Source organism: Heteronotia binoei, chromosome 1 (assembly GCF_032191835.1).
Source record: "Heteronotia binoei isolate CCM8104 ecotype False Entrance Well chromosome 1, APGP_CSIRO_Hbin_v1, whole genome shotgun sequence".
In the NCBI taxonomy this organism is placed as follows: domain Eukaryota; kingdom Metazoa; phylum Chordata; class Lepidosauria; order Squamata; family Gekkonidae; genus Heteronotia; species Heteronotia binoei.
This window is the reverse complement of record NC_083223.1, coordinates 277,226,570-277,285,064: the sequence shown is the minus strand read 5'-3', so window position 1 is coordinate 277,285,064 and position 58,495 is coordinate 277,226,570. Positions and strand designations below refer to the sequence as shown.

The window sequence follows — 58,495 nt, the reverse complement described above, 5'->3', positions numbered from 1 at the left end:
TCTCTCCATCCATCCATCCATCCATCTATCTATCTATCTATCTATCTATCTATCTATCTATCTATCTATCTATCTATCTATCTATCTATCTATCTATCCATCCATCCATCCATCCATCCATCCATCCATCCATCCATCCTCTATCTATCTATCTATCTATCTATCTATCTATCTATCTATCTATCTATCTATCATCGTCTGTCCATCCATCCATCATCATTATCTCTCCATCCATCCATCCATCCATCCATCCATCCATCCATCCATCCATCCATCTATCTATCTATCTATCTATCTATCTATCCATCCATCCATCCATCCATCCATCCATCCTCTATCTATCTATCTATCTATCCATCCATCCATCCATCCATCCATCCATCCTCTATCTATCTATCTATCTATCTATCCATCCATCCATCCATCCATCCATCCATCCATCCATCCTCTATCTATCTATCTATCTATCTATCTATCCATCCATCCATCCATCCATCCATCCATCCATCCATCCTCTATCTATCTATCTATCTATCTATCTATCTATCTATCATCGTCTGTCCATCCATCCATCCTCATTATCTCTCCATCCATCTATCTATCCATCCATCCATCCATCCATCCATCCATCCATCCATCATCACTATCTATCTATCTATCTATCTATCTATCTATCTATCTATCTATCTATCTATCTATCTATCTATCATCATCTGTCCATCCATCCATCATAATTATCTCTCCATCCATCCATCCATCCATCCATCCATCCATCCATCCATCTATCTATCTATCTATCTATCTATCTATCTATCTATCTATCTATCTATCTATCTATCATCGTCTGTCCATCCATCCATCCTCATTATCTCTCCATCCATCCATCCATCCATCCATCCATCCTCATTATCTCTCCATCCATCCATCTCTCCATCCATCCATCCATCCATCCATCCATCCATGCCTCATTTTGGGCAGCAGCTCACAGGAGCGGAGCTCCAGAACCTCTAAATTTTATTGCGCTCTTTCTTCTAAAGCCTCCCCTTCTTAAAGCCTCCATTGTTCAACCCCCCCCCCCCCCGCGAGAATTTCGCTGAACAAACTTTCTAACATTTCCCCCATCAAAAAATAGGGATATGCAGACAGAAGGAAATCTTCATCGTGCCCCTGTGGCTACACAGGAGAAAGTCATTTAAAAATATGATGGGAGTCACGTTTTGTCAGGACAATTCTGATTCAAGAAGCTTTTTGAGGTAGATGCTGAGCTGATATAATTTAGTCCCCCTTCCATTGATGTTGGGTGTGTGTGTGGCATACGCAAATGAATTGTGCGAATGAGTGGTGCTAATGAGGGGTACCTCTTTTCCTACAAAATGACCCCTGTCTGTTAGTTCCATGGATCTCTTCATTGCTATTTCTGACTGGTGTTTGGCAACCCAAACTGTTCGAGTGCTTCCTCAGCGGAACAGGCTTCCTCCTCGGGAGGTGTTGGGCTCTCCTTCCTTGGAGGTTTTTCAACAGCGGCTGGATGGCCACCCGGCAGCACTGAAGATCCTGTGAATTTAGAGCAAGGTATTGTGAGTTTCCTGCATTGTGCAGGGGGTTTGTACTAGATGACCCTGGAGGTCCCTTCCAACTCTAGGATTCTAAGTTTCCACAGGCTTCCTCCTCGGGAGGTGGTGGGCTCTCCTTCCTTGGAGGCTTTTCAACAGCGGCTCAATGGCCATCCGGCAGCACTGAAGATCCTGTGAATTTAGAGGAAGGTATTTGTGCGTTTCCTGCATTGTGCAGGGGGTTGGACTAGATGACCCAGGAGGATCCTTCCAACTCTAGGATTCTAAGTTTCCACAGGCTTCCTCCTTGGGAGGTGGTGGGCTCTCCTTCCTTGGAGGCTTTTCAACAGCGGCTGAATGGCCATCCGGCAGCACTGAAGATCCTGTGAATTTAGACGAAGGTATTTGTGAGTTTCCTGCATTGTGCAGGGGATTGGACTAGATGACCCTGGAGGATCCTTCCAAGATTTTAACCCAAATCAAGGCGCTTTTTAAAGCTTTGCCACAATGGCTGGTCCCTCACTTGCCGCTTCAAGGGCTCACCAACGCATAAATTCTCTTTGCACCTGAATTCTTCCCAAGGAGGGCCCTCTGACTGTTTACCAAGCGCCTCTTGACCGTCAGCCAAGTCAGCAGACTCTGCTTCATGAGGCAATCCTCGTCCAAGAGGCAGCCAGCCAGGTTTTTCTGCTCCTGGGGGATTAAGCGAGGAAATCCGAACTCGCTGCTGCTCCCAGAGTCTACGAGGGACCCAGCGCGGAGCTCGGTGCCATCGAGAGAGACAGAGCCTGGGTGGAGTCTGGCACAAGAAGTGCGATGCCGTCCGCCGAAACCAGTTTGGGAGGAATTCAGCTTCCCCAGGGAAACATGGAAATGAACCAACATAAAGCCCGACTGACGTGGAGAAGGTTTTCACTTTATGCGTCACCTGGTGCCAAGGTTGCCATCCTCCAGGTGGGGCCTGGAGATCTCCTGGAATGACAACTGATCCCCAGAGGACAGAGATTTGCCCCCCTGGGGGAAATGGATGCTTTGGAGGGTGGACTCTAGGGCAGGGGTGTCAAACGTGCAGCCCGGGGGCCAAATTAGGCCCCCGGAGAGCCAGTTTGGTGTAGTGGGTTAAGTGTGCGGACTCTTATCTGGGAGAACCGGGTTGGATTCCCCACTCCTCCACTTGCACTTGCTGGAATGGCCTTGGGTCAGCCATCGCTCTGGCAGAGGTTGTCCTCGAAAGGGCAGCTGCTGTGAGAGCCCTCTCAGCTCCACCCACCTCACAGGGTGTCTGTTGTGGGGGAGGAAGGGGAAGGAGATTGTGAGCCGCTCTGAGACTCTTCGGAGTGGAGGGCGGGATATAAATCCAATATCTTCATTTACCTCACAGGGTGTCTGTTGTGGGGGAGGAAGATGAAGGAGATTGTGAGCCACTTTGAGACTCTTCGGAGTGGAGGGCGGGATATAAATCCATTATCTTCATCTACCTCACAGGTTGTCTGTTGTGGGGTAGGAAGGGAAAGGAGATTGTGAGCCGCTCTGAGACTCTTTGGAGTGGAGGGCGGGATATAAATCCAATATCTTCTTCTACCTCACAGGGTGTCTGTTGTGGGGGAGGAAGGGAAAGGAGATTGTGAGCTGCTCTGAGACTCTTTGGAGTGGAGGCGGGATATAAATCCATTATCTTCATCTACCTCACAGGGTGTCTGTTGTGGGGGAGGAAGGGAAAGGAGATTGTGAGCCACTCTGAGACTCTTCGAAGTGGAGGGCGGGATATAAATCCAATATCTTCTTCTTCTATCATATATATCAGGGGTGGCCAAAAGTAGCTCTCAGATGGTTTTTTGCCTACAACTCCCATCAGCTCCAGCCATTGGCCATGCTGGCTGGGGCTGATGGGATTTGTAGGCAAAACACATCTGGAGAGCTACCGTTGCCCACCCCTGATATCTATTATAAGGTGCTACTATAGTCCACTGTCACAAGACTCCTCAATTTTGAGAGACGTAGATAGTACCGCAATGAAAGTCACTAACCCAGAGACAGTGGACTATAGTACCACCCCATAATATACATGAAAAATGATTGCATTTTGATTGGGAAAGCATTTTGGTTTGAATGAAAATACGTATGTGTCACCGAATCCAAAGGAAATTTGTTCAGCAAATGTTTCCCGCCTGGGGATTGGCAACCCTCATGGAAGCCACCTCTGAAAACTCGACTTTATGGCCCTTTAAATACACAGAATCACAGTTGGATCTTTCTTGGCAAAAGCCACCGGGCTGAGAAAACAAGGCATTCCGGACTAATCTTTGCCCCACTGAACTCGGAAGCTGAGATCTGTGGTTGAACGTTGTGTAATGGAAAATGCGGGTTCTGGCAGCTACCTGCAGGTTTTGGGCGCGGCTGCAAGCTCAGAGACAGCGTAGGTGGGAAGCTGGGGTTGCCAACCTCCCTGTGGGGGCTGGAGATCTCTTGGGGATCATGCAACTGACCTCCATAAGAACATAAGAGAAGCCATGTTGGATCAGGCCAATGACCCATCTAGTCCAACACTTTGTGTCACACAGTGGCCAAAAAATTTATATCTATCTATCTATCTATCTATCTATCTATCTATCTATCTATCTATCTATCTATCTATCTATCTATCTATCTATCTATCTATCTATCTATCTATCTATCCACACACACACACACACACACACCCCTTTGGCTCCACCCCCAAAGTCCCCAGATATTTCTTGAATTGGACTTGGCAACCCTATGTGCGATAAAGTTTGGCGTAGTAGTTAAGTACGCCGACTCTTATCTGGGAGAACCAGGTTTGATTCCTCTGGAGGGTGATTGGCCCTCCCTTTCCCTCCAGTCTCACCCCCAGTCCAATCGCAGGGCTCAGAGGGTGCCTGGGAAATGCAGGCCTCTCACAAACTTTACACCAGGCCTCAGAGGCCTTCTGGAGAGCTGTAGCCCTCACTGAGGATTTCACCTCTAGGGTGGCCCCAATCCCCAGTTGGGGGCAGGGGATCCCCTGGTTTGGAGGCCCTGCCCCCCTTTCAGGGTTAGCAGAAAGCTTTGGGGGGAGACTTCATTATACCCTATGGAGACTTGTCCCCATAGTGTATAAAAGAATAAATCCATGTGTACGTAGGCTTGCCAATCCCCAGGTCTGCTGAGCACTTCATTATTCCCTATGTGGAGCTCGATTCTCATAGGGTATAATGGGGAATTGATCGGGAAGTTTCGAGGGCTGTGGGGGAGCTGTTTTTTGAGTTAGAGGCACCACTGTTTCAGCATAATATCTAGTGCCTCTCCTCAAAGTACCCCCCAAGTTTTCAAAACGATTGGACCAGGGGGTCCAATTCTATGAGCCCCAAAAGAAGGTGCCCCTATCCTTCATTATTTCCTATGGAAGGAAGACATTTAAAAAAGGTGTGCCGTTCCTTTACATGTGATGGCCAGAACTCCCCTTGGAATTCAATCATGCTTGTCACACCCTTGTTCCTGGCTCCGCCCCCAATGTCTCCTGGCTCCACCCCCAAAGTCCCAGATATTTTTTGAATTGGACTTGGCAACCCTATGTGGATGTGAGGTTCTGAGCGGGGGGGGGGGGGGGGAAGGAGCTGCAGTCCCTTTATTTATTTTATTGAAATGTGATGACCAGAACTCTGAAGGTCAATCACGCTAGTCGCAATTTCGCTCGTAGCTCCACCCCCAAAGTCCCCCAATATTTCCTGAGTCGGACCTGGAAGCTCTATGAGAAAGCCAGTTTGGGGTAGTGGCTAAGTGTGCAGACTCTTATCTGGGTTTGATTCCCCCACTCCTCCGCTTGCAGGTGCTGGAATGGCCTTGGGTGAGCCACGGCTCTCGTAGGAGTTGTCCTTGAAAGGGCAGCTGCTGGGAGAGCTCTCTCAGCCCCACCCACCTCACAGGGTATCTGCTGTCGGGGGAGGAAGATAAAGGAGACGGTGAGCCGCTCTGAGACTCTGATTCAGAGAGAAGGGCGGGGTATAAATCTGCAGTCTTCTTCTTCTTCATCATCAACTGTTATTGAAATGAGGTGGCCAGATAAGGGGTGGGGTTTCCGTAACCATCCCTGCCCCAGGACATCTTGTTTAGAACGAAAGGAGATTATGAAGCTCCTTCGAGCGCTGACCTTCACGGTTGGCCTCAAACTCCTCAAAGAATGCGTCGTATTACTGAAAAGCAAACTCACCCTTCACTGAAAAGCAAACTTGCCCTTTTGGTGCTTAAGGAAAAAAAAAAAAAAACCCAGGTCCCCATGATCTACTATGCGCTACCTGTTGGAAAACGGCGACCTTTGGAGACTCCTGGGAAAAGCACTCTGTGTGCCGTTGTTTTGCTTCCCTTTGGCAAAGGACTGTACATCTGGATCCGGCCTCCTCCTTTCCCCTGTGCTGTGTACTGTTGGATCTTTCTTGGCCAAAAGCACCAGGCTGAAAAACCAAAGCATTCCAGAGAAACCTTTGCCCCCATCGAACTTGGAAGATGAGATTTGTGGTTGAACGTTGTGCAATGGAAAGCGAGGGTGCCAGCAGCTACCTGTAGGTTCTGGGCATGGCTGTAAACTCAGAGGACAGCGTGGGTGAAAAGTTAGGGTTGCCAAATGTTGGGTCTGGTTAAAAGGCAAATCAAAAAGGGGAAAGGTAGTCCCCTGTGCAAGCACCATTCGTTTTCGACTCTGGGGCGACGTTGCTTTCACGTTTTCACGGCAGACTTTTGACGGGGCGGTTTGCCATTGCCTTCCCTAGTCCTCTACACTTCTCCCCCAGCAAGCTGGATCCTCATTTGACTGACCTCGGAAGGATGGAAGGCTGAGCCAACCTGGAGCCGGCTACCTGAACCAGCTTCCGCCGGGATCGAACTCAGGTTGTGAGCAGAGGGCTCCGACCGCAGTACTGCAGCTTTACCACTCTGCGCCACGGGGCTCTTAAAAGGTAAATTAGTTGGATGGAAAAAGTTTTGAGAAAATAATGCCCTCCCTTTGGCCCAGGCTTATAACAATAGAGTGATTAACAGACATTCTCACATTTTGACGTGTTACTGTTTTATTGGTTTCTCACGCTCATGCTACCCAGATCAAAGGTTTGCTCAGTTTGTTGATTTTACGAATCTGTCGTTGGATTTTAAATTTGTACCACTTTGCATTCTAAACCACTCAAACTGGAGAGCCAGTTTGGTGTAGCGGTTAAGTGTGTGGACTCTAATCTGGGAGAACCGGGTTTGATTCCCCAATCCTCCACTTGCAGCTGCTGGAATGGCCTTGGGTCAGCCATAGCTCTGGCAGAGGTTGTCCTTGAAAGGGCAGCTTCTGGGAGAGCTCTCTCAGCCCCACCCACCTCACAGGGTGTCTGTTGTGGGGGAGGAAGGGAAAGGAGATTGTGAGCCGCTCTGAGACTCTTCAGAGTGGAGGGCAGGATATAAATCCAATATCGTCTTCTTCTTCTTCTTCTTCTTATATCAGCTATATGTAGCTCTGCTTACTGTACCTGATTTCTCGACTGATGAAGTGTGCTTAGAGCACATGAAAGCGTACATTCTGAATAAAACTTTGTTGGTCTTAAAGGTGCAACTTGACTCCTACTTCATTCTACTGCTTCAGACCAATGCGGCTGCCCACTTGAATCTATATCATAGAAGTGTCAACAGAGAGAAAAAGTGTCTAAACTATTCTAGCTAACTGGATGGCTTTGGCTTGTAGTAGGCCATCTGCTTAGTTCAGTTCAGGAGGAGAGACACCATGCTGTTCCTTCTGATGCATGCAGGGAAGAAGAAGGAAAAAGAGGAAAACAAGGAAGCAGGAAGTTCCCTGAAATTACCAGGGGTCATTTTGTAGAGAAAGAGGTGCTGGAGCTCATTGGCACAGCTCATTTTCATAACTCATTTGCATATGCCACACCCCCTGACATCACCAGAAGTTGTACTAAGTTATATCCACTCAGCATCTACCTTAAAATGCTTCTTGAATTATAATTGTCATAAGAAGAATTGCAGATTTATACCCCGCCCTTCTCTCTGAATCAGAGTCTCAGAGCGGCTCACAATCTCCTATGTCTTCTCCCCCCACAATGGACACCCTGTGAGGTGGGTGGGGCTGAGAGGGCTCTCACAGCAGCTGCCTTTCAAGGACAACCTCTGCCAGAACTATGGCTGACCCAAGGCCATTTCATCAGCTGCAAGCGGAGGAGTGGGGAATCAAACCCGGTTCTCCCAGATAAGAGTCTGCACACTTCACCATTACACCAAACTGAAGAAGAAGAAGATATTGGATTTATATCCCGCCCTCGACTCCGAAGAGTCTCAGAGCGGCTCACAATCTCCTTTCCCTTCCTCTCCCACAACAGACGCCCTGTGAGGTAGATGAAGATATTGGATTTATATCCCGCCCTCCACTCCGAAGAGTCTCAGAGTGGCTCACAATCTCCTTTAGCTTCCCCCCTCGCCACAACAGACACCCTGTGAGGTGGGTGGGGCTGGAGAGGGCTCTCACAGCAGCTGCCCTTTCAAGGACAACCTCTGCCAGAGCTATGGCTGACCCAAGGCCATTCCAACAGGTGCAAGTGGAGGAGTGGGGGATCAAACCCGGGTCTCCCAGATAAGAGTCTGCACGCTTAACCACTACACCAAACCTTACTCCCAATTAATACTTTTAAAATTACTTTCCCCTATGCGGCCACAGTGACTTAGGAGGTGGCGGCAGCCCGAGCACCAAGAATACAGAGCATCACTTGCCCTAGGCAGAGAGTTCCATCTACATCTTGTGCTCAGTCGTCTCTTCTCCGGGCTAAACATACCCAACTCCTCGCAGGACCTGTGGCCACAACGCAGGACCCACATGTGGGCCCCACATTAAAACCCCTTGAGGTGTTTCAGCTGCCCACATGAGGGTCATAGACTGGGCTGTGTAGGACAAATGCGCACAGGAGCCTTCAACTTCCAGCTCAAATATCCCCTTGCAGAGTCCAAAGAGATTTTTTCTTCTTCAATACACTCAATAGATCTTATACTATAGATCAGGCGTGGACAAACTTGGTTTGTGTGTGTGTGTGGGTTTATAACAATTTTATTATCCTGTAATATTTTGCAATAATACTCATCATCTATTATTAAAAGTTCATACAAAAACATTACCTTTTTCTCCCCCCCCCCCTTTTCTTGACCTCCAACGGTGTATTTTAAGTAAATTGCTAAAACTAAAATGTAATTTTTTTCAATGAAAGGATCTTCATAAAAGAAAAATCTTACAAGAAGATAAAAAGGAAAGAAAAAACCGTATGTTATAATTATAATCCACCTGCATTATAATCCTTTAGTCTTTATCAGAAGAAAAGTAAAAAGAAAATATATTCCCATATGCCCGCTTTTTGACTATAGTCCATGTGTTCTTCTTGCAAAGTTCAACTATTGTCAAAAATCGCCAAGTATCCTTTAACCTTCCATTGAAGAAGAAGATATTGGATTTATATCCCGCCCTCCACTCCGAAGAGTCTCAGAGCGGCTCACAATCTCCTTTACCTTCCTCCCCCACAACAGACACCCTGTGAGGTAGATGAAGATATTGGATTTATATCCCGCCCTCCACTCCGAAGAGTCTCAGAGCTGCTCACAATCTTCTTCCCCTTCCTCCCCCACAACAGACGCCCTGTGAGGTAGATGAAGATATTGGATTTAGATCCCGCCCTCCACTCCGAAGAGTCTCAGAGCGGCTCACAATCTCCTTTCCCTTCCTCCCCCACAACAGACACCCTGTGAGGTGGGTGGGGCTGGAGAGGGCTCTCACAGCAGCTGCCCTTTCAAGGACAACCTCTGCCAGAGCTATGGCTGACCCAAGGCCATTCCAGCAGCTGCAAGTGGAGGAGTGGGGAATCAAACTCGGCTCTCCCAGATAAGAGTCTACACACTTAACCACTACACCAAACTGGCTCTCCATTGTTTTTCAACATACGTTTGAAATTTTCCACATTCATTTTTAAACTTCTCCAGATCATTTTCTTTTAAGAGTCTTGTAAGCTTGTCCCTTTCATTCCAATGCATAACTTTTAAAGTCCAGTCCCACTTTTCTGCTATTTTATCCTGCTTCCACATCTGCGCATATAATGCTGGAAGGGACAGTGGCTCAGTGGTAGAGCATCTGCTTGGGAAGCAGAAGGTCCCAGGTTCAGTCCCCGGCATCTCCAAAAAAGGGTCCCGGCAAATAGGTGTGAAAAATCTCAGCTTGAGACCCTGGAGAGCTGCTGCCAGTCTGAGAAGACAATACTGACTTTGACGGACCGAAGGTCTGATTTCAGTATAAGGCAGCTTCATATGTTCATATGTCCTTGCAGCTGAAAGCATGTACCAAACTATCGTTCTATCTTGTTTCGGAAATTTTTCCATTTGTAATCCCAACAAAAAGATGTCTGGTGCCTTCTTAATATTATAACCCAAAACTTTTGAGATCTATTGCTGAATCATTTGCCAAAATTGCTTTGCCTTTTCATAAGTCCACCACGTATGGTAGAAAGATCCTTCATGTTTTTTACATTTCCAACATCTGTCCGACACCTGATTGTTCATTTTTGCCAGTTTCTTAGGTGTCTGGACAAACTTGGTTAATGTAAGAGTCACACAGAATAAACATCAGATGTTTGAGAAGATTTCCCACTCCTCTGCTTGCAGCTGCTGGAATAGACTGGGTTACCCAGAGCTCTTGCAGAGTTGTCCTTGAAAGGGCAGCTTCTGCCAGAGCTCTCTCAGCCCCACCCACCTCACAGGGTGTCTGTTGTGGGGGAGGAAGAGAAAGGAGATTGTGAGCCGCTCTGAGACTCTGATTCAGAGAGAAGGGTGGGGTATAAATCTACAGTCTTCTCCTTCTTCTTCTAGAGATACATTCCAATATTCAGGCGCGCATGAAGTGCACTCAGGTCTGCACCAGGTCTGCAAAGCCGCTCTGAGACTCTTCGGAGTGGAGGGCGGGATATAAATCTAATATCTTCATCTACCTCACAGGGTGTCTGTTGTGGGGGAGGAAGGCAAAGGAGATTGTGAGCCGCTCTGAGACTCTTTGGAGTGGAGGGCGGGATATAAATCCAATATTTTCATCTACCTCACAGAGTGTCTGTTGTGGGGGAGGAAGGAAAAGGAGATTGTGAGCCGCTCTGAGACTCTTCGGAGTGGAGGGCGGGATATAAATCCAATATTTTCATCTACCTCACAGAGTGTCTGTTGTGGGGGAGGAAGGGAAAGGAGATTGTGAGCCGCTCTGAGACTCTTCGGAGTGGAGGGCGGGATATAAATCCAATATTTTCATCTACCTCACAGAGTGTCTGTTGTGGGGGAGGAAGGGAAAGGAGATTGTGAGCCGCTCTGAGACTCTTCGGAGTGGAGGGCGGGATATAAATCCAATATTTTCATCTACCTCACAGAGTGTCTGTTGTGGGGGAGGAAGGGAAAGGAGATTGTGAGCCGCTCTGAGACTCTTCGGAGTGGAGGGCGGGATATAAATCCAATATTTTCATCTACCTCACAGAGTGTCTGTTGTGGGGGAGGAAGGTAAAGGAGATTGTGAGCCACTTTGAGACTCTTTGGAGTGGAGGACGGGATATAAATCCAATATCTTTATCTACCTCACAGGGTGTCTGTTGTGGGGGAGGAAGGGAAAGGAGATTGTGAGCCACTCTCCGGGTGGGATATAAATCCAATATCTTCATCTACCTCACAGGGTGTCTGTTGTGGGGGAGGAAGGGAAAGGAGATTGTGAGCCGCTCTGAGACTCTTCGGAGTGGAGGGCGGGATATAAATCCAATATTTTCATCTACCTCACAGAGTGTCTGTTGTGGGGGAGGAAGGGAAAGGAGATTGTGAGCCGCTCTGAGACTCTTCGGAGTGGAGGGCGGGATATAAATCCAATATTTTCATCTACCTCACAGAGTGTCTGTTGTGGGGGAGGAAGGTAAAGGAGATTGTGAGCCACTTTGAGACTCTTTGGAGTGGAGGACGGGATATAAATCCAATATCTTTATCTACCTCACAGGGTGTCTGTTGTGGGGGAGGAAGGGAAAGGAGATTGTGAGCCACTCTCCGGGTGGGATATAAATCCAATATCTTCATCTACCTCACAGGGTGTCTGTTGTGGGGGAGGAAGGGAAAGGAGATTGTGAGCCACTCTCCGGGTGGGATATAAATCCAATATCTTCATCTACCTCACAGGGCGTCTGTTGTGGGAGAGGAAGGGAAAGGAGATTGTGAGCCGCTCTGAGACTCTTCGGAGTGGAGGGCGGGATATAAATCCAATATTTTCATCTACCTCACAGAGTGTCTGTTGTGGGGGAGGAAGGGAAAGGAGATTGTGAGCCGCTCTGAGACTCTTCGGAGTGGAGGGCGGGATATAAATCCAATATTTTCATCTACCTCACAGAGTGTCTGTTGTGGGGGAGGAAGGGAAAGGAGATTGTGAGCCGCTCTGAGACTCTTCGGAGTGGAGGGCGGGATATAAATCCAATATTTTCATCTACCTCACAGAGTGTCTGTTGTGGGGGAGGAAGGGAAAGGAGATTGTGAGCCGCTCTGAGACTCTTCGGAGTGGAGGGCGGGATATAAATCCAATATTTTCATCTACCTCACAGAGTGTCTGTTGTGGGGGAGGAAGGTAAAGGAGATTGTGAGCCACTTTGAGACTCTTTGGAGTGGAGGACGGGATATAAATCCAATATCTTTATCTACCTCACAGGGTGTCTGTTGTGGGGGAGGAAGGGAAAGGAGATTGTGAGCCACTCTCCGGGTGGGATATAAATCCAATATCTTCATCTACCTCACAGGGTGTCTGTTGTGGGGGAGGAAGGGAAAGGAGATTGTGAGCCGCTCTGAGACTCTTCGGAGTGGAGGGCGGGATATAAATCCAATATTTTCATCTACCTCACAGAGTGTCTGTTGTGGGGGAGGAAGGTAAAGGAGATTGTGAGCCACTTTGAGACTCTTTGGAGTGGAGGACGGGATATAAATCCAATATCTTCATCTACCTCACAGGGTGTCTGTTGTGAGGGAGGAAGGTAAAGGAGATTGTGAGCCACTTTGAGACTCTTCGGAGTGGAGGGCGGGATATAAATCCAATATCTTCATCTACCTCACAGGGTGTCTGTTGTGGGGGAGGAAGGGAAAGGAGATTGTGAGCCGCTCTGAGACTCTTTGGAGTGGAGGGCGGGATATAAATCCAATATCTTCATCTACCTCACAGGGTGTCTGTTGTGGGGGAGGAAGGGAAAGGAGATTGTGAGCCGCTCTGAGACTCTTCGGAGTGGAGGGCGGGATATAAATCCAGTATCTTCTTTTTTCCTGTGAGCATTTATGTCCGTGGGCTTTTTTTCCTTTGCGCTTTTTTCCAGTTACCCATATTTTAAGGTGGTTTTTTAAGTACTTTATAAAGTTTATACCTCTGCTACCTAAAATTAAATAGGTATACACGTGGCCCTGCCTGACATGGTCTCATTTATGTCAGATCCGGCCCTCATAACAAATGAGTTCGACACCCCTGCCGCTCTCCAAGGTCTCAGGCAGATGTCTTTCCCATCACCTACTGACTTGTCCTTTTGAACTGGAGATGCCGGGGACTGAACCTGGGACCTTCTGCATGCCAAGCAGAGGCTCTGCCACTGAGCTATGGCCCCTCCCCTGGAGACTGGAGGACAAGAGAAGGAGTCCCCTAACATTACCCTCTGAAGCCTACCTTGGAGGTAGAACTGAAACCACCACAGCACACCACAGCCTCCGAGTTCCAACCAATACTCCCTCTAATAATGCCCCTGTATAAATGGATGGTGTGGTCTCATTTGGAATATTGTGTACAATTCTGGTCACCGCACCTCAAAAAGGATATTATAGCATTGGAAAAAGTCCAGAAAAGGGCAACTAGAATGATTAAAGGGTTGGAACACTTTCCCTATGAAGAAAGGTTCAAACGCTTGGGGCTCTTTAGCTTGGAGAAACGTCGACTGCGGCGTGACGTGATAGAGGTTTACAAGATAATGCATGGGATGGAGAAAGTAGAGAAAGAAGTCCTTTCCCCCATTTCTCACAATACAAGAACTCGTCGGTATTCGATGAAATTACTGAGCAGTCGAGTTAAAACGGATAAAAGGAAGTACTTCTTCACCCAAAGGGTGATTAACACGTGGAATTCACTGCCACAGGAGGTGGTGGTGGCTACATATTTTTGGCCACTGTGTGACACAGAGTGTTGGACTGGATGGGCTATTGGCCTGATCCAACATGGCTTCTCTGTTATGTTCTTATGTTCTTAAGCTGTGGGGTCCTGTGAGCAAAAATTCTACTTCAAATGACTCGGCTTCTGCAGAAATCCGTTTGCTCTGGGGCCACCCTTCCTGAGCTGAGGCAAAAAATGTGTGAGCCGGAGGCTAAAAAAACCTGTGAGCTAGCTCACACTAACTCAGTTTAGAGGGAACACCGGCCTCAGCCTCAAAACGCAGTCCAAAATGATACCATCAGGGGTGGAATTCTAGTAGGAGATCCTTTGCATATTAGGCCGCACACCCCTGATTTAGCCAATCCTCCAAGAGCTAACAAAAAAGAGCCTTGTAAGCTCTTGGAGGATTGGCTACATCAGGGGGTGTGGCCTAACATGCAAAGGACCTCCTGCTCGAATTCCACCCCTGGATACCATGATCGATGATTTCAGAAGCCACCAAGAGGTCTATGAAAATTAACAGGGTTACGCACCCCTTGGCCCTCTCCTGGCAAGAGTCATCAACTCGGGCACCCAAAACTGTTTCCATCCCTTAGCCATGCATGAAACTTGTCTGGAAAAAATCCAAATAACTCAGCAGTTGTTGAAAACATTCTCCAAAGTAGCCCTGAGCCAAGAGGTCTTTGTGGGAGACATGAGAGAAGAGAGACACCTGGTGGATACCTGGGAGATTTAACATTTGGAATCCCACTCTTTTTGAGGGAAATGGGCCCCACGGCGCAAAGTGGTCCACCTGCAGTCCTACAGTCCAAGCTCTGCTCACGACCCGAGTTCGATCTCGACGGAAGCTGGGTTCAGGTAGCTGGCTCAAGGTTGACTCAGCCTTCCATCCTTCCGAGGCCGGTAAAATGAATCCCCAGCTTTGCTGGGGGTGGGGGGGAGGAAGTGTAGATGACTGGGAAGGCAAGGGCAAACCGGCCCCCTAAAAAGTCTGCCAAGAAAATGTCATGACTCAGTGGTTGCACAGGTGTGTGAAGCCAGGGCAGGCTGCCTCAAACCCTCCCAAATTCTCCCAGAGAATGCCATCTTGCCTCAAACCCTCCCAAATTCCCCCCAGAGAAAAACACAGACTTGCCAACTTTAGTCAAACAAACTGGTAGAAATTCTCTTTGGTGCAGAATGCTGCAACTCGGTTATTATTGGGAGTTAGATGAAACAGGGATGTTACTCCCATTCGGCAAACACTCCACTGGCTGCTCATCGGATAGTGGACTACATTTAAGGGCTTTGCTATCACGCACAAAACCCTTCTAGGCCTTGGACCCTCGTATCTAAGAGACCGTCCCCCCTGCGCTCAACCACTACAGCTTCCCGTACATGGGCCTTCTCTGTGGTGGCTCCCACCTGGTGGAACACTTAAAACACTATTCGCCAAACCTGGTAGCTTTTCCCATTCAGTACTTACAGGGTTATGAAGCGCATTTATGCCCATAGTTCACCTTAGGTAAACCCAGCACGTTTTTCTCTAAATCATCATTGCCCATCACTGAGAAAACCCACTGAGTTGTTCTTGCGAGGGCTAATACGTCAGCTTGTGAGAGCCAGTTTGGTGTAGTGGTTAAGTGTGCGGACTCTTATCTGGGAGAACCGGGTTTGATTCCCCACGCCTCCCTTTGCAGCTGCTGGAATGGTCTTGGGTCAGCCAGAGCTCTCTTATCTGGGAGAACCGGGTTTGATTCCCCACTCCTTCACTTGCAGCTGCTGGAATGGCCTTGGGTCAGCCAGAGCTCTCTTATCTGGGAGAACCGGGTTTGATTCCCCACTCCTCCACTTGCAGCTGCTGGAATGGCCTTGGGTCAGCCCGAGCTCTCTTATCTGGGAGAACCGGGTTTGATTCCCCACTCCTCCCTTTGCAGCTGCTGGAATGGTCTTGGGTCAGCCATAGCTCTCGCAGGAGTTGTCCTTGAAAGGGCAGCTGCTGTAAGAACTCTCTTCTTGTCTCAAGGAACATTTTGCCTTACGTCCAGAATATCTAGCCGCCTGTGTGTGTGCGTGTGTCCTTGGCACCATTTTGTCTTATATCCAGAATCTCTAGCTGCCTCTGTGTGTGTGTGTGTGTGTGTGTGTATCCTTGGCGCCTTAACTCACACATCCAAATCTGTCTGGGTCCTCTCTTCTTCACTGGTAATTTCACTGCTGCCTGCGCAGCTCACTCTTAGAGATTTGTAACTATAGCCTTCCCTGAAATTGCCTTCTCCCGTCTTCTCCCTGATTTTCTCTTAGCTAGGTATGTGTGTTTGTATGTGTGTGTTTTGCCCTTTTTATTCCTATTTCAATGAAACCCTTAAGAACATAAGAGAAGCCATGTTGGATCAGGCCAATGGCCCATCCAGTCCAACATTGTGTCTCATAAGAACATAACAGAAGCCATGTTGGATCAGGCCAATGGCCCATCGAGTCCAACATTCTGTGTCACATAAGAACATAAGAGAAGCCATGTTGGATCAGGCCCATCCAGTCCAACACTCTGTGTCACATAAGAACATAAGAGAAGCCATGTTGGATCAGAAGAAGAAGAAGAACAAGATATTGGATTTATATCCCGCCCTCCACTCAGAGCGGCTCACAATCTGCTTTATCTCCTTCCCCCACAACAGACACCCTGTGAGGTGGGTGGGGCTGGAGAGGGCTCTTACAGCAGCTGCCCTTTCAAGGACAACTTCTGCCAGAGCTATGGCTGACCCAAGGCCATGCTAGCAGGTGCAAGTGGAGGAGTGGGGAGTCAAACCCGGTTCTCCCGGATAAGAGTCCGCACACTTAACCACTACACCAAACTGGCTCTCCAGTCCATCCAGTCCAACACTCTGTGTCACATAAGAACATAAGAGAAGCCATGTTGGATCAGGCCAAAGGCCCATCCAGTCCAACACTCTGTGTCACATAAGAACATAAGGGAAGCCATGTTGGATCAGGCCAATGGCCCCTCCAGTCCAACACTCTGTGCCACATAAGAACATAACGGAAGCCATGCTGGATCAGGCCAATGGTCCATCCATTCCAACACCCTGTGTCACATAAGAACATAAGGGAAGCCATGCTGGATCAGGCCAATGGCCCATCCAGTCCAACACTCTGTGTCACATAAGAACATAAGAGAAGCCATGTTGGATCAGGCCAATGGTCCATCCATTCCAACACCCTGTGTCACATAAGAACATAAGGGAAGCCATGCTGGATCAGGCCAATGGTCCATCCATTCCAACACCCTGTGTCACATAAGAACATAAGGGAAGCCATGCTGGATCAGGCCAATGGCCCATCCAGTCCAACACTCTGTGTCACACAGTGGCCAAAAATCCCAAGTGCCATAAAGAGGTCCACCAGTGGTGCTAGAAGCCCTCCCACTGTGCCCCCTACCAAGCACCATGAATACAGAGCGCCATCAGAGAGTTCCAACAATAAGCTGTGGCTAAGAGCCACTGATGGACCTATGCTCCAGATGTTTATCCAATCCCCTCTTAAAGCTGGCTATGCTTGTAGCCTCCACCACCTCCTGTGGCAGTGAATTCCACATGTTAACCACCCTTTGAGTGAAGAAGTACTTCCTTTTATCCGTTTTAACCTGATTGCTCAGCAATTTCATTGAATGCCCATGAGTTCTCGTATTGTGAGAAAGGGAGAAAAGGACTTCTCTCTCTACTTTCTCCGTCCCATGCATAATCTTGTAACCTTTCTGGTTCAACATCCAACTGGTTTATTTCAAGACTTCTCTAAGGGGAAAAAAATCCATAGGTGGAGAGTTCCATTTGCCTCCCCTCTCATTTTATTTCCTTAAACGTTAATTTCCCCCAAATAAATAGGAGACTGTCTGTTTGGGTAACAGAGGCACCACTGGACTCAAACTTTCTTCTGCCTCCTGGGAGAGAAAGCGTGTCTCTGAAGCAGCTAGGAGAGATGGAAGTCAAATAAAGATAGATTGTGGCGCAGACAGAAGCTCTCGGAGGAAGCCAGTGAGAGCCCACCTGGTCCAGAGGAGGGCGACGAAGATGGTGAGGGGTCTGGAGACCAAGTCCTATGAAGAAAGGTTGAAGGAGTTGGGCATGCTTAGCCTGGAGAGGAGGCAGCTGAGATAGGATCACCATCTTCAAGTCCTTGAAGGGCTGTCCTATAGAGGATGGTATGGAATTGTTTTCTGTGGCCCCAGAAGGTAGGACCAGAACCATTGGGCTGAAATTAAATCAAAAGAGTTTCTGGCTTAACATGAGGAAGAACTTCCTGACTGTTAGAGTGGTTCCTCAGTGAAACAGGCTTCCTCGGGAGGTGGTGGGCTCTCCTTCCTTGGAGGTTTTGAAACAGAGGCTAGATGTCCATCTGACAGTAATGAACATCCTGTGAATTTAGGGGGAGGTGTTTGTGAGTTTCCTGCATTGTGCTGGGAGTTGGACTAGATGGCCCTGCAGGTCCCTTCCAACTCTATGATTCTTGAAACGTGTTCTTCACAACCAAGAACTTGGACCTCCACTCTGTCGGTCAAATTCCAGCACTGCTCAAAACTAACGTTTGGTCAATATGAAGTCCGCACTGACCAGGATTCCAGGGGTCTTATCGGGACGGGGCTGAAGCGCTATCGCAGCAACTGGTCCCGGAATAGGGGAAGAGTGAGCAGTTCCATAGTGGAAGAAAGTAGGAGTCCAGCAGCACCGGACTCCTTCTTTGTTCTATTGCTTCAGACCAACACAGCTGCCCCCCTGGATCGAGTTCCATAGTGGGAATTTGATCAACTTCAAGAGGACCAACGGCAGACATCTGGAAGGTGACCATTTATGGAAATGACTTCTTTGAATCCCTTAAGATGAGCAGAGCTGAAAAAAAGAAGAAGAAAAAAGTGCAATTTTTGTTAGGCACACTACAGCAGGCCAAGTAAAGTAGAGTGCTGAGACATTAGAACAGCCCTGCAGCAAGCCAAGCAAATGAACATAAGAACACAACAGAAGCCATGTTGGATCAGGCCAATGGCCCACCCAGTCCAACACTCTGTGTCACACAGTGGCCAAAACCCCTAAGTGCCATCAGGAGGTCCAACAGTGGGGCCAGGACTTCAGAAGCCCTCCCACTGTTGCCCCCCCCCCCCCAAGCACCAAGGATACAGAGCATCACTGTCCGAGACAGAGAGTTCCATCAATACACTGTGGCTAGAAGCCCTCCAACTGTGCCCCCCACCAAGCACCATGAATACAGAGCATCACTGCCCCATACAGAGAGTTCCAACAATAAGCTGTGGCTAATAGCCACTGATGGACCTCTGCCCCATATGCTTATCCAATCCCCTCTTAAAGCTGGCTATGCTTGTAGCTGCCACCACCTCTTATGGCAGTGAATTCCATGTATTCATCACCCTTTGGGTGATGTTCTATCCCAACTGCTCAGCAATTTCATGGAGTGCCCACGAGTTCTTGTATTGTATTAAAGGGCTGGAGTATTTAATTTAATTGTATTGTATTAAAGGGCTGGAGCACTTTCCCTATGAAGAAAGGTTGAAACGCTTGGGACTCTTTAGCTTGGAGAAACGTCGACTGCGGGGTGACATGATAGAGGTTTACAAGATAATGCATGGGATGGAGAAGGTAGAGAAAGAAGTCCTTTTCTCCCTTTCTCACAATACAAGAACTCGTGGGCATTCGATGAAATTGCTGAGCAGACAGGTTAAAACGGATAAAAGGAAGTACTTCTTCACCCAAAGGGTGATTAACATGTGGAATTCACTGCCACAGGAGGTGGTGGCGGCCACAAGTATAGCCACCTTCAAGAAGGGTTTTGATAAAAATATGGAGCAGAGGTCCATCAGTGGCTATTAGCCACAGTGTATGTGTGTATATAAAATTTTTTGCCACTGTGTGACACAGAGTGTTGGACTTGGTGGGCCGTTGGCCTGATCCAACATGGCTTCTCTTATGTTCTTATGTGAGAAAGGGGGAAAAGTACTTCTTTCTCTACCTTCTGTATCCCATGCATAATCTTGTAAACCTCCATCATGTCACCCCTCAGTCGACGTTTCTGCAAGCTAAAGAGCCCCAAGCGTTTTAACCTTTCTTCATAGGGAAGGTGTTCCAACCCTTGAATCATTCTAGTTGCCCTTTTCTACACTTTTTCCAATGCTATACTATCTTTTTCGAGGTGCCACAATATATATATATATATATATATATTAGCCACAATATATATATACCTGTGTGTGTGTGTAAACACACACATACATTGGACACTGTGTGACACGGAGTGTTGGACGGGATGGGCCACTGGCCTGATCCAACATGGCTTCTCTTATGTTCTTATGTCTGGGGCAGAGATGCTTTGTCTTCTTGGTGCTTGGGGGGCCACAGTGGAAGGGCATCTGGAGTTCTGGCCCCACTGGTGGATCTCCTGATGACCCCTGGATTTGGGCTACTGTGTGACACGGAGTGTTGGACTGGATGGGCCATTAGCCTGATCCAACATGGCTTCTCTTATGTTCTAATATTCTTAAGGCAGAACTGTAGCAGTAGAACTGGGCAGAATGGGAAGTCTTACAGAGGTCATTCTCCCCTGACAAACCGTGTCTTACCTGTGGCATCTGCGTGAAGGGTCTGTCCATCTTTGCTCCTCACCTGGCCAGACAGGAACATCTTCCTTCCCTCCATCTTGTCCATTCTGGTGTCCACCACAACCATGGAACCCAGCCAGATGGGGCTGCGAGAAGAAATCATTGGGCTTTCAATACAGCCGGCTCCCTGTCCCATAACCAAGGGTGGAATCCTAGCAGGAGCTCCTTTGCATATTAGGCCACACACCCCGATGTAGCCAATCCTCCAAGAGCTTTCAAGGCTCTTTTTTGTAAGCTCCAAGAGGATTGGCTACATCAGGGGTGTGTGGCCTAATATGCAGAGGAGCTCCTGCTAGAATTCCACCCCTGCCCATAACCCTTCTCCCTTCCCCATGTGGGGCTGTGGGAAATGTGTTGTGGAGCAAGAACAGCACCAAATTTTTAAATCCGGGATGTGGCTGGATCAAGAAGCCGTTTGTAGAAGGGGTCACTCCATCAGGGGTCTAGGCAAGGAATAATCAGGGGTGGGAATATTCTTCTTCTTGAGAGCCAGTTTGGTGTAGTGGTGAAGTGTGCAGACTCTTATCTGGGAGAACTGGGTTTGATTCCCTGCTGGAATGGCCTTAGGTCAGCCGTAGCTCTGGCAGAGGCTGTCCTTGAAAGGGCAGCTGCTGTGAGAGCCCTCTCAGCCCCACCCACCTCACAGGGTGTCTGTTGTGTGGGGAGAAGATATGGAAGATTGTAAGCCGCTCAGAGTCTCTGATTCAGAGAGAAGGGCGGGGTATAAATCTGCAATTCTTCTTCTTTCAAGAACTGTGGCTGGCTCTCTGACGTCTGACACCCATGCCTTCTGGCTCTCAAAGATCTGGCGTTTGTTCCCCGTGGCTCTTACGTTAAGCAAGTTTGGCCACCCCTGATTTCGACCCCTGATTGCGAGTCCTCTCCTCTGCCGCCAATAGGAATTGGCATCCCAGCCATTGCGGTTTCCTGGATCTGATTCTGGTGTTTCCAGGCCACCGTGACCGCTCCAGATGTGCTCACCTCTTGTAGTTGACGTTGAGATTCACCACGAAGCCTCTGCCAACGAGGGAGATGACGCATGCTGTGAAGCTGTTGTCGAGAATGGTTGCGATGCAACCGCCGTGCACCAAACTGGAGAGAGGGGGAGAAAATCCGACAATTATGCACAGGCGGGGAAGATGTTGCAAACCAAAATACGGCTCCGGCTCCGGGTTCCATGTAAAACAGCTGGCTTAAGAACATAAGAGAAGCCATGTTGGATCAGGCCAACGGCCCATCCAGTCCAACACTCTGTGTCACACAGTGGCAAAAAAAAATTATATATACACACACACTGTGGCTAATAGCCACTGATGGACCTCTGCTCCATATTTTTATCTAAACCCCTCTTGAAGGTGGCTATACTTGTGGCCGCCACCACCTCCTGTGGCAGTGAATTCCACATGTTAATCACCCTTTGGGTGAAGAAGTACTTCCTTTTATCCGTTTTAACCTGGCTGCTCAGCAATTTCATCGAATGCCCACGACTTCTTGTATTGTGAGAAAGGGAGAAAAGTACTTCTTTCTCTACTTTCTCCATCCCATGCATTATCTTGTAAACCTCTATCATGTCAGTCGACGTTTCTCCAAACTAAAGAGTCCCAAGCGTTTCAACCTTTCTTCATAGGGAAAGTGCTCCAGCCCTTTAATCATTCTAGTTGCCCTTTTCTGGACTTTCTCCAATGCTATAACATCCTTTTTGAGATGCGGCAACCAGAACTGCACACAGTACTCCAAATGAGACCGCATCATCGATTTATACAGGGGCATTATGATACTGGCTGATTTGTTTTCAGTTCCCTTCCTAATAATTCCCAGCATGGCGTTGGCCTTTTTTATTGCAAACGCACACTGTCTTGACATTTTCAGTGAGTTCTCTACCACGACCCCAAGATCTCTCTCTTGGTCAGTCTCTGCCAGTTCACACCCCATCAACTTGTATTTGTAGCTGGGATTCTTGGCCCCAATGTGCATTACTTTGCACTTGGCCACATTGAACCGCATCTGCCACGTTGACGCCCACTCACCCAGCCTCAACAGATCCCTTTGGAGTTCCTCACAATCCTCTCGGGTTCTCATCACCCTGAACAATTTAGTGTCATCCGCAAACTTGGCCACTTCACTGCTCACTCCCAATTCTAAATCATTAATGAACAAGTTAAAGAGCATGGGACCCAGTACCGAGCCCTGCAGCACCCCACTGCTTACCGTCCTCCACTGCAAAGACTGCCCATTTATACTCACTCTCTGCTTCCTATTACTCAGCCAGTTTTTGATCCACAAGAGGACCTGTCCTTTTACTCCATGACTCTCAAGCTTTCTAAGGAGCCTTTGATGAGGAACTTTATCAAAAGCTTTCTGGAAGTCAAGGTAAACAACATCTATCTGGTCTTCTTTGTCCACGTGTTTGTTCACCCCCTCAAAGAAATGTAACAGGTTAGTGAGGCAAGATCTTCCCTTACATATGTTCATAGTGTCCTGGCCCCACTGTGATGGCCAGAACTTCCTTTGGAGTTCAATTCTGCTTGTCACACCCTTGCTCCTGGTCCCACCCCCAACATCTCCTGGCTCACCCCCCAAAGTCCCCGGATATTTCTTGAATTGGACTTGGCATCCCGACTAGAAACAATGCATTCTGGGATTTTTCACGTCTCACCCTGCATAACTCTCCAGGTAGGCCCCTGGCTGGAAAAGGCATACCACCCTTTTCTCAGATGGGTTGAAGAACATCACATATTCAAACCCCAGGCCTTCGCCGTCGATGTTTCGGCAAAAGAACCGGGTCTCTTGTTTCTTTTCTCCCTCCTCCTCCTCCTGGAGCGCCTTCCCTGTCCATTCTGTGAAAGGCAGTGAGAGGAACAACAGTCATACAGCAGCCAGGAACAAAGATAAGTTGGACTCGTTTCTCCCCTGAATTCTCTGAACTGCTCCAACAGGTCATTTAGAGTTGCCAACCCCCAGATGGGGGGCTGGAGATCTCCTGGGATTCAAGTGGTCTCTAGGAGACAGAACATAACAACATAAGAGAAACCATGTTGGATCAGGCCAATGGACTATCCAGGCCAACACTCTGTGTCACACAGTAGCCAAAAAAAACAGGTGCCCTCAGGGGGTCCAACAGTGGGGCCAGGACACTATGAACATATGAAGATATGAAGCTGCCTTATACTGAATCAGACCCTTGGTCCATCAAAGTCAGTATTGTCTTCTCAGACTGGCAGTGGCTCTCCAGGGTCTCAGGCTGAGGATTTTCACACCTATTTGCCTGGACCCTTTTTTGGAGATGCCAGGGATTGAACCTGGGACCTTCTGCTTTCCAAGCAGATGCTCTACCACTGAGCCACCGTCCCTCCCGAAGCCCTTCCATTGTTGCCCCCCCCCTCCAAGCACCAGGAACACAGAGCATCACTGCCCCAGACATAACAACATATGAGAAGCCATGTTGAATCAGGCCAATGGCCCATCCAGGCCAACACTGTGTCACATAGGGTTACCAAATCCAATTCAAGAAATATCTGGGGACTTTGGGGGTGGAGCCAGGAGACTTTGGGGGTGGAGCCAAGATCAAGGCTGTGACAAGCATCATTGAACTCCAAAGGGAGTTCTGGCCATCACATTTCAAGGGACGGCACACCTTTTCAATACCTTCCTTTCATAGGAAATCATGAAGGATAGGGGCACCTTCTTTTGGTGCTCATAGAATTGCACCCCCTGGTCCAATCTTTTTGAAACTTGGGGGGTATTTTGGGGAGAGGCACTAGATGCTATGCTGAAAATTTGGTGCCTCTACCCCAAAAAACAGCTCCCCCAGAACCCCAAATACCCGCAGATCAATTCTCCATGATTTTCTATGGGAATAAATCTTTATAGGGAATAATAGAGTTCCCAGCAGACATTTCCCTCCCCTCCCCTTCCCTCACTTTCTGACGACCCTGAAGCGGGAGGAGGGTCTCCAAACCGGGGGATCCCCTGCCCCCACCTGGGGATTGGCAACCCTAGTGTCACACAGTGGCCAAAAAAACCCCAGGTGCCATCAGGAGGTCCATCAGTGGGGCCAGGACACTAGAAGCCCTCCCACTGTGCTCCCCCAAGCACCAAGAAGACATAACATCTCTGCCCCAGACATAAGAACATAAGAGAAGCCATGTTGGGTCAGGCCAATAGCCCCTCCAGTCCAACACTCTGTGTCACGTAAGAACATAAGAGAAGCCATGTTGGATCAGGCCAGTGGCCCATCCAGTCCAATACTCTGTGTCTCATAAGAACATAAGAGAAGCCATGTTGGGTCAGGCCAATGGCCCATCCAGGCCAACACTGTGTCACACAGTGGCCAAATCCCAGGTGCCATCAGGAGGTCCAACAATGGGGCTAGAATCCCTCCCACTGTTGCCTCCCCACAAGCACCAAGAATACAGAGCATCACTGCCCCAGACGGAGAGTTCCAACAATATGCTGTGGCTAATAGATCGCCTCCCCTGGAGCAAATGGCTTCTTTGAAAGTTGGGCTCTGGCATCATACCCCCTTGATGTCTCTCCTCTCCCCAAACCATGCCCTCTTCAGGCTCCACCTCCACTGATTCTCCAGGTATTTCCCAGCCATGAGCAGGCAAACCTGTTTCTATTAGCTATGGCTGACAAGCTCATGCCACGGGCAGGGGATCCCTCACCCTGGAGGGCTCCACCGCACCGGCAGGGAGCAGGCTGCTGGGAGGATCTCTGCCCGGAAAGAGCCCCATCAGTGGGTGCCATCCCAAGAGCAATGACATCACCCGGAAGTGACATCGTCGTGCCCGGGACGGGGCACCAGGGACGCTCTAGGACTCGCACTAAAAACTCTATGGTACCATAGAATTTTACTGTGAATCCTAGAGCGTTTCCAGTGTGATGCGCTAGGAATCACGTTAAAACAAACAGAGGCTCTACAACTGAGCCCCAGCCTCTCTCCCAGGGCTTTGAACCTCCTCGGCGACAAAAAAATTGACACACTTCAGAAGCCAGGTCTTCTAGGCTCACGAAGAGGCCATCTCCTCAAGAGTCTTGCAGCTGGATAGAAACAAAGTGGAGTAGGCCTCCTCATTCCCAAAGCTTTTGTTCTCGGTTTTGTGGAAATCTGGGTATCGAAGGGAGAGATGGAAGGCAAATATTTCAAAAGATTAGAAATCGAGAGACCCTTGCCTGAAATATTCTTTTCCAAGTACCTATGAGAAGGGATCCGTCTCCACGTCTCATCTTCACACATCTCCATGAACTTCTCAAACTCGTCCATCATGTCTTTGCTCCAGCTGGAGTTGGGGAGGGAGTAGTCCTTTAGGAGACTGGATTGACTAGACGTAGCCTGAAGATCAAGGCAGAGAACACGCACGTGAGCACATGTATGGAAGAAATGAAATTCCCGGCATCTTCATTGCTGGAGGAAAGGGCTGTCTAGACACAGCTGACTTAGAGCAACAACGGTTGCCCATCTCCAGGTGGAAAGCAGGAAAAAAAACGTGATAGAACAAAAATAATTCAACCCAGATTCAAATTAAATTGCAAAAAGACCTTTTCAATAATGTGATTATTGCATACTTCATTCCTTATCGTTCAACGTGGGTGAGTAAAGTCAATGACATTCCATAACAAATTTGCACCTGAGCACACATACAATATTGATACAGAATTTGATTCTACAAACAAAATGTTTCGTGCAGAAAAGGTGCTTATATAATAAGATGCCGTAATAAGCCCATTCGTCCACTTCTTGAAGACTCCATAAAATCCACCTCTGATGGAGCCTGAAGCCAGCTTGTAGGTTGCTGCACCATTTCCAATCTCTTTATCAAAGAGGGATGTCCGAAGCGCGAAGGAGCTCCTGCTAGAATTCCACCCCTGGTAAACAGAAAATAATCTTCCGAATTTCATTACCTTACTAGTAAAGGAGCACTACTGGCAGAACTGGGAAGACAAATTAGACACCAAACTAAAAGCAGTTAAGCTCACGAGCAATAGCGAAATTAACACCGAATAACAGAAGAGTGTTTATCCAGAAACTTACAGATCAAGACTGGAAAATGCTTTTAGCTGATACTAAGCAGACATGCTCATCGATTCATCTGGGGGAAAAGAAAGGAAAGGTCCCCTGTGCAAGCACCAGTCGTTTCCGACTCTGGGGTGACATTGCTTTCACAACGTTTTCACGGCAGACTTTTTACGGGGTGGTTTGCCATTGCCTTCCCCAATCATCTACGCTTTCCCCCCAGCAAGCTGGGGACTCATTTGACCGACCTCGGAAGGATGGAAGGCTGAGTCAACCTTGGGCCGGCTACCTGAACCGGCTTTCGCCGGAATCGAACTCAGGTCGTGAGCAGAGAGTTCAGACCACAGTACTGCGGTACTGCTGCTTTACCACTCTACGCCACGGGGACTGACCGCTAAAGACTATAGACTCTTTTGCACACATCTTTTTTCATTGCCCCAAACTTAAAATCGGAATCGAACTCAGGTCGTGAGCAGAGAGTTCAGACCACAGTACTGCGGTACTGCTGCTTTACCACTCTGCGCCACGGGGACTGACCGCTAAAGACTATAGACTCTTTTGCACACATCTTTTTTCATTGCCCCAAACTTAAAACAGGAAGAGAAAAATTTCTGACGAAACAGTTAATGAAATTTTCACCCTTATCCGAACCTACAAGACTGAGGCCGATTCTACACTGGGCAAAAGACCCAGTAATACTACCCTTTCAGATGTCACAATCTACACTTAAAACTGGCCTCACCACTGTCTTGCTCCGGTGTTTTTGCCACCATCTACACTTGAAATCCTGGAACAGCAGTGAAGCCGTCTTCGGCTCAGTCTTGCGCCTTATTTTCCAAGACCACTATTTAAGCGGCGTTTTTCCCATCCTACGGCATCCTTGCGTCTTTTTGTTGCTTTTCTTCACTACCACCAGCAGGTGGCGTTTTTCGCAGCAATCCTCATTGGTCGGTCCTATGTGACGTCCTATGTTATCTGATCGGACTAGGTAACAATGGGCCGAGGGGGAGGCTCCAGGATAACCATTAATAGAAAGGAGGGGGAAACTCCTGCTGTGAGAGCTGTTAAACCTGTCAATGGATGGCCAAATTGACACCTAGGCGACAGGTCTACACAAAAAAGCTACTTGGCTTTCAGGTGAAGATGCCTTTTTTCCTTCTGGCACCATCCGAGGGACAAAGGTTTAGGCAGTCTGTGCGCTTGAAGTGAAATTGAGAAGGCAATCCGTTTCTCAGTTCTGCTCCCCAAGAATCACGAAGGAAGAATGGTCTCTGAGCCTATGCAGAGTTCCACACTCATGGCACAAGGCATTCCTTTTAGCAAGTGCTAGCTCAAGCACTCCCACATGAGGAAGCCCCAGTCCTTTCCCCCAGAAATGTTCTGTCCTTAGCTCATCCCATTTGGGGAACGTGAAAGCCATAATTCTGGGGAACTTCACAGAATGGCATTCCCACATGAGCAGGCTTTGTCTGTGAGCCTCCCCTCCCCACAAGGGAAATCTAACTTTAAAACCTGAATGCCTCCTAGAATAGAGAAACCTTGTTTTGTAAGGTTAACAGGTAACACAGGCATCTTTTCCCTCAAGTAAATACAGAAAAAGAGAAATAACGTTAGACAAGGGCAGTTCTCCAGCCAAGAGCTGGAGATCCCCTGGAATCCCAGCAAGGTTTCCAGCCTTTAGTTTTCTCTGCAGGGTGAAGGGAGTTTGATGTAATATCTTTATTTTAACCCTTTAAAATGGCAGAATCAAGAACCTGAGAAAAAGAGGTTGAAAAAGGTTTTGTTAATTCAAAACGTTCAGGGCAAATGGTTAGGAAATGACCGTTTCAACTTTCAAATTGGCTGAACGTAAATCTTTGGAACTCCCAAGCTCATCTTTCTCTGCCACTTATAAAATCAGAAAATATTCATTGCCTCAGCTCTATGAATTTTACAGTGGTATAGCCTCTGAGCTTGTATGGAGTGCCTAAAGACTAGCCCAAATAGAGCTGGTTAAAGTATTGCAAATGCTCAGCACTCCATCAGGAAGGTCTACTATAAGCTCCAGGAAGACTGGCTACATCGGGGCGTGTGGCCTAATCTGCAATTTAAAAAATGCTTGACTTCCCCTAACCTTCGTAGAGCCTTCATGCTCGCTTTAATGTCCTTCCTTCTTCTGCACTGTAGGGAGGCTTAAGAAAATCCCACATTCCAACAGGTTTTGAGGTTGTGGTTCAAAGGCTATAGAAAGTACTGAACATGTTCTCCTGCACTGTACATTTTAGTGTGATATTCATGCCGTTGACTTCGATCCTCTTCTTCGAAATCACGAGGGGCAATCTGATGGCAGTAAGACACTTCCTATTGTCCTCTCATAACTCTGAGATTATCGAGACTGGGAGTGAATATCTGTGCTGAGCTTCTAAGAGGATTGGAATGTTTCAAACGTTGGGGTAATATATTTTTTTCTCCCTTGCCGATTGTGCACGTCTATGCTTTTACACTGATAAAGGTGGTGGTTGTTTTTAAAATGCAAATAAGTTCCTGCTGCAAAAATTATCCTGGTTACTGGCACCCAAGGTCAAGTTAATTCATGCTATTAAACGTCCCCATTGTGAATGGGTGTGAACGCTGGACAATGGAGAAAGCCAAAAGGAAGGAAGCAGACTCCTTTGGAATGTGGGGTTGGGAGAGAGTTTTACAGATACTGTGGATCCCCCTAAAAGAAAAATCCATGGGCTCTCGATCAAATTTGGTGCAGTGGTTTAGAGCGTGCACTCTTGTCTGGGAGAACCGGGTTTGATTCCCCACTCCTCCACTTGCACCTGCTGGAATGGCCTTGGGTCAGCCATAGCTCTCACAGAGCTGTCCTTGAAAGGGCAGTTTCTGTCAGAGCTCTCTAAGCCCCACCCACCTCACAGGGTGTCTGTTGTGGGGGAGGAAGGGAAAGGAGATTGTGAGCCGCTCTGAGACTCTTCGGAGTGGAGGGCAGGATATAAATCCAATATCTTCATCTACTTCACAGGGTGTCTGTTGTGGGGGAGGAAGGGAAAGCAGATTGTTAGCTGCTCTGAGACTCTTCGGAGTGGAGGGTGGGATATAAATCCAATTTCTTCATCTACCTCACAGGGTGTCTGTTCTGGGGGAGGAAGGAAAAGGAGATTGTGAGCCGTTCTGAGACTCTTTGGAGTGGGGGGCGGGATATAAATCCAATATCTTCATCTACCTCACAGGGTGTCTGTTGTGGGGGAGGAAGGGAAAGGAGATTGTGAGCGGCTCTGAGACTCTTCGGAGTGGGGGGCGGGATATAAATCCAATATCTTCATCTACCCCACAGGGTGTCTGTTGTGGGGGAGGAAGGGAAAGCAGATTGTTAGCCAGTCTGAGACTCTTCGGAGTGGAGGGTGGGATATAAATCCAATATCTTCATCTACCTCACAGGGTGTCTGTTGTGGGGGAGGAAGGGAAGGAGATTGTGAACCGGTCTGAGACTCTTCGGAGTGGAGGGTGGGATATAAATCCAATATCTTCATCTACCTCACAGGGTATCTGTTGTGGGGGAGGAAGGGAAAGGAGATTGTGAGCCGCTCTGAGACTCTTTGGAGTGGGGGGTGGGATATAAATCCAATACTTCATCTACCTCACAGGGTGTCTGTTGTGGGGGAAGGAAGGGAAAGGAGATTGTGAGCCGCTCTGAGGCTCTTCGGAGTGGAGGGTGGGATATAAATCCAATATCTTCATCTACCTCACAGGATTTCTATTGTGGGGGAGGAAGGTAAAGGAGATTGTGAGCCGCTCTAAGACTCTTCGGAGTGGAAGGCAGGATATAAATCCAATATCTTCATTTACCTCACAGGATGTCTGTTGTGGGGGAGGAAGGGAAAGGAGATTATGAGCTGCTCTGAGACTCTTTGGAGTGGAAGGCAGGATATAAATCCAATATCTTCATTTACCTCACAGGTTGTCTGTTGTGGGGGAGGAAGGGAAAGGAGATTGTGAGCAGCTCTGAGACTCTTTGGAGTGGAGGGCGGGATATAAATCCAATATCTTCATCTACCTCACAGGGTGTCTGTTGTGGGTGAGGAAGGGAAAGCAGATTGTGAGCCGCTCTGAGACTCTTCGGAGTGGAAGGCAGGATATAAATCCAATATCTTCATCTACCTCACAGGGTGTCTGTTGTGGGTGAGGAAGGGAAAGCAGATTGTGAGCCGCTCTGAGACTCTTCGGAGTGGAAGGCAGGATATAAATCCAATATCTTCATCTACCTCACAGGGTGTCTGTTGTGGGGGAGGAAGGGAAAGGAGATTGTGAGCCGCTCTGAGACTCTTTGGAGTGAAGGGCGGGATATAAATCCAATATCTTCATCTACCTCACAGGGTGTCTGTTGTGAGGGAAGAAGGGAAAGGAGATTGTGAGCCGCTCAGAGACTCTTCGGAGTGGAGAGCGGGATATAAATCCAATATCTTCATTTACCTCACAGGGTGTCTGTTGTGGGGGGAGAAGATATAGGAGATTGTCAGCCGCTCCGAGTCTCTGATTCAGAGAGGGTGGGGTATAAAACTACAATTCTTCAAATTGAAACTGAACTCCCCCTAGAAGCTAAAATGGTCCCCTTCTGAGAAGACAAGAGTCCCTGGAAAAGACAATCACGCTAGGAAACGTGGAAGGCAACAGGGGCAGAAGAAGACCCACAGTGTGACGGATTGATGCAGGGCTTTTTTTCTGAGCAGGAATGCACAGGAACGCAGTTCTGGCTAACTTGGTGTCAGGGGGTGTGGCCTAATATGTAAATGATAAAAAGATTCCAACAGTCTGTGATGGACTTTCCCTACAAAAAAGCCCTGTATGAAACAATGGCAGCGTCAGGGGTGCGTGTCCTAATGTGCAAATGAGTTCTTGCTGAGCTTTTCCTACAAAAAAATGCCCTGGATGGATTCAATCAAGGAAGCAAAAATGTGGGTTTAAAAATGGACTCTCCACCATCAGCAGCCTGTCCGTTTTCCTCTGATTGTTTCTGATTTCAAGGAATGTTTGCAAACAGTCAAAATTTTGCCTAGGGCTGCCAAATTCCCGGGCCAGGCAGAGGTCTTCCCACCCTGGAGGTCCCCAACCCGCCGACCCACATTGGGCCAGTTGGGGGAATCCTCCCCCGACATTGGCAGTGCGATGACATCACTTGGGAGTGATGTCATCATGCCGGCGACGTCGCACGCCAGCCGCTCTAGGAGCACCCAGGAAAACGCTGTGGTTTTCCCAGATGCTCCAGCAATTTGGGAGAGAAAAATCTATGGTTTCGGAGGCTGTGAGGGACTTGCCAACCTTACTTCTGTCTGAGTGGAAAGTGAGGGGTCACCTGGGGTTGCCAAGTCCAATTTAAGAAATATCTGGGGACTTTGGGGGTGGAGCCAGGAGACTTTGGGGGTGGAGCCAAGATCAAGGCTGGGACAAGCATCATTGAACTCCAAAGGGAGTTCTGGCCATCACCTTTTCAGTTGCTGAACAGACAGGTTAAAATGGAGAAAAGGAAGTCCTTCTTCACTCAAAGGGTGATTAACGTGGAATTCACTGCCACAGGAGGTGGTGGCGGCCACAAGCATAGCCACCTTCAAGAGGGGTTTAGATAAAAATATGGAGCAGAGGTCCATCAGTGGCTATTAGCCACAGTGTGTGTGTGTGTGTGTGTGTATATATATATAAATTTTTTGGCCACTGTGTGACACAGAGTGTTGGACTGGATGGGCCTTTGGCCTGATCCAACATGGCTTCTCTTATGTTCTTATGTTCTTCATGCCTTCCTTCCATAGGAAATAATGAAGGATAGGGGCACCTTCTTTTGGGCCTCATAGAATTGGACCCCCTGGTCCAATCCTTTTGAAACTTGGGGAATATTTTGGGGGGAGGCACTAGAGGCTGTACTGAAAATTTGGTGCCTCTACCTCAACAAACAGCCCCTCCCTCCGGAGCCCCAGATACCCGCAGATCAATTCTCCATTATTTTCTATGGGAATAAATCTCCATAGGGAATAACAGAATTCCCAGCAGACATTTCCCTCCCCTCCCCCCGCTTTCTGATGACCCTGAAGTGCGGGAAGGGCCTCCAAACCGGGAGATCCCCTGCCCCCACCTGGGGATTGGCAACCCTAGGGTCACCTGATGTAGGAACTGCATTCTGTTGTGGGGGGAAGCACGAAGGGCAGACTGGATTACTTGCAGATTCAGAATCACCCACCCGATCCTTTCCAATGCCGCCTGGAGCTTTTCAGCTGGAGATGCCGGGGACAGAACCCGGGGCCTTCCGCATGCAAGGCACAGCCTCTGTTCCTGAGCCACAGGGAAGTACCGGATAAGTTGGATTGACATCCACGCCCTGCGTCTGCCCTCATTGGATTGTTATGAAATTCTCGGGGCTCATTTATGGATGGTTGCCCCGGTCTTCGTCAGCACAAATGGAGCCGATGTGGCCTGTTCTTCTTATGTCAACAGCACAGCCCTGGGCGGATCGATGCATCAAAGTCGTAAGCAGAGACGATCACAATTAGCAACGAGTGCAGGTGTAAGGGCGTGTAATGAAGACGCAGACGACATAGGAATATTCAGGTGACTTTGGCTACTTGTGAAGACCAGGGCCTTTTCTGTACCGGGGACTCCTTTGCATATTATTCTGCACCCCCCCCCCCCGATGTAGCCAATCCTTACAGAAGAAGAAGAAGAAGATATTGGATTTATATCCCGCCCTCCACTCCGAAGAGTCTCAGAGCGGCTCACAATCTCCTTTACCTTCCTCCCCCACAACAGACACCCTGTGAGGTGGGTGGGGCTGGAGAGGGCTCTCCCAGCAGCTGCCCTTTCAAGGACAACCTCTGCCAGAGCTATGGCTGACCCAAGGCCATGCTAGCAGGTGCAAGTGGAGGAGTGGGGAATCAAACCCGGTTCTCCCAGATAAGAGTCCGCACACTTAACCACTACACCAAACTAGCTCTCCTAGGGTTGCCAAATCCAGTTCAAGAAATATATGGGGACTTTGGGGATGGAGCCAGGAGACTTTGGGGGTGGAGCCAGGAGACATTGGGGGTGGAGTTAGGAGCAAGGGTTATGTTCTTATAGAAAGGTTGAAACGCTTGGGGCTCTTTAGCTTGGAGAAACGTCGACTGCGGGGTGACATGATAGAGGTTTACGAGATAATGCATGGGATGGAGAAAGTAGAGAAATTGCTGAGCAGCCAGGTTAAAACGGATAAAAGGAAGTACTTCTTCACCCAAAGGGTGATTAACATGTGGAATTCACTGCAACAGGAGGTGGTGGCGGCCACAAGCATAGCCACCTCTGGAAGAACTCGATGAAGATATCAACTTGCCAAAGTATTAAAGAGAACTGTTTTAAGATGATGTATAGGTGGTATATGACTCCGAAAAAACTGGCTAAGATAAGTAAGAAAATGTCGGATAGATGTTCCATATGTGGTGGACATGTGAAAAAGCGAAAGAATTCTGGAAGATGATACAACAAGAAATCTCCAAAAATTTTGGGCTATGACTTTAAGAAAACTGCAGAGACGTTTTTACTTGGATTACAATTAGAAAAATTTCCAAAGAAGACAGGACTCTAATTTGGTACCTGCTATCAGCTGCTAGGACATTATATGCGCAGCCTTGGAAGCAAGAAAAAGTACCGGAGAAATGGGACTGGACCATGAAAGTTTTATCGTGGTGTGAAATGGATAAACTAACTAGAACACTAAGAGACTATGATTTAGAGATATTCAAAAGGGAGTGGAGAAAATTTAAAGGATATATGGAGAAAACTTGGAAAGTAAAGAAACATTGGACAATTTTTTAGTAGTAAGAATATATACATTGAACTTTGAGCAGTTAGAAGTGCCTTTAATATTGATTTTGAATTTATAACCTCGGGGAAGTCAACATTGGAGGGAGGGGGGATGGAAATGTCATATGGGTTAATGCGGGGAAAAAAAAATTAAGAAATAGTTAAGTTTTGTAACCATATGCTACCAATAGTTTAAACAAAAAAAAAAACCATGTGGAATTCACTGCCACAGGAGGTGGTGGCGGCCACAAGCATAGCCACCTTCAAGAGGGGTTTAGATAAAAATATGGAACAGAGGTCCATCAGTGGCTATTAGCCACAGTGTGTGTGTATATATAAAATTTTTTGCCACTGTGTGACACAGAGTGTTGGACTGGATGGGCCATTGGCCTGATCCAACATGGCTTCTCTTATGTTCTTACAAGCATAATTGATCCCCACAGGGAGTTCTGGCCATCACATTGCAAAGGGTAGGGTTGCCAAGTCCAATTTAAGAAATATCTGGGGACTTTGGGGGTGGAGCCAGGAGACTTTGGGGGTGGAGCCAGGAGACATTGGGGTGGAGCCAAGATCAAGGCTGTGACAAGCACACTTGAACTCCAAAGGGAGTTCTGGCCATCACATTTAAAGGGACAGCAGACCTTTTTAAATGTCTTCCTTCCATAGGAAATAATGAAGGATAGGGGCACCTTCTTTTGGGGCTCATAGAATTGGACCCCCTGGTCCAATCTTTTCGAAACTTGGAGGGTAGTTTGGGGAGAGGAACTGGATGCTATACTGAAAATCTGATGCCTCTACCTCAAAACACAGCCCCTCCAGTGCCCCAGATACTCGCAGATCAATGATCCATTATTTTCTATGGGAATCAGTCTCCATAGAGAATAACAGAGTTGCCAGCAGACATTCCCCTCCCTTCCCCCCGCTTTCTGATGACCCAGAAGCGGGCAGAGGGCCTCCAAACTGGGGGATCCCCTGCCCCCACCTGGGGATTGGCAACCCTGCTTACAGTAGGCCCTGTACTAAGAGTCCTGTAAGCTCTCGGAGGATTGGTACGTCAGGGGGCATGGTCTAAGGCTCTGCTCCATATTTTTATCCAATCCCCTCTTGAAGCTGGCTATGCTTGTAGCCGCCACCACCTCCTGCTACAGGGAGTTAAAAATGTTAATCACCCTTTGGGTGAAGAAGGACTTCCGGAGCTCCGCTCCTGTGAGCTCCTGTCCAAAACGAGACCTGTCGGTCGCCGTGTTAGGCCGTCTGCAGGAGTAGAAAAGAGCAAGTATCCTGTAGCGCCTCCAAGACTTAACACACTTTGTGGGAGGGAAGGAGCTTTGGTGCGTCACCGCTCGTTTCCTTCCTTCTGTGGCGTGAACTTTAGAGAGCCAGTTTGGTGTAATGGTTAAGTCAGCGGACTCTCACCTGGGAGAACCAGGTTTTATTCCCCACTCCTCCACTTGCACCTGCTGGAATGGCCTTGGGTCAGCCATCGCTCTTGAAAGGACAGCTGCTGTGAGAGCCCTCTCAGCCCCACCCACCTCACAGAGTGTCTGTTGTGGAGGAGGAAGATAAAGGAGATGGTGAGCCGCACTGAGACTCTTTGGAGTGGAGGTCGGATATAAATCCAACATTTACCTCACAGGGTGTCTGTTGTGGGGAGGAAGGGAAAGGACATTGTGAGCCGCTCTGAGACTCTTCAGAGTGGAGAGCGGGATATAAATCCAATATCTACATCTACCACACAGGGTGTCTGTTGTGGGGGAGGAAGGGAAAGGAGATTGTGAGCCGCTCTGAGACTCTTCGGAGTGGAGGGCGGGATATAAATCCAATATCTTCATCTACCTCACATGGCGTCTGTTGTGGGGGAGGAAGGGAAAGGAGATTGTGAGCCGCTCTGAGACTCTTCGAAGTGGAGGGCGGGATATAAATCCAGTATCTTCTTCATCTTCTTCTTAACCGTTCAAGATAGGACTGGACTTGGGAGGGGGTTGTTCCGGGTGCATGTGTATAAGCGGGGCCCTGGCCCCGGGATGTTATCTTATTCTGTGGATGTTAATAAAGTACGATTGCCGTTGAACGTCTCTGAACCCAGTACTTTATGACAAGCTTTTCAGAGGTCATTTGCGTAGTAAAGGGTAAAGGTCAGCCTTTGGTTTCCCTGCGTGATGGGGAGTTTAGCAACTCGTGAGTAGATTGCCGCAGTGAGACCACTCGAGTGTGGGATTGCAAATGGTTTTATTTTTGCTTTTGTGTGTGTGTGTGTGTGTGAGAGAGAGAGAGAGAGATGACATGATTTGCAGGTACTTGGGAGAGGAAATGAAGATTGTATTCAGGGGAACTGCACAGCTGTGTTTTTATTCATTTGTTTAAGGGGAAGTCTCCTGGGCTCCACCCCCAAAGTCTCCCGGCCCCACCCCCAAAGTCCCCAGATGGCATTTGTGTAGACTTGGCAACCCTAGAGCAGTGACTCACAAAAGCTTATCCTCTGCCACAAATATTGTTAATCTTTAAACTGCCTCAAATCGATGGTGCGGTCTCATTTGGAATACTGTGTGCAATTCTAGTCACCGCCCCTCAAAAATGATATTTAAGCATTGGGAAAAGTGCAGAAAGGGGCAACTAGAATGATTAAAGATTTGGAACACTTTCCCTATGAAGAAAGGTTAAAACGCTCGGGGCTCTTTAGCTTGGAGAAACGTCGACTGCGGGGTGACATGATAGAGGTTTACAAGATAATGCATGGAATGGAGAAAGTAGAGAAAGAAGTACTTTTCTCCCTTTCTCACAATACAAGAACTCGTGGGCATTTGATGAAATTGCTGAGCAGTCAGGTTAGAACGGATAAAAGGAAGTCCTTCTTCAGCCAAAGGGTGATTAACATGTGGAATTCACTGCCACAGGAGGTGGTGGTGGCTACAAGCATAGCCAGCTTCAAGAGGAAGTTAGATAAAAATATGAAGCAGAGGTCCATCAGTGGCTATTAGCCACAGTGTGTATGTATGTATAAAATATATATAATTTTTTGGCCGCTGTGTGACACAAAGTGTTGGACTGGATGGGCCATTGGCCTGATCCAACATGGCTTCTCTTATGTTCTTATGTTCCCTCTAAGCTGAGCTAGCGTGAGCTAGCTCACCGTTCTTAGCCTCCAGTGCACACATTTTGGTCTTATCTCAGGAAGAACATAAGCCATGTTGGATCAGGCCGATGGGCCATCCAGTCCAACACTCTGTGTCACACAGAGGCCAAAAAACCCAGGTGCCATCAGGAGGTCCATCAGTGGGGCCAGGACACTAGAAGCCTTCCCACTGTTCCCTCCCCCATAAAGAACCAAGAATACAGAGCATCACTGCCTCAGACATTAGAACAGAAGAGAAGCCATATTGGCCACTGGCCCATCCAGTCCAACACTCTGTGACACACAGTGGCCAAAAAAACCCCAGGTGCCATCAGGACGTTGACCAGTAGGGCGAGGACACTAGAAGTCCTCACACTGTTGCCCCCACCCAAGCACCAAGAATACAGAGCATCACTGCCCTAGACATGAGAACATAAGAGAAGCCATGTTGGATCAGGCCAGTGGCCCATCCAGTCCAACACTCTGTGTCACATAAGAACATAAGAGAAGCCCTGTTGGATCAGGCCAGTGGCCCATCCAGTCCAACACTCTGTGTCACATAAGAACATAAGAGAAGCCCTGTTGGATCAGGCCAATGGCCCATCCAGTCCAACACTCTGTGTCACATAAGAACATAACAGAAGCCCTGTTGGATCAGGCCAGTGGCCCATCCAGTCCAACACTCTGTGTCACATAAGAACAGAAGAGAAGCCCTGTTGGATCAGGCCAGTGGCCCATCCAGTCCAACACTCTGTGTCACATAAGAACATAAGAGAAGCCCTGTTGGATCAGGCCAGTGGCCCATCCAGTCCAACACTCTGTGTCACATAAGAACATAAGAGAAGCCCTGTTTGGATCAGGCCAATGGCCCATCCAGTCCAACACTCTGTGTCACATAAGAACATAACAGAAGCCCTGTTGGATCAGGCCAGTGGCCCATCCAGTCCAACACTCTGTGTCACATAAGAACATAACAGAAGCCCTGTTGGATCAGGCCAATGGCCCATCCAGTCCAACACTCTGTGTCACATAAGAACATAAGAGAAGCCCTGTTGGATCAGGCCAATGGCCCATCCAGTCCAACACTCTGTGTCACATAAGAACAGAAGAGAAGCCCTGTTGGATCAGGCCAGTGGCCCATCCAGTCCAACACTCTGTGTCACATAAGAACATAAGAGAAGCCCTGTTGGATCAGGCCAGTGGCCCATCCAGTCCAACACTCTGTGTCACATAAGAACATAAGAGAAGCCCTGTTGGATCAGGCCAATGGCCCATCCAGTCCAACACTCTGTGTCACATAAGAACATAACAGAAGCCCTGTTGGATCAGGCCAGTGGCCCATCCAGTCCAACACTCTGTGTCACATAAGAACATAACAGAAGCCCTGTTGGTTCAGGCCAGTGGCCCATCCAGTCCAACACTCTGTGTCGCACAGTGGCCAAAAAACCCAACTGCCATCAAGAGGTCCACTGGTGGGGCTAGAAGCCCTTCCAGATGACCCCATAGCACACTAATTTATGCACTGGCTCCCAACTTTAAGGCCAGTAGCTCACAAAGTAGAATTTTTCACTCACAAGGCTCTGCAGCTTAGAAGGAACATTGGCAGTGACTTCCGAAAGCCTGACCCCTGCAACAAATCATGTTTGTCTTTAAGGTGTTTCTGGATTCCAGCTCTTTTCTATTGAGGGAGAAAAAAGGAGGTCTTTCTCAGGATCAAGGAAGCTGATGTCAAATTTCATAGAAGACGATGATAACAGCAGATTTATACCCCGCCCTTCTTTCTGAATCAGAGACTCAGATCGGTTTACAATCTCCTATATCTTCTCCCCCCACAACAGACACCCTGTGAGGTGGGTGGGGCTGAGAGGGCTCTCACAATCTCCTATATCTTCTCCCCCCACAACAGTCACCCTGTGAGGTGGGTGGGGCTGAGAGGGCTCTCACAATCTCCTATATCTTCTCCCCCCACAACAGACACCCTGTGAGGTGGGTGGGGCTGAGAGGGCTCTCACAATCTCCTATATCTTCTCCCCCCACACAACAGAAACCCTGTGAGGTGGGTGGGGCTGAGAGGGCTCTCACAATCTCCTTTATCTTCTTCCCCCACACAACAGAAACCCTGTGAGGCGGGTGGGGCTGAGAGGACTCTCACAATCTCCTATATCTTCTCCCCCAATACAACAGACACTGTGTGAGGTTGGTGGGGCTGAGAGAGCTCTCACAATCTCCTATATCTTCTCCCTCCACAACGAACACCCTGTGAGGTGGTTGGGGCTGAGAGAGCTCTCACAATTTCCTATATCTTCTCCCCCCCACAACAGACACCCTGTGAGGTGGGTTGGGCTGAGAGGGCTCTCACAATCTCCTATATCTTCTCTCCCCCATAACAGACACCCTGTGAGGTGGGTGGGGCTGAGAGAGCTCTCACAGCAGCTGCCCTTTCAAGGACAACTCTGTGAGAGTTATGGCTGACCCAAGGCCATTCCAGCAGCTGCAAGTGGAGGAGTGGGGAATCAAACCCACTTAACCACGAGACCAAACTAACAATCGCATCTCACCGTTCCATGTATGTCCCTTCCGATACTCGCTGTGTCATTCGCGAACGGTCTGTGGGACAGACGCTGCGTGGCCCCTCTGGAGGCTGCCAGCTGTGGGACGCATCTGGAGACCATCCAGCGGCCCAGCCCCTTCACGAGAGGACCAGAGCTCCTCACCAAGACATGCATCTCAGAGAGTTCCGTGGCAATGCCTCCCGAAGCAGGCGCCTCCCGCTTTCCTTGGGCACCCCGATGCAAATAAAAGGGGAGGTGGTTCTAGTAGGAGATGCCCGGCAGGAAGAAAGAGCCCAAGCAGATTTTTGCCAGCCAAGTCAAGTTGGACAGGCGGCTCCTTCCAGAAGTAAACAACCCTGTCTCCACATCACGCACCTACCGCATGCCTCAGCAAAACCGTTTCCTGTTGCCAAGAAAGGCCTGGGCGAGAACAATGTGCCCTCTAAGCTGCAGACTCTTGTGAGCTACAGGCATGAAAGCTGGGAGCGACTGCATCAATTCATTTGCTCCGGGGCCATTTTCCCTGAGCTAAGACCGAAGTGTGTGAGCCGGAAGCTAAAAATCTGTGAGCTAGCTCACGCTAACTCAGCTTAGAGGGAACACTGGACCAGAAGACCGAAGGCCTTGTGATTCAGTTGGCGACCTGTCTATGCTTACGGCCCAAAAGAGGGGCGGCGGCTCAGGGGCAGAGTGTCACAGCTGGGGCCGGGTCAGGCAAAGTCCAGGGGCAGTCCAAGGTCTGTAGCCAGTAAGCAGGAGGGTCCGAGGCACCAAATCCAAATCACTGTACAAGTAGCGCAGGTCCGAGGTCCAGAAGCCGAGGTCAGGGAGTCCAGAAGTCACAAGCCAAAGTCAGGGAGTCCAGAAACCAAAGTCAAGCCGGAGTGGATGCTAGAACGTCAGGGGAATGACTAGTTGCTTCCACAAAGCCTCCTCCCAAAGCCTACAGCTATATAGCCCTCTGCTGGCTGTTGCCCATTTGGGCTAATTGCTGGCTCAGAGAGGCAGCCAGGAGCCTGTTGCAACTCAAGCATCCTTGCTCTTAGAAGGGCCAGAATCCTCTCAAAACTCAGGGCTCAGGGAGCGTCTTGCTTGTGAGCGTGCCGCCCTCCTCCAATCCCTGAGGTCCTGACGGAGGCGGTCACGCACACGCGCCACCCGAGAGGGCGAGGCAGGGGGCTGGGATCTTCTCCAGCAGGAGGCAGGGGCACTGGTGCAGGTGGCAGGGGCACAGTTTCTTCTGCAGGCTCAACTTCCTCTGCAGGGTCCCCAGCACCCATGACACAGAGCATCTGCTTGGCGTACAGAAGGTCCCAGGTTCAGTCCCCGGCATCTCCACTTGGAAAGAACTGGTAATCGAGAGTACTACATCAGGAGTCTGCAAAACAGGTGAATTCACCCAGGTGATCTCTAGGTGAGCTATCTTCCCCTTTCCTGAGCTCTGCGTTCAAGTCAGCCTTTCCCTCTTTTTCTAATGCATCCTGGATCTGATTTCTCCAAGGCGATGGGATGGGGGTTTTCGAGGGTGCCTAGGGTTGCTCAGTCCCCCGCAGCTTCTGGTGGGCAACCGCTTTCATGCACACAGTGCGCGTGGCGTGATGACATCACTCAGAAGTGATGTCATCGCACCGGCGACGTCTCGTGCCAGCTGCTCTAGGAGCTTCCAGGAAAACTCTATGGTTTTCATGGACACTCTGGCCATTTGGGAGGGGAACCTCTATGGTACAATAGGGTTTTTTTCCCCTCCCAAATTGCTAGAGCGTCCAGGGAAACCATAGAGTTTTCGCGGAAGCTCCTAGAATGACCAGTACAAGACGTCGCAGGTGCGATGACATCACGGCGACTGACATCATCGTGCCAGCGACATTGGGGGAGGATCTCCCCTGCCAGCCCAATGGAGGCCGGCAGGCTTAGAACTTCCCAGGCACCTTAGTCTGGCTCCACGTCAGTTCTGCTCCCACCAACTGGGTGGTAGAAATTTGGGAAACCTAGCAACAATGATAGTCGACACCTCATTTACCACAAAGGTATCAATGGACGGTTGCCTTGGTAACATGATGCCCCAGCAAGCAAAGTATAAGGTGGGATATAAATCCAATATCTTCTCCTTCCCTCCCTTTCTCTTTTCCTTTCTCCCTCCCTCTCTTCCTTCCTCCCTCTTTTCCTTCCTTCCTTCCTCCCTCTCTTCCTTCCTCCCTCACTCTTTTCCTTCCTCCCTCTGTTCCTTCCTCCCTACCTCCCTCTGTTCCTTCCTCCATCTCTTCCTTCCTCCCTCCCTCCCTCTCTTCCTCTCTCCCTCTTCCTTCCTCCCTCTCTTCCTTCCTCCCTCTCTTCCTTCCTTCCTCCCTCCCTCCCTCTCTTCCTCCCTCCTTCCCTCTCTTCCTTCCTTCCTCCCTCCCTTCCTCTCTTCCTCCCTCCCTTCCTCCCTCCCTCTCTTCCTCCCTCCCTCCCTCCCTCTCTCCCTCTCTTCCTCCCTCCCTCCCTTCCTCCCTCTCTTCCTTCCTCCCTCCCTTCCTCTCTTCCTCCCTCCCTCTCTCCCTCCCTCTCTTCCTCCCTCCCTCCCTCCCTTCCTCCCTCCCTCTCTTTTTCCCTCTCTTTTCCCTCCCTCCCTCTCTTCCTCCCTCCCTCCCTCCCTCTCTTCCTCCCTCCCTCCCTCCCTTCCTTCCTTCCTTCCTTCCTTCCTTCCTTCCTTCCTTCCTTCCTTCCTTCCTTCCTTCCTTTTTAACTGGAGATGCCGGGGATTGAACCTGGAACCTTCTGCATGCCAAGCAGATGCTGTACCTCTGAGCTATGGCCCTTCTCTTCCAGCTAAGCAGGGTCTCAGGCTGAGATCTTTCCCATCACCTCCTGCCTGGTCCTTTCAACTGGAGATGCCAGGGATTGAACCTGGGACCTTCTGCATGCCAAGCAGAGGCTCTGCTACTGAGCCACACCCCTTACTCACTTTTGGTCCGTCAAGGTCAGTCTCGTCTACTCCACCTAGGAGCCGCTCTCTTGGGTCTCAAGCCCCATTGACCAGCTTGGAGGTGGTATTTCTCTCTTTAAATCACTTCTCAAAGCCTAGCCAGCTGGCAACATAGGGAATACATTGAAAGTTAAAATTGCTTTCTTCCCCCTCCCATCTATTTTCCTTCCTTCCTTCCTTCCTTCCTTCCTTCCTTCCTTCCTTCCTTCCTTCCTTCCTTCCTTCCTTCCTTCCTTCCTTCCTTCCTTCCTTCCTTCCTTCCTTCCTATCATAGAGTTGTAAGGGATCTCTAGGGCCATCTAGTCCAACCCCCTGCACAATGCAGGAAACTCACAAACACCTCCCCCTAAATTCACAGGATCTGTCAGATGGCCATCTAGCCTCTGTTGAAAAACCTCCAAGGAAGGAGAGCCCACCACTTCTAAAGGAGGAAGCCTGTTCCACTGAACTGCTGTAATGGTGAGGAAGTTCTTCCTAATGTTGAGCCAGAAACTCTTCTGATTTAATTTCAACTCATTGGTTCTGGTCCTAACTTCTGGGGCCACAGAAAACAATTCTGCACCATCCTCTATAGGACAGCTCTTCAAGGACTTGAAGAAAGTGATCATATATCACCTCTCAGCCATCTCTTCTCCAGGCTAAATATCCCCAGCTCCTTCTACCTTTCCTCATAGGACTTGGTCTCCAGACCCCTCACCATCTTCATCGCCCTTCTCTGGACCCGCTCCAGCTTGTCTAGATCCTTCTTAAAATGTGGTGCCCAAAACTGAACACAAGACTCCAGGTGAGGTCTTACCAGAGCAGAGTAAAGCGATACCATCACTTCTCATGATCTGAACACTACGCTTCTGTTGATACAGCCCAAAATCGCATTTGCCTTTTTAGCCACCGCATCACACTGTTGACTCATGTTCAGCGTATGGTCCACTAAGACCCCTAAATCCTTTTCGCACAGACTACTGATAAGACAAGTCTCTCCCATCCTATAACCATGCATTGGATCCTCCCTTCCTTCCTTCCTTCCTTCCTTCCTTCCTTCCTTCCTTCCTTCCTTCCTTCCTTCCTTCCTTCCTTCCTTCCTTCCTTCCTTCCTTCCTTCCTTCCTTCCTTCCTTCCTCCCTCCCTCCCCCCCCGTCTGGCGGGGCTCAAACAAATGGCATTTATTCTACGTGGCTCTTACATTAAGCACGTTTGGCCACCCCTGGCATAGGGGTAGAGAACATGCCTGGAATGTGGAAGGTCACAGGTTCAAGCCCCGGCTTCCCCAATTATAAGATCTCAGGTAGCGGGGGCTGGGAGAGACCTTCGGGGCACAGGAAGCTGCCTTCTCCTGAATCGGACCCTCAGTATATCAAAGTCAGGACTGTGCTCAGACTGGCAGCCGCTCTCCGGGGCCTCAGCCAGAGAAAGGCCTTTCACCTCACTTCCTGCCTAGCTGAGAGCCAGTTTGGCGTAGTGGTTAAGAGCGGCGGACTCTGATCTGGAGAACCGAGTTTGATTCCCCACTCCTTGGTGTGTAGCCAGCGGGGTGACCTCGGGCCAATCCCCGTTCTCTCAGAGCTCTCTCAGCCCCACCTGCCTCACAAGGTGTCTGTTGTGGAGAAAGGAAGGGAAGGAGATTGTAAGCCGCTGTGAGACTCCGAGTGAAGGGTGGGGTATAAATCCAATTTCCTCCTCCTCCTCTTCTTTTTCAGAGCCAGTTTCAGAGCCAGTTTGATGTAGCAACGACTATACTACTTAAGACTCTTAAGATCACTACAACTGTCAGGGAGTCTGCTGGTTGCCTTTTATCGTAGTTCCATTGAGAGCATTTTATCTTATTGCCTCTGCGCGTGGTTTGGGAGCTGCACGGAAGCAGAGAGAAGGGTGCTCCAAAGAGTGACGAGAAGAGCACAAAAGATTTGTGGATGTTCTCTCCCCTCATTGGTGGATCTGTATAATATGGCATGTAAAAGGAAGATACAAATGATCCTAAGGGACCATACACATCTGGGCCATTTGCTTTTTGAGATCTTACCGTCAGGTAGACGATATAGAGTGTTGAAGGCTAGGACAAACAGATTTAAGGACAGTTTCTATCCAAGTGCTGTGGTTAGGTTAAATGCAGGGTTATGAAGGATTATCTGTTTTAGATGTATTTAATGGTTTAAATGGTTTTAATGGTTTTATGAATGTTTAATGGTTTTATGAATGTTTATTTAAGGGTTTAAATGGTTTTAATGGTTTTATGAATGTTTATCCGTTTTAGATGTATTTAAATGGTTTTAATGGTTTAAATGGTTTAATGGTTTCAGATGTATTTAAATGGTTTATGAATATGTGTGTTTGATGTGTTGGTATGTTTGTGGAAGAGCACCTCATTTCGTTGCTCTCTTTTTGTTGAGAACAATGACAATAAATTCATCTATCTATCTATCTATCTATCTATCTATCTATCTATCTATCTATCTATCTATCTATCTATCTATCTATCTATCTATCTATCTATCTATCTATCTAGTGGTTAATTGCATCGACTCTTATCTGGGAGAACCAAGTTTGATTCCCCACTCCTCCGCTTGCAGCTGCTGGAATGGCCTTGAGTCAGCCATAGCTCTGGCAGAGGTTGTCCTTGAAAGGGTAGCTTCTGGGAGAGCTCTCTCAGTCCCACTTACCTCACAGGGTGTCTGCTGTGGTGTGTGTGGGGGGGGGAGGTAAAGGAGATTGTGACCGCTCTGAGATACATAGTATAGGGTAGGATATAAATCCAGTATCGCAGGGGTGGCCAACGGTAGCTCTCCAGATGTTTTTTTTTGCCTACAACTCCCATCAAGCCCCAGCCAGCATGGCCAATGGCTGGGGCTGATGGGAGTTGTAGGCCAAAGACATCTGGAGAGCTACCGTTGGCCACCCCTGCGATATCCTCATCCTCATCTCTTTCTTCTTCCTTCTCCACAGATGGACATCTGACTCCTCGCAGTTCCGGTTTTGCCCTGATCTGAGAATGTTTTCTCTGGAGCGTGCCCTGGTGTCACCCGGAGCAATCTTGACGCCCCTGGGCGGAGCCTGCTGGCACCTGAAGGTCCTAGAGGGACGCCGAATAGGCCTCGTTTCGCGTGACAAACCCCTCCTCCCCTTGCCTTCCTTCCGCCACCCTCTGTCACAAAAGCAGCAGCCCTTTCAGGGGTGGGAGCGACGCCCACGATGCTGAGGAGCTGCGGCCACCTGACGAAGTGTCACCACTGCCGGGTGAGCACCAGAGGTGCCCCCTGGGTTGTTGCATCCAAAGGGGTCTCGCCGCTTTCCAGTAACGCAGTAAGTACAGGCAGAGGGCAGAAAGAGAACGGTGCGCTCGCACATTTATTTCTCCTGTCTGCATACGGCTCTCTGATTTCGAAAAGATAAAAGATCGATGTCCTTGGGAAGGGACGGTGGCTCAGCGGTAGAGCATCTGCTTGGGAAGCAGAAGGTCCCAGGTTCAATCTCCAATCCCCGCATCTCCAACTAAAAAAGGGTCCAGGCAAGTAGGTGTGAAAAACCTCCGCTTGACAACCTGGAGAGCCGCTGCCAGTTAGGGGAGGGACGGTGGCTCAGTGGTAGAGCATCTGCTTGGTAAGCAGGAGGTCCCAGGTTCAATCCCCGGCATCTCCAACTAAAAGGGTCCAGGCAAATAGGTGTGAAAAACCTCAGCTTGAGACCCTGGAGAGCCACTGCTGGTCAGGGGAGGGACGGCGGCTCAGTGGTAGAGCATCTGCTTGATAAGCAGAAGGTCCCAGGTTCAATCCCCGGCATCTCCAACTCGAAAAGGTCCAGGCAAATAGGTGTGAAAAACCTCAGCTTGAGACCCTGGAGAGCAGGGGAGGGGCTGTGCCTCAGTGGTAGAGCATCTGATTGGGAAGCAGAAGGTCCCAGGTTCAATCCCCGGCATCTCCAACTAATAAGAGTCCAGGCAAGTAGGCGTGAAAAACCTCAGCTTGAGACTCTGGAGAGCCGCTGCCAGTTAAGGGAGGGACGGTAGCTCAGGGGTAGAGCATCTGCTTGGAAAGCAGAAGGTCCCAGGTTCAATCCCAGGCAGGTCCAGGCTAGTAGGCATGAGAAACCTCAGCCTGAGACCCTGGAGAGCTGCTGCCAGTCTGAGTAGACAAGACTGACTTTGATGGACCCAGGGTCTGATTCAGTATAAGGCAGCTTCATATGTTCATATATGTTCATATTATATTTTGATGTGACCACCATTAAAGGGTCAGTTAAGAGAGCTGATAACATGCTGGCAAGCCCGACAATTCCTTTCCTACATCATTACCAAAATGCTTGGCATACGGATTTAGCTGGTTTCTTTCTCTGAAGTTCGACGGAGCCGTATTTGGGATACCGCAGTGTACACATCGCCTGCTTTTAACGTTAGGCTTCAAAGGTATAAGGTGATTTCGAGATGGTACCTAACTCCTGCCCAACTTCCGCATTCGATTCCTGATGTGTCCCCTCGCTGTTGGGAACGTTGTGGTTCTAAGGCTACCTTTTACCATGCTTGGTGGTCTCGACCGGCGATTGTCACCTTCTGGAAACAGGTGGTTAAGGAAATTTTCAGAATTACAGGGGTGAAGACCCCACTCTTTCCAAGTTTGATTCTTTTGAATCTTTGGGAATCTGGATTTGCTTTCATGCTCTAAGAGCCCCGTGGCGCAGAGTGGTAAACCTGCAGTCCTGCAGTCCGAAGCTCCGCTCACGACCTGAGTTCGATCCCAGCGGAAGCACCCAGGAGACATTTCCCTCCCCCCCCCCCAGTTTTCCGATGACCCTGAAGCAGGGGGAGGGCCTCTAAACTGGGGGATCCCCTGCCCCCACCTGGGGATTGGCAACCCTACTCCTACCTTGTCCATTGAATAGGAGGTGCAGCTGTATAACAATCCCTGCATTAGGAGAGCGGGCAGCCAGCCAGCCACCAGGGGCTTTGACACGCCCCCAGCAGCCCTTATTAACCCCTGGAGAAGCCCACGCCACCCTTTCTCCACTTCTTTTGTGAGGGGTGGCTTGCTGGCCTTTTGACTGGGGGGGGGGAGCTCAGGAGAGCCCCAGGCGAGCGAGCCCTGCTTGGGTTGGCTGGTTTGATTCCCCGCTCGTCCACTTGCAGCTGCTGGAAAGGCCTTGGTTCAGCCATAGCTCTCCTAGGAGCTGTCCTTGAAAGGGCAGCTTCTGTCAGAGCTCTCTCAGCCCCACCCGCCTCACAGGGTGTCTGTTGTGGGGGGAGAAGATAAAAGAGATTGTGGGCTGCTCTGAGACTCTGAAATTCAGGGTATAGGGCAGGATAGACACGATAGAGATTGACAAGATTATGCCTGGGATAGAGAAGGTAGAGAAAGAAGGACTTTTCTCCCTTTCTCACAGTACAAGAACTCGTGGGCATTCGATGAAATCACTGAGCAATCGGGTTGAAGTAATGAACTCCACTACCTATTTTTCTACAAAACGACCCCTGGTGAGGGGTGACATGGTAGAGATTGACAAGATTATGCCCTGCATGGAGAAGGTAGAGAAAGAAGGACTCTTCTCGCTTTCTCACAGTACAAGAACTCGTGGGCATTCCATGAAATTGCTGAGCTGTCGGGTTAAAATGTGGCCAAAAAACGGGAACACCACCAGTGGGGCCAGGACACTAGAAGCCCTCCCACTGTTGCCCACCTCCCTCCCCCCAAAGCTCCAAGAAGACAGAGCATCCCTTGCCCCAGTCAGAGAGTTCCATCAATACGCTGTGGCTAAGAGCCACTGATGGACCTCTGCTCCAGATGTTCATCCGATCCCCTCTTGCAGCTGGCTGTGCTTGTAGCTGCCACCGATGTTGCCTCCTCCTTGATTTTAACAGAGCCATGGGGTGGGAGTCGTAGCTCAGCGGCAGAGCATCTTTCTCGCATGCACGAGGTCTTGCCCCTGGCACCTCCAGCTAAAAGGATCAAGTCGTGTTCTCACAAGTTTTATTGCCTAATCTCACCATTTAAAAAAATAAAATTGAAGATAAAAAACTGTAAATTAAAATATAAATAGTTTCAAGTGTCTTCATTTCTCCTACAATTCTCTTGGTTTTTTTTTAAATTTGGGGGGCGGGCACTAGTGGGCAGCTCGCCTAGGGCACCCCATAGCCTAGCAAAATCCCAAAACCCTGAAGGTGTGTGGTCCCTCTCAATGTGACGGCCAGAACTCCCTTTGAACTTCAATGATGCTTGTCACACCCTTGCTCCTGGCCCCACCCCCAAAGCCTCCTGGCTCCACCCCCAAAGCCCCCAGATATTTGTGATGGTCAATCCTTTTGAAAATTGGAGGATGTTTTGAGGAGAGGCATGGGAGGCTATGCTGAAAATTTGGTGCCTCTACCTCAAAAAACAACCCCCCCCAGGGCCCCAGATGTGATGGCCAGAACTCCCTTTGGAGTTCGATGATGCTTGCCACACCCTTGCTCCTGGCTCCACCCCCAAACTCTCCTGGCTCCACCCCCAAAGTCCCCAGATAATTCTTGAATTGGACCTGGCAACCCTAAAGTCAGCCAGTGGGATGCCAGAGACACTGACCGACGTGTGATGGGCCAATTGTTTGTTCTGGAAATATTAGCCAATGGCCATCCTCGATTTGACCACGGCGATAAGAGAATGATTACTATAGATGCATTGGGTGGAGATGTGGTTTTTCTTCCCTAACAGCAAAGATGCAGGACAGAAGACTCAATGGGTGGGTATTAGAATAGAAACCCGGTTTTTCTAAACTGTGGGCAAAACACTCCGAAATAGCAGGTCATGACTTCAACACTTGAAAGCGAAGCCGCCCATAAAATTGCCTCCTGCAGGCCGTAAATACGTAACCTTTGTCGGGAGGTTATCATATGATCAATCCACTTCTATTCTGCTGCAGGGAAAATAGCCCCATTCGGTTTAATGGACCCCAGGTGAACCTTTCAGTAAGGGATACAAGACAGTCCATTTCTGTGTCAAGAGACCCAAAGAGCTAATGAGTGGTGCTAATGAACTCCACCACGTCTTCTTCTACAAAACGAGCCCCGCTTGGCAGCGAAGGAATGAAACATTGGTCTGATCCACACCTATGAATGCCAACGCCCCAGCCTGCTCTCTGCCTCTGTTTTCAGGTCAGGCCTCTTCCAGCATCAGAGCTGAAGGATTACGCCCTCCCCAACTCCAGCTGGAGCAGGGACATGACGGGTCAGTTCAACAAGTTTGCTGCGATGACTGAAGATGGGACGTGGCGGAGGATTCCTTCGCACAGACGCGTGGAAGACAGCGCTCCAGGCAAGGACCTCGGGTGGTTTCCCTTAAGGCAGATCAAAAACGCTCTTCATAAAGGCCCATGGGATCCTTCCTTCCTGGCTCCACTCCCAAAGTCTCCTGGCCCCAAGTAAAGTTAGTTCCTTCCTTCCTTCCTTCCTGGCTCCACCCCCCAAGTCTCCTGGACCCAAGTAAAGTTCTTTCCTTCCTTCCTTCCTCCGCTCCTTCCTTCCTGGCTTCACGCCCCAAGTCTCCTGGCCCCAAGTAAAGTTCCTTCCTTCCTTCCTGGCTCAACACCCCAAGTCTCCCAGTCCCAAGTAAAGTTCCTTCTTTCCCTCCCTCCTTCCTTCATTCCTTCCTGGCTCCACCCCCCAAGTCTCCTGGCCCCAAGTAAAGGTCCTTCCTTCCTTCCTTCCTGGCTCCACCCCCCAAGTCTCCTGGCCCTAAGTAAAGTTCCTTCCTTCCTTCCCTCTCTCCTTCCTTCCTGACTCCACACCCCAAGTCTCATGGCCCCAAGTAAAGTTCCTTCTTACCTTCCTTCCCTCCCTCCCTGCTTCCTGGCTCCAGCCCCCAAGTCTCCTGGACCCAAGTAAAGTTCCTTCCTTCCTGGCTCCACCCCTCCCAAGTCTCCTGGCCCCAAGGAAAGGTCCTTCCTTCCTTCCTTCCTTCCTTCCTTTGACATTCATGTCCTGTGGCTCTCAAACATCTGACATTTATTCTATGTGGCTCTTTCACTAAGCAGGATTGACCACCCCTGGCATATACACATACTAACTGGCTGCCACATCCTGCATCATTTCATTGCAAGAGTCAGCTCCACACTACTGATACATTTTGCCAGGCTGGCAGCAGCTCATTGCACAGGAAAGAAATTCTACTTGGCATGCACCTTGACCAGATAAATCCAGTTGGGGCTCTGAGAACCTCCTTCTTCTATTGTTGCTTAGAAACACAGTAGAAATGCAGTACGGCATAGTGCGTCTTTCTGTTATAGATAAGACTGGAATGTGGGTGACTTTTTCCTATTCAGTCAAGCCTAGCTGTGTGTTAACCCTTAAGGGTAGATCTAAGCTGGCAGCCGTGTTGGTCTGAAGCAGTTGAACAAAGCAGGAGTCAAGTTGCACTTTTAAGACCAACCAAGTTTTATTCAGAACGTAAGCTTTTGTGTGCTCTCTAAGCACACTTCATCAGACGAGGGCATCAGGTATTGTGGGCTGAAATATAAGCAGTTTGTTGATTAAGAGTGCAGACTGACCACTTGGTAAACCAGTGTGGCTTGGCCATTTGGTCTGGATAGCCATAAAGTGTAATAAAGTCTGCTGCCAACTGGTGTTTCTGTAAATCTAGGTGAATCACAAAAGGATGTGTATTTCCTAGTTGTAGTCCCTTAAGGGGACTACTTAAACATGTTTGTGGCCTTCCCAACTAAAGCTGTGTCCAACAATTCTGCTATTCTTACACAGTAAGAATCCAGTTATTAACATACAAGAAGGCTATTCGACACAGTCAAGCGCTTTCTCTACATCGGAGAACACCGCCATACTCTCTTGCATAGATTCATTCACAGGGTTTATTATATCCATCAATCATGATACATTCAAGTGGGCAGTCATGTTAGTCTGAAGCAGTAGAACAAAGTAGGAGTCAAGTTCACCTTTAAGACCAACCAAGTTTTATTCAGAACATAAGCTTTTGTGTGCTCTCTAAGCACGCTTCATCAGACGAGGGGATCAGGTATTGTGGGCTGAAATGCAAGCAGTTTGTTGATAAAGTATGCAGACTGATCAAATGGTAAACCAGCGTGGCTTGGCCATTTGGTCTGGATAGCCATAAAAGGTAATAAAGTCCACTGCCAATTGGTGTTTCTGTAAATCTAGGTGAATTACAGAAGGACGTGTATTTCCTAGTTGTAGTCCCTTACGGGTGTTACTTAAACATGCTTGTGGCCTTCCCAACTAAAGCTGTGTCCCACAATTTTGCTATTCTTGCACAGTAAGAATCCAGTTATTGACATACAGTTATTGACATACATTCGACACAGTCAAGTGCTTTCTCTGCATCTGAGAACACTACCTTACTCTCTTGCATAGATTCATTCACAGGATTTATTATATGCATCAATCATGATAGATCCAAGTGGACAGCCGTGTTGGTCTGAAGTAGCAGAACGAAGTAGGAGTCAAGTTCACCTTTAAGACCAAGGCAGTGGTTTTGAATGCAAAATGGTACAAATTTAAGATCCAATGGCAGAATAGTAAAATTAACAAACTGAGCAAACCTTTGATCTGGATGAGCATGAGTATGAGAAAGCAATAAAACAGTAATATGTCAAAATGTGAGAATCATGTTAAGTTTGGTACCAGGTGAAGATATTTATTTATTTTTATTTATTTATTCTTCGTACTTATATCCCGCCCTCCCCGCCGAAGCAGGCTCAGGGCGGCTAACAACAATTAATATCAGACAGTAAAAAAAAATAAGCTAACAAATTAGTAATCCATTATCAATTAAACAATTAAAACAATTTAAAACAGTTTAAAAGTATTAAAAACAATTTTTGGTGCTAAAGTTAGTGCAGTACGTTCAGCAATGTTGGGCATCTACATAGTTGGGCTGAAAGCCAGTCGAAATAAAGTTGTTTTGCAGGCCTTGCGGAACGGGGCAAGGTCCCGCAAGGCCTGCAAACCTCTTCTGGGAGTTGGTTCCACCAGTGGGGGGCCACAATTGTGAAGGCTCTTTCTCTGGTAGCCTTTAGTCTTGCCTCCCTCAGCCCGGGGATTGACAGCAAGTTCTGTGATCCAGATCTAAGTATCCTCTGGGGAACTTGTGGGGAGAGACGGCCCCTAAGGTAGACAGGTCCTCGGCCATATAGGGCTTTAAAGGTAATAACCAGCACCTTGTAGTGAATCCAGAATACTATTGGCAGCCAGTGCAGTTTCCGCAGTCATGGCTTTATGTGTTCCCATATAGAGATACCCAGTAAAAGCCTCAGAAAACTCTTTTATCAAGCTCCATGTAAGTAAAGATTAATGAAATCATTTCTGTTTTTTCTTTAAAGAACCACATCCGTAACCGTTGCCCCCAGAGGTTGTTGGCTCCAGGAATTCCCTGGTCTATACTCAGGAAATTTTTAGCTTCCTTGGCATACTTTTAAAATTGATGCCAGTATTTAGTCTCTGCCACCAACTGCTTCATTGCTTCTCATACTCTCCCCCGCCCCCTCCAGAATATATAAAACAAAAATTGGAGGAGCAACAGAAGAAAAGAGACACTCGGTACTTCTGCAGAAGCATCGACCAGGAAGGTCTCGGTTTTGAATATGTGATGTTTTTCAACTCGTCGCAGAAAAGGATGATGGGCATTTTCCAGCTGGGTCCCTACCTGGAAGGGCCTCCGGGGTGAGACTTTCCGAATTGTGGCATTGTGGGATGAAGGGCAAATGGCGTATGCTGGACATAAACTGATGTAATATCGAATTGGCCACTAGAGGGAGCAACACATGCAGAACTGGAAACACCCCCCCCCCCCAAAAAAAAGGACAGTTATGGTGGTGAACAGACTGAGATGGAGGTCCAACGACTGACAGGACTGGCTTCTCTTATGTTCTTATGTTCTTAACTTGACTCCTGCTTTGTTCAACACAATATGCTGGGGTTTTAAGAATTAAGGAATAGCCTACAATTCATTCAATTAGGCAAAAAAGGAACTATTCCCAAAGAATTCCAAAACCGGGACCCAAAGCCAATCATAATCTATAGCCAAATCGGTATCATTTTTGAAGAAAGGGTTATCTGTTGTCTTACGCATTACATTTGCTGCTGTTGATACTGACGAACCGTGAAGCTGTATGAATTGTGGTTCGTGGACGATTTGATTTGAAGGGAAACGGGGTAGAGCTTTCCATTGCTTGATGATTTGCCGAAGCAGGAGCTACAAGTCGACTCCCCGCACTTTGGGGCTCTACAGTCTTCCACGAAGGCCCTCTTTGAGAGTTGTCTCTGTGTCTCTGTGCATTCTCCCCAGTATCACATTGTTGCTCCGCTATTTAGCCTTAGCAATTGTTGGTCACTATAACCATTTGCGGTTGTGTGTTTATTCCTTTCCCCAGCTGGGGATTGGCAACCCGCCGCTTTTGCAGCCAGCTGGGCGAATCCATCTCTTACTATTCGGATTCCCGCACCGTCTGCCGGCTCTGCCTCTATTGTCTTCATCTCTGCTTAATCGTCTGGCGTTTTGCCTTCCAGGTTTGTGCATGGCGGGTCGATCGCCACCGTCCTCGATGCCACCTTGTCGCTGTGCGCCCTCTTCGCTACCGGTGCCATTCTGACGGCGAACCTCAGCATAAACTATAAGAGGTAAGCGGGGTTAGGGAAGGGCTGAGGCGCAGTGGCAGAGCATCTGCTTGGCGTGCGGAAGGTCCCAGGTTCGATCCCGGGTATCTCCGTAGGGTTGCCAAGTCCAATTCAAGAAGTATATGGGGGCTTTGGGGGTGGAGCCAGGAGACTTTGGGGGTGGAGCCAGGAGACACTGGGGGGTGGAGCCAGGAGCCAGAGTGTGGCAAGCACAAGCATCTGCTTGGCATGCAGAAGGTCCCAGGTTCGATCCCGGGTATCTCCGTAGGGTTGCCAAGTCCAATTCAAGAAGTATATGGGGGCTTTGGGGGTGGAGCCAGGAGACACTGGGGGTGAAGCCAGGAGCAAGGGTGTGGCAAGCACAAGCGGACTCCAAAGGGAGTTCTGTCCATCACATTGAAAGGGACCGCACACCTTTTAAATGCATTCCCTCCATAAGAAATAATGAAGGATAGGGGCACCTTCTTTTGAGGCTCATAGAATTGGACCCCCTGGTCCAATCGTTTTGAAACTTGGTGTTTTGAGGAGAGGCACTGGATGCTACACTGGAAATGTGGAGCCCCTCCCTTAAAAAACGGGCCCTGTTGAGCCAAGTACCCACTGATCAGCTTTCCATTTGGTCTCCATAGGGTCTCCATAGGGAATAATGGAGTGCCCAGCAAACATTTCCCTCCCCCCACCCCCGCTTTCTGATGACCCTGAAGCGGGGGGAGGGCCTCCAAATCTGGGCCCCCTGCCCCCAACCTGGGAATTCAGTAATTTTTTTTAAAGGCAAAAGCCTATTAACTACTGGAAAATAAGTGAGTTAATAAAGAGTGCTTCGCTACAAGTATTCAAAGTGTACAAAAATAGAAACACGCACAAAGCGTAAAAGTACAAGCGTATAGAAGAAGTAGAGAAGGAGAAGACTGCAGATTTATCCCCTGCCCTTCTCTCTGAATCAGAGACTCAGTTTACAATCTCCTTTATCTTCTCCCCCCACCCCACGACAGACACCCCGTGAGGTGGGTGGGGCTGAGATGACGGACGTTTTATAGCAGGGTAGATGTTGTAGCTCCAAAGCGGTGTGTACACACACCAGCAGAGGTTGGTTCTATTTACAATTTTATTTACAATATATATACATAGTCCTTAAAGTCAGTCATAGTTCTTACTGACAAACTGCTTCGCCAGACACCTGATGCCACAATGGCAATACACTGGCCAGTATAGCACAGACTTATATACAGAGTTATGTGTCCTTTTGCCCAATCAGTACGGACATGCTGAGTCACTGAGGCACCACCCGCAGGCTGATGCAATACGTCCAGTCATGTGATCTTTACCTGTCAGATAGGTCACCATGATTTGTCTACAAGTTGCTCTCTTGTTAAGGCATTTCTACTTCATATGCCGACATGAGAGGGCTTTCACGGCAGCTGCCCGTTGAAGGATGACTCCTGCGATGACTATGGCTGACCCAAGGCCATTCCATTCCAGCAGGTGCAAGTGGAGGAGTGGTGAACCAAACCCGGTTCTCCCAGATAAGAGAGCTCTGGCTGACCCAAGGTCATTCCAGGAGGTGCAAGTGGAGGACTGGGGAATCAAACCCGGTTCTCCCAGATAAGAGAGCTCTGGCTGACCCAAGGCCATTCCAGCAGCTGCAAGTGGAGGACTGGGGAATCAAACCCGGTTCTCCCAGATAAGAGAGCTCTGGCTGACCCAAGGTCATTCCAGGAGGTGCAAGTGGAGGACTGGGGAATCAAACCCGGTTCTCCCAGATAAGAGAGCTCTGGCTGACCCAAGGTCATTCCAGGAGGTGCAAGTGGAGGACTGGGGAATCAAACCCGGTTCTCCCAGATAAGAGAGCTCTGGCAGACCCAAGGTCATTCCAGGAGGTGCAAGTGGAGGACTGGGGAATCAAACCCGGTTCTCCCAGATAAGAGAGCTATGGCTGACCCAAGACCATTCCAGCAGGTGCAAGTGGAGGAGTGGGGAATCAAACCCGGTTCTCCCAGATAAGAGAGCAATGGCTGACCCAAGGCCATTCCAGCAGCTGCAAGTGGAGGAGTGGGGAATCAAACCCTGTTCTCCCAGATAAGAGAGCTATGGCTGACCCAAGGCCATTCCAGCAGCTGCAAGTGGAGGAGTGGGGAATCAAACCCGGTTCTCCCAGATAAGAGAGCTATGGCTGACCCAAGGCCATTCCAGCAGCTGCAAGTGGAGGAGTGGGGAATCCAACCCCGTTCTCCCAGATAAGAGAGCGATGGCTGACCCAAGGCCATTCCAGCAGCTGCAAGTGGAGGAGTGGGGAATCAAACCCCGTTCTCCCAGATAAGAGAGCTCTGGCTGACCCAAGGCCATTCCAGCAGGTGCAAGTGGAGGAGTGGGGAACCAAACCCGGTTCTACCAGATAAGAGTCCGCACACTAAACCACGACACCAAACTGCTAGAGCCTATAGCATATTCCAAAAAGAGTCGTGTTCAGAACCGCAAGCAAGCGGACATGAAAGTTCTCAATGCACATCGAACACCACCGCTATTTCCAGAAATTTATACAAAGACCCGGTCTAACCATAACCATAACCCTAACCCTAACCCAAACCCAAACCCTAACCCAAACCCTAACGTAAACCCTAACCCAAACCCTAACGTAAACCCTAACCAAACCCTAACCTTAACCTAAACCCTAACCCAAACCCAAACCCAAACCCTAATCCTAACCCAAACCCTAACCCTAACGTAAACCCAAACCCTAACCCTAACGTAAACCCTAACCCAAACCCAAACCCTAATCCTAACCCAAACCCTAACCCTAACGTAAACCCTAACCCTAACCCTAACATAAACCCTAACCCAAACCCAAACCCTAACATTAACCTAAACCCTAACCCTAACCCTGGTGGGTAGGAAAACGGCAAAAGAATCTCACACGTTCCAATGACAGGGCTGTTTCACTAGTCTGCTTCGTCAGATGCTCAGATTGGGGTCACTCTATTTCAATAAGTTCAAAAACATTTCCTCCCCGAGGCCAGGTATGCTGGCTCCTCCTGGATGCCCACCTGGGGATTGGCAACCGTGTATCTCCAGTTATTGCACCCAGCTGGCTCTCAAACTGGTAGGGCAAGCAGGGTAGCCTCTCAGTGGCAAGGAGGCAAAGCCAGGTCGTACTGATGCCGCCATGTCTTCCGTTTGCAGCCCTGTCCGGCTGGGCTCCGTGGTCCTCGTGGACGGCAAAGTGGACAAGGTTGAAGGGAGGAAGGCATTCCTCTCTGGCCCTGTGCAAAGTGCGGATGGGCAGACCCTCCACGCGGAGGGCAGAGGTAAGCACTCGGTTCCCCTTTGGCAGCCAGTTTGGTGTAGTGGTTAGGTGCATAGACTCTTATCTGGGAGAACCGGGTTTGATTCCCCACTCCTCCACTTGCAGCTGCTGGAATGGCCTTGGGTCAGCCATAGCTCTAGCAGAGGTTGTCCTTGAAAGGGCAGCTGCTGTGAGAGCCCTCTCCAGCCCCACCCACCTCACAGGGTGTCTGTTGTGGGGGAGGAAGGGAAAGGAGATTGTGAGCCACTCTGAGATTCTTTGGAGTGGAGGGCGGGATATAAATCCAATATCTTCATTTACCTCACAAGAAGTCTGTTGTGAGGGGGGAGGAAGGGAAAGGAGATTTTGAGCCGCTCTGAGACTCTTTGGAGTGGAGGGCAGGATATAAATCCAATATCTTCATTTACCTCACAGGGTGTCTCTTGTGGGGGAGGAAGATAAAGGAGATCGTGACTGCTCTGAGACTCTGAGATTCAGAGTGGAGGGAAGGATATAAATCCACTATCTTCTTCTTCTTTAGGAAGGGACGATGGCTCAGTGGTAGAGCATCTGCTTGGTAAGCAGAAGGTCCCAGGTTCAATCCCCGGCATCTCCAACTAAAAAGGGTCCTGGTAAATAGGCGTGAAAAACCTCAGCTTGAGACCCTGGAGAGCTGCTGCCAGTCCGAATAGACTACTGACTTTGATGGACTGAGAGTCTGATTCAGTATGGAATGGTGGCTCAGTGGTAGAGCATCTGCTTGGTAAGCAGGAGGTCCCAGGTCCATT

The 58,495-nt window shown here is 48.9% G+C and overlaps 1 protein-coding gene and 1 non-coding gene across 2 annotated transcripts; both read right to left on the bottom strand.

The window, feature by feature from the left end:
• Positions 1-18,564: 18,564 nt before the first annotated feature.
• On the bottom strand, positions 18,565-32,738 carry LOC132585285 (acyl-coenzyme A thioesterase THEM4-like). Its single transcript, XM_060257129.1, has 6 exons — positions 32,586-32,738; positions 25,559-25,718; positions 23,040-23,211; positions 21,365-21,475; positions 20,345-20,469; positions 18,565-18,605 (listed from the first exon to the last, which is right to left on the bottom strand). Exons 1-6 carry the CDS (start codon positions 32,736-32,738, stop codon positions 18,565-18,567), a joined length of 762 nt encoding a protein of 253 aa, XP_060113112.1.
• TRNAS-GGA (transfer RNA serine (anticodon GGA)) lies at positions 23,662-23,728 on the bottom strand. Its single transcript has one exon. It is a non-coding gene; the product is annotated as a tRNA-Ser (tRNA).
• Positions 32,739-58,495: the final 25,757 nt, after the last annotated feature.

Bases quoted from the DNA above. Each gene is read 5' to 3' on its own strand.
- LOC132585285 (XM_060257129.1), bottom strand. From the start codon at position 32,738: ATGTCAATCCAACTTATCCGGTACTTCCCTGTGGCTCAGGAACAGAGG. The intron at 25,719-32,585 runs GTAATCCAGTCT...CTTGATCTTCAG, and splicing joins GGGTGATTCTGAATCTGCAA to GCTACGTCTAGTCAATCCAG. The intron at 23,212-25,558 runs GCAAGGGTCTCT...CAGAATGGACAG, and splicing joins CTTGGAAAAGAATATTTCAG to GGAAGGCGCTCCAGGAGGAG.